The sequence below is a fragment of the Phocoena phocoena genome, chromosome 8 (genome assembly GCF_963924675.1).
Source record: "Phocoena phocoena chromosome 8, mPhoPho1.1, whole genome shotgun sequence".
Classification (NCBI taxonomy): domain Eukaryota; kingdom Metazoa; phylum Chordata; class Mammalia; order Artiodactyla; family Phocoenidae; genus Phocoena; species Phocoena phocoena.
Window position 1 is genome coordinate 100799532 of NC_089226.1, and position 71720 is coordinate 100871251.

At 46.5% G+C, this 71720-nt stretch overlaps 1 protein-coding gene and 2 pseudogenes across 1 annotated transcript; all 3 read left to right on the plus strand.

Moving 5' to 3' along the window:
• The first annotated feature begins 5294 nt into the window (after nucleotides 1-5294).
• LOC136127036 (protein BEX1-like) lies at nucleotides 5295-5794 on the plus strand (annotated as a pseudogene).
• A 20880-nt stretch (nucleotides 5795-26674) lies between these two features.
• On the plus strand, nucleotides 26675-27293 carry LOC136127226 (protein Tob1-like; annotated as a pseudogene).
• An 8807-nt stretch (nucleotides 27294-36100) lies between these two features.
• Nucleotides 36101-56996, plus strand: ASRGL1 (asparaginase and isoaspartyl peptidase 1). The gene is made up of 7 exons (XM_065882337.1): nucleotides 36101-36253; nucleotides 36797-37000; nucleotides 46204-46346; nucleotides 47101-47246; nucleotides 55329-55447; nucleotides 56252-56362; nucleotides 56763-56996. The coding sequence occupies exons 2-7, from the start codon at nucleotides 36808-36810 to the stop codon at nucleotides 56966-56968; spliced, it is 918 nt and encodes a 305-aa protein (XP_065738409.1). The 5' UTR covers nucleotides 36101-36253; nucleotides 36797-36807; the 3' UTR covers nucleotides 56969-56996.
• The last annotated feature ends 14724 nt before the right edge of the window (nucleotides 56997-71720 follow it).

Below are 71720 nucleotides of genomic sequence, written 5' to 3' on the forward strand. Positions count from 1 at the left end.
GCGGCCCGGGTTGACCAAAGGCGTGTTCGTATCCAAGACTTTCAATTTTGAGGGAATGACAAGAATGTTCCAGAGCAATCATGATTAATCACGGCAGCCAGGGTGAACGTGGGAACCCAGTGCCCACAGACTCCACTGGTGCGGCCACCGGCATCTGAAGGTGCCAGCCCCAGGGGCACATTCTAAGAAGATGGTTCCTGTGGCTGGATCCCAGATCTGCCCGGCCTCGCTTGTTCCGGCATGTTAAACCTAGTCCTGCCTCCCCTTCACGAGTTCCCTTTTTCTTTCTTTTTAAACAGCTTATTTGGGGGGAGATACAAATCACACGCTCCACAATTAACCCATCAAAATTGTGCGGTTCGGCCGCTTTTAGTACATTTATTACAATGTTGTGCAACCATCGCCACTCTCTAGTTTCAAAACATTTTCATCACCCCCAAAAGAAACCTCATTAAGCAGTCTCTCTCCACTTCCCTCTGCCCTCAAGCCCTGGCAACCACTACTTCGCTTTCCGTCTCTATGAATTTGCCTGTTCTGGACATCAGTGCAGTCACACAATATGTGGCCTCTCGTGTCCAACTTCTCTCACCTATGTAATGTTTTCAAGATTCATCCGTGTGATAGCCTGTATCAGTATTCCACTGTATGGACATACCATATTTTTAATCTTATTCATAAGCTGGTGGACAATTGGGTTGTTTCCACTTTGGGGCTGTTATGAGTAACGTTGCTATGGACATTCCTGTACAGGTTTTGGTGTAGAATAGCGGTAGAAGGTAGAATCGCGGTTTCCAGGGGTTGGATGGTGAGGAAAATGGGAGTTATTTAACAGCTATAGAGTTTCTTTTTTGCAAGATGAAGACAGTCTGGAGACTGGTTGCACTGACTGCAGAGTGAATCTGGTGTTAGGCATATTTAAAATGGTAAATTAGATGTTAAATGTATTTACTAAAATTTTTTTTAATTTACTGAATAATCCTTACAATTAAGGATGATGGGGTTTTTTCGTTTAAAAACGTAGCTCAGACAAATCATTCTTAGTGCACAGCCCCAAGATTTTGTAGGCCACAAAGTCAAAGGTAAAAGGCAGCAGGCTACTTTCTATATTTCTGACAGTAAGGCCATACAGGAACTCAAAAATGTCATGGAGCTGAGATTTTCACAATTCTGTGTGGAAAAATGACAATACATGCAGCAGAGTTACGGATAAGTTATTTCAAGGAACAAGCAATGTGCAGAAAAAAACTTACTCAAGGGATCCCTGGTGGAGAAAAGATCTGGAAATACCAGAACTTGACATTGATAAATGTCTCCTGAATGATCAAATAAATGATGAAGTCATTCTGATTTTACTCCCAGCGCTAATTCTCTTGGATGACAGATGTGTGTGGACAGGTTCAGGAAAACAGTAAGAAATGTTTATTCTGCAAGATTTTACTTTACAAGAAAGAGTTGAAAATCTAAGTGATGTTTATTTTTGTTTTCCAGGAAATCATATATAATAGTAATTTCTGTGAACCGTTTTAACTTTCCATAAGATCTTTGACTCAGAAGACGTCGACTGGCGATGAGTATAAACCACAAGCTGTCTTTCTTTGTGTGTGTGTGTGTGTGTGTGTGTGTTTGTCTTTCTTGTCTTTTGATCTACACACTGCAAGACAATTGTTGAAACCTCAAATACATTTTCATTTCAACAAAGTATCTGCAAACCTGAAGTTCTTTTTTGTTGTCTGATTAAAATAGAGGCTTCAGAGAGCTTCATATCTCTCTCTCACACACACACACACAATTATTCATTAAAGCACTCATGGGTGAGATAGCTAGTGGGAAGCAGCCGCATAGCACAGGGAAATCAGCTCGGTGCTTTGTGACCACCTAGAGGGGTGGGGTAGGGATGGTGGGAGGGAGGGAGACGCAAGAGGGAGGGGATATATGTATACGTATAGCTGATTCACTTCGTGATACAGCAGAAATTAACACACCATTGTAAAGCAATTATACTCCAGTAAAGATGTTAACAAAAAAAAATTAATCCCTTGTCTGGAAACTGGTTTTCCTCCCCTCCCCACCCACCCCCATCTCCCCAGGAACCAGAGGGGAGGTTCTGGCGGTTGGGTCCCGCCCCAATTCCCTGATTCACCACAGTCTTCATCTTCATTCTGACCTCTGCTGGCCACGGCCGGGCACTTTTCTCAGCTCTCTCTGTCTCTGCCCCAAGTGTGCAGGGCTGGGAACAGAGCCAGTGAGACAGGTGACTCAGGCAAAAGCCAGGGTGAATCCTGTCTTGATTTTAAAATTTGATTTATGGCACTGATCTTGACTTTTAAAAATAGTTCACAAAAGTATTATTTATCCCACTTCCTGAGATGTTTGGTGCCCCCTTCAATTGTGTGAATCTCCCTAGTCGTGTCCCTCGAGTGGCAACATGGTCCATCCGCTCATTCACACGATGACCTACAAAGTCAGGAAGGTCAAGGGAAAAGTGTGCACTACATCGGAATAAAGCAAAGCAAGAGATTTTTAAAAAATATTTATTTATTTATTTAGGCTGCGCCGGGTCTTTGTTGCGGCATGTGGACTTCTTAGTTGTGGCATGTGGACTTCTTAGTTGCGGCATGTGGACTTCTTAGTTGCCACATGCACGCGGGATCTAGTTCCCTGACCAGGGCTCGAATCTGGGCCCCCTGCATTGAGAGCGCAGAGTCTTACCCACTGGACCACCAGGGAAGTCCCAAAGCAAGAGATTTTTAAATCAAACCTTAGCTCCCCTTACTTTTACCAGTCCCCACAATCCTGTAACAAGGGATAAGTTATTGCCACTTCTGCTCACACCTCCGAGGGTCCCTCTTCCTTCCTGGGCCATCCCCTCCACCAGGTAGACCTCTGGCCCTTTCTCGGGACAATTCAGCTCCCACCAGCTTCAACTCTTCTGTCAGGTATAGCACGGACAGGAATGAAACACAAGAGAAGGTCCTGCCCTGCGGCGCCAGAAGACCAAATGGGACTGTAGTCAGTGAAATTCCCATCTCCCAGTCAGACCGGTGACCGGTGACTGGCTTGGAAGGGAGGAGGTCTCAGGATTCCGAGCAATGGCAGCTCCCAGGAGGTACCCTCCTAGGACTGCAGAACCTGATATCAGCCTCTAGACAGGGCAGGCCCAGAAAGCCCCTTCCTAGCCCCAGTCTCAGCACCTGGACAGCTTGGGCCTCCATCTGCCTCAGGACATCACAGAGCTGCCCCAGTGGAGTGAGGGTACCCATTCTCCATGGTCACGTGTTTGCCAGGCGCACCACCTGGCCAATGATATAGCCGAAGAGTGTCTGTTCAAGGGACTTGTGGCTGGAAATCCACGCGGAGTTCAAGAGAATGACGGTGGACCGTGCCAACAGCGCCAGCAACTACCAGATGTCCAGAGGATGGGAGTGTAGCAGGAACACTGGAGACGGGAGCAAAGGATGTCCACGCCAACACGTCATTCGACTAACCTTGACAATGGCAAAATAAGTGCAATCGTACAAAGTATGTTCTCTGACCATCGTGGAATCAAACTGAAAATCAAGAAGAGAATGATCATAGGAAAATCTCCAATCACTCGGTAAAAGAACACCACGCTCCTAGAAAATATGAATCAATGAATTGTCAAATACATACCCAATGTATTTATCTTAGGTGTCTTTCTCCAGCACTGGGCTGTCGCTCTGTGGAGCGGAAAAGGGTTCAACCTGGCGGCCTCATTACCTAATAAGTAGCTTCATCACTCAGGGGATAGGGAACGGAGAGCAGACGGTAGGTACGTGAGGGCTACGTGCCCTGCGGAAAATGCACTGGTAACAAACTCGGGTGGAAAGAAACAGGAATCACAGACCAGGGAGGAGGCTAGAATCCTTAGTGTCGTGTTAGAAGTTTATGGCGAAATGAGGATGGAGAAAAAGACCTCATGGAAATATTGCTCGTCGTTTTCCTTCTAAGTACACTCTGTAGGACTCTTATTACTTGGAGCTGGAGACAGGATAGTAACATCTGTCCAGGCAGAAGCGCATTGTTCTAGCTGCACTTCTAACACGTGTCTTAGACTAAAGCAACTATTGTGTCTCCTGGAAGTAAACACTCGAGTTAAAACACTTCTCACAAAACACATGAACAGAATGGAAAATAATCTGAAAAAAAAATATGTATATATAACTGAATCACTTTGCTGTACACCTGAAACTAACACAATATTGTAAATTAACTATATTTCAGTTAAAAAAAAAAAAAAGAACAGGATGGCAATTGCCTGGGGATGGTAGTAAAGATACACGTGTTTCATCAGTTTCTGACTAAAAGGGCTCAGTGAGGGCTAAGATAGATGAGTGAAAAAGACTGATGTCTGAATAAATCCTAGTTTCCGTGAACTTTCAGAAAATCAACGTTGAAAAGAAAAATCTAAACTTTTCCCACAAAATAACTAGAATTCACAACAGACTTTTCATCAGCAGCATTAAAAGAGAATGGAGACAGAAAGTAGATTACTGATTGCCTAAGACTGAGGGAGTTATTGGGAATGGGGAATGTCTGCTGTCTGGGGGGTTCTTTTGGGGGGTGATGAAAAATGTTCTACAATGGACTGTGGGGATGATTGCACAACCTGAATATATTGAAAACCACTGAAATGTACCCTTTAAATGCATGCATTCTATGATATGTGAGTTATATCTCAATAAAGCTGTTGAAAAAATGTGTTTTGTTTATACATTTTGCTGAGGGTGACAGGATTAGAAGTGAAATATTGGGACCTCCCTGGCAGTCCAGTGGTTAAGACTTCGCGCTTCCAAAGCAGGGAGCACAGGTTCCATCCCTGGTCGGGGCACTAAGATCCCACATGCTGTGCGCAACAGGGCCAAAAAATAAAATACATAAAAATAAATTTTTTAAATATTATTATTTTTTTTTTAAATATTATTTTTAAGAAAAGAATTTAAGGAAAAGAAATGAAATATAGTGTTTGCCTACCAAGATCAACAATTTACAAAATAGTTTATGCTCTAGACAGTAAGGATATTAAAAACAGATATCAGCCCGGCCGTCGTTCGCTCACTTCTCGCTCCCTGCTCCTGGTGGCCCTGAGGGAGTGCGGGCCGCAGTCTGCCCCCAAGAGTAGGAGGTGCAGGGAGAACAGGTAAGGGACCCGGAGGGGGGTCCCCAGAGATGGCGTGGGCGAGCGGACACGGCCTGTGGACCCCTCTCCAGGGCTCCCGGGGCAGAGACGGCAGCCCCCATGCCCCCCCGCGCGGCATGGCGTTTGGCCACAGAAAACGGTCTGCGAGTCGAAGTGTGGCGGCGGCGCACGTGCAGCAAGAATCGGGAGAAGCAGGAGACAGCGAGGACAGGCGCAGGCGCAATGGCGTCCAAAGAGGAACAAGCGGTAACACTCTCGACATGGAACGTGCCAACCAGGAGAATGAAAACAAGGATGAAAAGGGGCGAGATGCTGATAAAGGAGAGCCCGTGGCCCTTTGGAGGCTGGTGAATATTGTGTACCTAGAGGAAATCGTAGGCGGTTCTGCATTAGGCAGCCCATCCTGCAGTGTAGATGGGACATGACTCAGAGTCTTAGAGAGCCGCAGCTAAGGATGAGAGAAGAGAATATGGAAAGGATTGGGGCGGAGGTGAGGCAGCTGAGGGAAAAGCAGTGAGTCAGAGTCTGCGGGCAGTTAGCCCTGACCCCCCTCACCAGGATTATGATGAGCTTTGCCTTATGCCTTGGATCCTGATGTCTTCCCTGAAGGTAGTAGGGAGACACACCGTTTCCTAAACTTACATGTGTGTGACGTACCTTTGTTGTAAACCTTTCGGTGTTACTTGTTTCTCGTGGCTCTCCCATTACCAGCTTCTAATTGAATGTTGTGTTTCTGACCCAATCTGTAAGTTTCTATCAGCAGGGGAGTTTTTACCTGTTGCATGGAGAGATGTTCATTATATATTGTGAAGTCAATAAAGCAGTTTAAAAAAGCAAAACAAACAGATACTAGAGAGCTATTTACCAAGCCATTTTCCTCTGCCGCCAGGACACACAGCTGTCTTTGTTTCCCTGGGGTGTGGCCACGTCCCTGAGTTCAGGCCAATGGAATGGGGGAGTCATGGGAAACATCACCTCCAGACATGTCTCGGAAAGCCCCTTCCCTGTTCCCTCATCTGCCACCTAACGCCAAGATCCAGTAGAGTCCTAAGGCCCTAAGAGATGCTTGAGGCCTTCATCAGGACAGCCTGGGTGCCTGAGTGACCGCATGGAGTCGGGGGAGTATCGAGGACAGGGCTCTGGGAGTGGTCTGTTCCAGGGCAATGGAAGGTAGAACGAGTATTAAAACTTATACTGATATCTCTTCAGGGAGGTGGACTTTATCACTGATGTTATTTAGAAAAGTAGGTTCTGGGGAAGCTTCACTTTTACTCATCACTTTCAAATGCTCCACAGGCACTGCATCTCTTTACGCCCACGCCCAGTGCAAATACTCCCACCGCCCACTCTCAGCATCCACTGGGTTCTGAGGAGCACCCCCAGCTCCAGTCTCCCAGCTTGGACTCATATGTAACAGTAATAACCATTTTTAGAGAAACCACTGAGATAATATAAAAATAAGTAGGGCTTCCCTGGTGGCGCAGTGGTTGGGAGTCCGCCTGCCGATGCAGGGGACACAGGTTCGTGCCCAGGTCTGGGAGGATCCCACATGCCGCGGAGCGGCTGGGCCCGTGAGCCATGGCCGCTGAGCCTGCGCGTCACAGCCTGTGCTCTGCAACGGGAGAGGCCACAACAGTGAGAGGCCCGCATACCGCAATAAATAAATAAATAAATAAATAAGTAGAAGGATGAAGATATATATGTGTTTTGGAGGTAAAGAAAGAATATCAGAGACTGAAAGAATTATTGGATTCAGATCTATTGGGACTTCCCTGGTGGTCCAGTGGTTTAGACTTCACCTTCGAATGCGGGGGGTACGGGTTCCATCCCTGGTCACGGAGCTAAGATCCCACGTGCCTCGCAGCAAGAAAAACAAAACAAAACATAAAACAGAAGCAATATTGTAACAAATTCAACAAAGACTTTAAAAACTGGTCCACATCCAAAAAGAAATTCTTTTAAAAAATCTGTTAATTGCCCACTTAGTCCTGTCTCTGAGCAGCGTATTTGCCAAATATACACAATCTAACAACTGAATACTATTTTTAAATTTATTATTATTATTATTTGCCTTTGAACGCATATAGGAATATGCAGTGCATACCAATCCTGTTTTAATCTCATTTCAATTTCTGTTTCCTGGGTCTCTACTCAAATGTCTCCTTCTCAGTGAGATCTTCCTTTTGTCTACTTCCACTTCTTCTCAACCGTCCTTGTGTTTTTTAAAAATTATTATTATCATTATTTTCTTTTTTTTTGGCTGTGTCAGGTCTTAGTTGCGGCTCACGGGATCTTCACTGCGGCATGCAGGCTCTTTGTTGTGGCGCGCAGGCTTCTCTCTAGTTGCAGAGTGTAGGTTTTCTCTTCTCTAGTTGCGGTGCGTGGGTTCCAGAGCGCTTGGGCTCAGTAGTTTGCGGCACGCAGGCTCTCTAGTTGAGGCGTGAGCTCAGTAGTTGTGGTGCGGGGGCTTAGTTGCCCTGAGGCATGTGGGATCTTGAAAGGTGGATTCTTTACCATTGGACCACTAGGGAGGTCCCTCAACCTTCCTTGTTTTTATGAGTATTGATAGCTAGGAGTGAAAATGATAAGTAGGGTACTTAGTATTATTTAAATGATACGTATATAAATGTACTTACATGTCTGTGGTTATATTATGTCCATGGTTCTCAGAAAAGGGAATCCATTATAACTGTAAAAACGATTAAGGACCGCAAAAAAGAGCTTCTGTTTAAGTGGCTTATAAATATCTACATTTACACAGAGTTTAAAATGGAGACATTTATAAAATATTTATTTTTTATTTAATCATAAGAATAAATTCATATATTTTAATATATAGCATATCTTTATTTAAAAGTTTATATTTTCCAAAAGGACAAAAAAAATTGCGTTGCATTGGGATTACCAATGTTTAGATTTTTGCAAGTCTCTTTAACATATGACTGATAGAAAACTGCTGAAATATATTTTCTTCTGCATTAAATCTGTTGCTGTGTCACATATCACATAGCCTCTGGAAAACTCTAAGGAACAATTGTAAGAGAATGAGAGTGACCTGAAAAATAATAACTTAGTATTATTATTAAAAGAGTTTGATCTCCCAGGACCCCTTGTAAGAATCTCAGAGTTCCACAGTGGCCCATGGACCATGCTTTGAGAACCACAGTATTATGTCAATGTGTGTGTGTGTGTGTGTGTGTGTGTGTGTATAAAAGTTCTCCTCTGAAATCATTAAATATAGGCCAGAGGTGGCCTTGGATTAAAATGTGAAACATACACAGGGGATTCCAAAACCAAGGGCACAGTTCAATATCATACACGTTACCGATATCATCATCTCAACAACGGAAAAAAAGAAATCTCCCTATTATACGACTAGATGAAGGTTATTTAATGAAACTCAATGACCATTCTTAATAAAAATTTAAAGTAAAATAAGTATACAAGAAACTATTTAGGTACAAAAAAATAATTTACAATGCCAAGAGCAAGTGCAGTTCCAAAATAATGGATACAGGAATTCCCTGGCGGTCCAGTGGTTACGACTTGCTGATGTCACTGCCGAGAGCCTGGGTTCCATCCCTGTTTGGGGAACTTAGATCCCACAAGCCGCGTGGCACGGCCAAAACAAAGAAAATCATTAAAAAAATTAAAATAAAATAAAATAATGGATGCTAATGACATTTCCATTAAAATCCAGGATAAACAAAAATATGCCTGTGACATGCAGTCAGTCAACCTTGCTTTGTGTCAACCCCCCTAAGTAGCGACAAAAATAATAAAATGGACCAATCCTAAATATTTCCAAAGAAGACAGAAAACGCATTCATTTGCAGAGAGCATGATTGTTTTGCCAGGAAACATGAGACAGGCTCTTGAAATACAACAAGCAGTATTAAGATAGTAAGATGAGATACTTTGTAAGGTGGCTAGATGTATCAACAATATGTAAAAATACAGCAGCTTTTATATGCTCTCCGTGATAGCTACTGGAAATTAGAGAGGAACTAGGATATCCCCAGAGTGAAATCAGCAAGATGGCGGAAGTCCCAGACTTTATTCCCTCACAGAAAGACTGATTTAATAATGATACATGGGGCTTCCCTGGTGGCACAGTGGTTAAGAATCTGCCTTCCAATGCAGGGGATACGGGTTCGATCCCTGGTCCGGGAAGATCCCACATGCCGCGGAGCAACTAAGCCCGTGCACCACAACTACTGAGTCTGCACTCTAGAGCCGGGAGAGCCACAATTACTGAGCCCACGTGCCATAACTACTGAAGCCTGCACGCCTAGAGCCCGTGCTCCACAACAAGAGAAGCCACTGCAACGAAGAGCAGCCCCCGCTCGCTGCAAATAGAGAAAGCCCGCGCACAGCAACGAAGACCCAATGCAGCCAAAGATAAATAAATAAATATTTAAAAATAAACAAAAAAACAATGATATATGGACCAAAACACCTTTATGAGAGGTCCAGATTCCCGTTAAAAAGTTTCAATACACCAGATGAGCACAATACGGACTCTCATGTACAGAAGGAAGTGTATCTCCATTTCCTGGGACTTAAGATGAATTGGTTCTCTCAAGCTGACATTGTCCATATAGCCCAGGGCTGGCAAGTCAGGACCACACCTCAAATTCTTTATTTTATTGACTGGTTTCTCTGCCTCTCTCTCTGTTGATCGTGGGAAGGCATCAGGTCCCCAATCAGTGGTCTGCCACAGATAGACAAATTCTAAACTGGATTCTAGAAAGCTTTTCTCCCTTAAACAATACCACAGCACATGACTACTGCCCTCTTCCCACCTTCCTATCTTCATCAGTGCCTTCCGTTAGAGAACTTAATGAGAAGGCAGCTGGCAAGAGACTCTGAGATTGGGACTTCCCTCTGGCGAAGTGGTTAAGAATCCGCCTGCCAATGCAGGCGACACGGGTTCAATCCCTGGTCCGGGAAGACCCCACATGCCGTGGAGCAACTAAGCCCGTGCTCCACAACTACTGAGCCTGAGCTCTAGAGCCCACGAACCACAACTACTGAGCCCGCATGCTCTAGGGCCTGCGTACCGCAACTGCTGAGCCCACTGCTTCTCCTGCAATGAGGAGCCCACGTACCGAAGAGTAGCCCCTGCTCACCGCAACTAGAGAAAGCCCGCACACAGCAACGAAGACCCAACACAGCCAAAACAAACAAATAAATAAGTAAAAATTTTTTTAAACCTTCATTTTCATTCAACCTGTCATGGACACCACAGAGTTACTCCTTTCTTCTCAAGGGGAAAGGTGGCGAAAATCTGCTATTTCCGTTATTATAAGTGGCACTTGTGTTTGCAGAGGACTCAAACTCCCCTATTCAGGAAAGGACCAGTGAAGGGGTTGTGACTTGCTGTCCTCAGGGGTCTCCTGCACCTGTGGGGCTGCCCTACAATGAGAACGTGTATCTCAAGGACAAGCCAGCTCACCTTACTGTGGGAGGGGCAGGAAGAGTTGTTAACACCTGGCTTCACTGCTACAAGGCAGCTCTCCCTCGGAATTGCTTTCGGTAACATCCGTTCCCTAGGTAGAACAGACGTATTGGAACAGTACCTCACCTTGGTCTGGCAGTCTTGACTCCTGCAGAAAAGGGCTTCGGATGGAGGGAGAGTCCTTGACATTCAAGTGTCTTCTGCATGGTAAGGGAAACCTCTGGAACACTGCCTGGAAATCAGGAGCCCATGACAGTTTCATTAATGCAGTGCTCCTCCAATCTTTCAAATGCAGCCTGCATGTTCTTCTTGACATGGGAGGGTTCGCATCCACAAAAGATCTGCTTATTGTAGTTTCTTTAGTCCCTACATCATCCCTGACTTTATGTATGTATGGCCTTGCCACAGCTTTGGGGCCAGTGGAATATATGGGTATAATTTCATGTTAAAGGCTATGCGTGTCTGTTGGAATTTTTCTTCCATGTATTGAAATGTTTGGCCTGTGTCTTTGTGAGAAGAAGTCTCCAAAAGAACGTATATAAAGTAAATCAAGCAATGCATCAACAACAAGTGCATCTGGTGTATATCTACATAATGGAATACTACTCAGCCATAGAAAAGAATGAAATTTTGCCATTTGCAACCCCATGTATGGACTTGGAGGGTATTATGCTCAGTGAAGTAAGTCAGACAGAGAAAGACAGATATTGTATGGTATCACTTATATGTGGAATCTTAAAAATACGACAAATTAGTGAATATAACAAAAAACAAACAGACTCACACGTACAGAGAACAAACTAGCGGTTACCAGCGGGGAGAGGGAGGGTGGGAGGGGAAATATAGGGGTAGGGAATTAAAACTATTATGTATAAGCTACAAGGGATATATTGTACAACACAGGGAATATATCCAATATTTTATAATAACTGTAAATGGAAGAAAACCTTTAAAAATCGTGAATCTATTGTACACTTGCAACTTATAAAATACTGTACACCAACTATACTTCAAGTTTAAAAAAAGTGCATCTGGGTAATGGCATGATGGTGTTCCACTATACACATCTTACAATGCTTCTGCGTGTTTGAAGTTAATTCCAAATACAAAGTTAAAAATTGTATTATTGAGGCAAAATGTATTGTGATGAACACAGCTCTGCCTTCTCAGGAGAGGAGGCCTTGGGCCATCCAAATAGTGTACCTGACAGCACTGGCTCACGGGAGTACCCCACTGATGCCACATGGTGGATGAAGTCAATTTACAAGTGGATCATGGTCCCCAAACTGTAGGTTGTGTCTCAACTGGTACCTGGGCTGGATCCCCAGCACTATGAACAGCACAGGTAGTCCAGGGCACACGATGAGTAACTGGTATGGAGAATTCCGGAGCAAACCAAGCATTTCTGATATCTTCTTACCTCCTTCTGCCTAAGGTATGACACAGAAAAGGGATTTAAACATCACAAGGCCATCACTTCATGGCAAGAGTTGGTGAACAAGGTGAAGGAAACAACCTCTGATGCCCAGTGGATTTTTCCATGTTATATGCCTCCCTCTGCAGCTCACACCCTTGGCCCAAAGTCTGAGCTGCAATAGGGGTAGGAGTGGGGCTGGCAGGTGGTCTGTGGGAGTAGTAAGGAGTGGCTACATCACTCACACGTTTCCCTGAGGAACCTCAGGGCATAAATCTCATAGGTTCCACAATGCAGAAAGGCATGGGAAGAAGGGATAAAATGGCTTCAAGGAGTTTGTAAGATAAGGTGTATTGGTGATTTGGGTACCAGCAGAGATGCTTGCAACTTTGCATGAAGACCAGACATCTATTTCAATTGTTGATTCTTTTTAAACACATGATGTAAAACGTTATTGATAAATGTATCTCTTCATGAACTGAATGAGGACTCTTGATTTTACACATACATGGATACTGTGAATTATTGCTAAAATGAGGTACTTTTATTCATGTTTTTCATCTTCATGGATGTAAACCCTGAAAACACTTGTCACATGAATTTGCGGTTGCAGAATGAGTTTTGTGATAGCGATGCCATTCAATTTTTTCAATCATTCTGAACTACAGGCTAAAAATGGCATCGGAATTTATCACTCAAAATGATTTTTAATAATTTATCAGTCAGCTAAATTAGGTCCTCTTTTGATTTTATTAGAGGAAAGAAGTAGAAATCACTTGATATAGAAAAATTTTTCTGTATCACCAAATAAGACTTTAAACTGTTTCTTTGAGGTCCAGGGATTTCTAAACGCAGAGTCAAGGCTCTGTGTTAAGATTCTGGTGGATGATGCAGAAACCTACTGTCTTTGGTAAATTGGAACAAGAGGGATTATGAAAGGGGAGGTGGGACATATGTTCATCAGTTGCAAGACCTAAAGAATCTCTGGGTTTTCCAACCTCAGCCAAAAGGACACGAGTGACCAGAGCATCCCGCTGAAGACGTGAGTCCCCAGAGTCCCTGTCTGTCTTGGGATAAATAATATCTATCTCTACCCACCACCTTCCTATACCCTCGTTCCTATAGTCAGTACTAAGAATATTAAAACCACAATGACAGTCACTTAGAACTCGCCATAAAACAAAGTGATTGAAAAAGGAATGGTCTCTTCTTAACCGAGAGAAATCCCAATGGAACCAGAGTCAAATTTTGAAGCACAATTTGTTAGCATTTAGGATAAATAAACATTCCTCATAGGCAAAGTCAGGCAGACTCAGTTTGCTATTTGACTTTGGGAGAGAGGTGATTTACTTTGTTTGACTTAGTACTTGTATTCTTTTCCTTTTGGTTACTTAAGTGTCATAGCTACTTTTACTGCCAGATACTGTGCTGGACATTTTTTCCTGTATTAATTTATTTATCCTAAGACAAATCCCATGAAGTAGGCAGGATTATGTCACCTTATTTTACAGATGGGGAAACTGAGGCTGGGAGGGTGAGCACCTTGCTGGTGTCCCCACAAGTAGAAAGTACCAGAGCTGGGCTTGAACCTGGGACCAAAGTCGGGCTCCTCCTCTCAACCCAGTAAGTGAGTACGTGCTAATTTTGAGACATTCAAACAGCACTTTAGAATTTAAAATAAGCCCACAGCTACCATATTAGGAGTCTAATGGGGGCTGCACTGATAGAGTAGTTTGAGAACAGTCGACATCATTAAATGCTTTCGTATTTCCTTGAAAGTAAGGTGGGTGCCTCCATTTATTTAGACCCCTTTCTTGGCTACAACTAGAAACAAAATTATGAAGTGAGAAAGCTCACCAGTGAAGGCAACATACAATAAAGGTAGGAAACCATCCACACACAAGGCTAGTAGGGAGGTTACAAGACAGAAGTAGTAAAATCATCTGTATCCGCAATAAGCCGTTAAGGGATACGCAAAACAATTAGATGTAAAATATGACGTCAAAAGCAGTAATTGTAATGGGAGGAGTACAGATGCAGGGTTTTTAAAATCCATTTGAAATTAGGAGATCAGCAACTTAAAACAATCATATAGGGGCTTCTCTGGTGGCGCAGTGGTTGAGAGTCCGCCTGCCGATGCAGGGGACACGGGTTCGTGCCCCGGTCCGGGAAGATCCCACATGCCGCGGAGCGGCTGGGCCCGTGAGCCATGGCTGCTGAGCCTGTGCGTCCGGAGCCTGTGCTCCGCAGTGGGAGAGGCCGCAGCGGTGAGAGGCCTGCATACCGCAAAAAAACAAACAAACAAAAAAAAAAACAATCATATATATATTATGTGTGTGTGTGTGTGTATATATATTTAGACTGCTATACAAAAACCTCATGGTAGACCCCCTTTTTTTCTTTTTTGCGGTACGCGGGCCTCTCACTGTTGCGGCCTCTCCCGCTGCGGAGCACAGGCTCCGGACGCGCAGGCTCAGCAGCCATGGCTTACGGGCCCAGCCGCTCCGCGGCATGTGGGAATCTTCCCGGACCGGGGCACGAACCCGTGTCCCCTGCATCGGCAGGCGGACTCTCAACCACTGCGCCACCAGGGAAACCCTCTCTTCCTCCTTCTTAACCTGTGGAAACCACTGATCTTTTTACTGTCTCCACAGTTTTACCTTTTACAGGATATCATACAGTGGGGATCATACAGCATGCATCCTTTTCCAGATGGGCTTCTTTCACTTAGTGATATGCATTTAGATTCCTCTGTGTCTTTTCAAGGTTTGATAGCTCATTTCTTTTTAGTACTGAATAACAGTCCATTGTCTGATGTGCCGTGGTTTATTTATCCACTCACTTACTTAAAAATCTTGATTGTTTCCAAGTTGGGCAACTATGAATAAAGCAGGTACAAACATCCTTGTCTGGTTTTCATGTGGACATAGGTTGTCAACTCTTTGGGGTAAATAGCAGAGAGCCTAATTGCTGGCTTATATGGTGAGAGTATGTTTCATTTTTAAGAGACTAACAAAGTGCCTTCGAAGGTGGCTGTACTGTTTTGCATTCCCACTGAATGAGAATTTCTGGTGCCTACATCCATGCCGGTGTTTGCTGTTGTTAACACATAATCTTGTCTAAAAAACAAAAGAAGGAAAAAAGAATTAAAGAGAGACAGATGAAGGAACTACAGTGAGGAGTCCTCCACTAGAAAAATTTATTTGATCAGAAACTGAGGTGCAAGGGGCAACTGAGATGGAATTTAACTTGCATCCACCTCTGGTCCACCTGACACGTCACCGCTACTAGACATCCAACCTGAAAGTACCACTTTCTTTACAATGCAGAGATCATCAGTGCTGGAGGTGGACTTTCTGGCTTTGAAAATGTACGATTTTGAGCAAGTTTCTTGCTTTCTACACTTGGCTGCCTCAACTATACAATGGAAATTGTAATAGTTTATAGCTTATACATTTGTAGCAAGGATTAAATATAATAAACTGTGTTTCTACAGTGTCTGGCCATAGTTAGCAATCAAATGTTGCTACTCTTTCTATTACCACCATTGCTATTAGCTGCAGATATTTTTGCAATCCAAGAGCATGTATGGAAGGTGACAACTGTATGTTTCCAGCAAAGAATGTCTGCTGTTCCTCTTCTCTGGGCCAGGCACTGTTCTAAGCAAGGAAGAGAAAACCAAATATTGCCCCTGCGATTATGGAGCTAAAGTCCAACGGGGCTCGCATCCATTAACTGAGTTTACTGTTGTAAACCGCAACCTCGTCATTGCTGCCAAAGATACGCATGGTACCAGCCCAGCCATAAAAGAGAACACTGACCAAGTCATTGGGAGTGAGGGACCAATTCCCCAAGGATGGGAAGGCTGAACTGAAATAGAAAGCCAGCTAGGCAAGGAGGAAGGCAGACATGAGAAACGATAAGCTATGAGCTGAAAAAACCCTGAGCCGGTGGGAAAAGCTTTTGGAGTAATAAAAATGTGTGGACACAGTCCTCTTTGAGAGATACCCATCCTTGTAACGGAATATACTTGCACCAGCACAAGCTCTGTTCAGCAGAATTCCTCACAGCTCCAAGTGCTGTAAGAGAGATTTGACTGCATACTTGGGTCCGTGGGTCTACAGACTCAGAAACCATGAGCTGTGTTTGCTTCTCCATCTAGTTCAGAGAGAGGAAGTGAATCTAGGTTTCCTTCTAGTTCTGAAAATTGGTGATTATGTGGCTTTCATCAGTGCTCTAAACTAGGAAGAGCCTATGACACGTTTTTTGACAAAAAGGACAAGAAAATAGTAGTCAACTTTTATTGAGAGTTAAGTTTGTGTCAGACTGGTAAATTTTACACACAAACACACACAATTTATTCATCATATAAAACCTGTGGTGTGGCACTTTTATTAGCCATCTTTTACAAATGAGAAAACTGCATTAACTTATATAAACAGAGTAACTGTCATACGATCTGAGACTGCAAACAATATGAATCCAGGTCTCCGCGGTTTTCATCACTGTGCCCGCCGCTCCTTGGGGACGGAGGGGGAGCTGGCCGCAGGACCTCCCCAGCATCCTGTGGGATTGAGGAGAGCACCACTGCCGCCCCCTGGTTGGGACTTACCAAACCCTGCCAATGTGCTCACTGATAACGCAGTTCATAAAAGTGTCCCTCGTTAGTAAAGGACCTTCTCGGTGGTTCCCGGTCCTGCTGCCCCACAGAGTCACTAGTGGAGTTTAAATAGTCCAAGTGTCTGGGATTTACCTCAGATCTATTGAGTCAAAATCTCCAGAAAGGGGAGCATGGAGAATCTGTACTTTTTTAAAAGCTCCCGAGTGATTTGATTGCACAAGCAAGACAGCAAACCTCTGGCCAGAACTCTCAAATATACTTTAACATCAGTGGATAATTTGTGATTTTAAAAAAGCTTCTCGGGCTTCCCTGGTGGCGCAGCGGTTGAGAGTCCGCCTGCCGATGCAGGGGACACGGGTTCGTGCCCCGGTCCGGGAAGATCCCACGTGCCGCGGAGCGGCTGGGCCCGTGAGCCATGGCCGCTGAGCCTGCGCGTCCGGAGCCTGTGCTCCGCAACGGGAGAGGCCACAACAGTGAGAGGCCCGCGTACCGCAAAAAAATAAAAAATAAAAGCTTCTCCCTCACACAGAGCAATGTAAACAAAGAGGAACAAAGGGTGTTGCTCACCACCCAGTCCTACAAGGATTAAGTCACTGAGGAAATTAGAACAATAACAGGATACTCTGTGCTTTGGAGAAGCAGTCCCCTTAGATAGAGACATCTCGGGAAGAATTTTAATGAACCCAGATTCCTGCATCTTCCCATACACACACACACAAAAATACCAAACCATTAACTGAGATATCTGATCCTTGTGACCACGCGTAATCTCTTACCGAGATGTATGCTTGCCTGCACGTATTCCACAGCCAAAAATCATATACGTATACTGGCTTCTCCCCTGCCTCTTCAGAGCGGTTCTCTCAGAGCTCCTGAGAGGCTAGAGTCCTCAGTAAGGTGCCCAAATAAAACCCAAACTCACAGCTCTTATGTTGTGCGTTTTTCCTTCAGTCAACAGCAGAATGGCAAGAGAGTGGGGCTGTGCTATCGTTGGGATTCTGTCCCCAGAGAGCTCACCACAAGCCAGCAAGGAAAGAAGAAGAGAAGCACACAGTTCGAATTCTGTGTAATGAGTTCCACACTGGTGTGCACACAGGGTAACAGCAAAGGGACTCAAGGAAGGCGACCCTGGATGGAATGACTTCTGAACTTAATCTTGAGAAGACTGGGGGAGGGGGAATAAGGAAGAGAAGGGAGGTCCAGATGGAGGAAACACGCAGCAGCATAATTGCCGCTAGGGAGTGGTGAGAATGACGTGTCTGGGAGCTGCAGGTAGTACCGTGTGTCTGCACAAACGTCGAGCCTGGGGCAGAGTGCTACAAGATGCCTGGAAGAAGGAACCAGAGTTCCATCTGTCAAGCTGGAAACACCTAGAATAGGCCCGTGAACATCCAACAAGCAGATGTGGAGCTATCAAGAGAGCCCTGGGCTGGAGACAGGGCTTTAGTGATCATAAAAGTTGTAAGTGAAGCCATGAGTGTGGTTTAAATTACCAAGCTCATGAAGAGAGAAGAGAACTGACTGTCAGAAAAGTCTAGACAAACAGAAGGAAGGGAAGCCACCAAGGAGACTTATAAAATAAGGGCAGAGGGCTTCCCTGGTGGCGCAGTGGTTGAGAATCTGCCTGCTAATGCAGGGGACACGGGTTTGAGCCCCGGTCTGGGAGGATCCCATATGGCGCGGAGCAGCTGGGCCCGTGAGCCACAGCTACTGAGCCTGCGCGTCTGGAGCCTGTGCTCCGCAACAAGAGAGGCCGCCATAGTGAGAGGCCCACGCACCGTGATGAAGAGTGGCCCCCGCTCGCCGCAACTAGAGAAAGCCCTTGCACAGAAACGAAGACACAACACAGCACAACTAAATTAATTAATTAGTAAACTCCTACCCACAACTTCTTTAAATAAATAAGGGTAGAGACACAAGAGGGGTCACAGTGGAAAGGAGGGGTGAAGTAAAATCTGCAGAGTCAAGCAAGATAAAGCAGGAAAAGGGCTCATTAGACGTGACCGCTTGGAATCCAGCCTGTGGCTTCTGTCTCCTCTGAAACAGGAAGTGAACATGTCTGCTGAGAGAGAGGGCAGGCATTCTCATGCAGGTGTGAGTTCAGGTTGTAATCTGGCTAACTAACCAACGCCACATCACAAAGGCTTCAGCTCCTCTGCCTGCCTTCCTACAGGATCTGGCGGTGGGGTTTCTACTGAGCATTACTCCTTCCGTTGACTAATGTGGAGGTTGCTTCAGACACACCAGAATTCCAGAGTGAGGGTCACACCTAACACTGACCCTGCAGCATCTGGAGATGGGTGTTCTAATCCTCCCGGGTACAAGATCACAGGAGGTAAGGAAGAGGAGGTTTTGAGGACAGATATGAAATGCAAGGTAAGAATGAAAAACTGTCTTTTAAACTTAGTGGTTGAGCGGACACTGTCAACCTTGGAGAGAAGAGTTCCAGTGGTCGACTGTGGCAGTGGCTGGAATGGAGTGCGTGGAGGAGTGAGTGGGTGACGGAATGGGGCAGAAGGAGAGAACATCGTTGGCAAATTCTCTGGACTTTATCAGGGTGTTGCCTTTAGAGACTGTTACTATAACTTCTGGGTCTCCCCACAATGACGGACATAGGGATAATATAAAATCATGAATTTGGACACAAAGCCTCATTGCCCAAGCATAAAATAGGCCAGTGTTAAACTCCCACTAGACCATACAGCTACGGAGAGTGTCCGCTGGTTTGAGGCATCTCCAGCCTGCACAGTTCCCACTGAAAGTTGATGGTTCTGGCTTACAAGTCAGGGGCGTGTGAGTTTAAGGGAATCTGCTCATGGGATCTGCCCAACCCTGGGTAAACTTGACAAAGGAAATGATTAACAGAATTGCCTGGAGCAGCGATGACAGAGTCCAAAACCGAAAGGGAAATACAGGATGCCTTGTCTAGGACACTTAGACATTTACCCGGAGGCTTGGCAGTTAGCCTGGATATAGGAGGATGGGAACCTGGGACTTTGTCGTTGACACCCTAGTTGCTGTTGCGTCCCCCCATCAACCCTTTCCCAAAGGCATCACAATGTCCTTGGTCATTGTACATTGATGGAAGGTAGCTGAGTTCCATCAGACAAAGAGGATGAGCTCTGTTAACAAAAATAAAACAACAGTAATGTTGATTATAAACAGCAGCTCTGGGTCTGCAGGCATCCTCTCCTCCACCCAAAGGACAGAACCCGACATCAGCAGCAGAGATGAAACCCAGGATAACCAGAAATAGGACTTCAGCAAGCAGCAGGAAAGGCTGTGCCAGGGTTGATCAAGCAAACCAGACAAACCCAGACAATCGCATTTGTGTAAAATAACAATAGCCAACATTTTATTCTAGTCCACATTTCACACAATACTCTCACATACATCATTTCTTTCCATTGAGCGATGGCAAGGAACATATTCTGAAGTGGCTCCTGGAAGAGAATGGTCTGGATTTATTTGAGCAGAGGGAGGGCAATAGTCCAGCTCAGAAGAAACAAGTAAGGTTGCCAGGATTGCCCTAAGCAGACACACACTACGGGATTTCAGTGCAGGCCCTTGACCTTGTAACGCACAGCAATGGAAAACTCAGGCTTCATTTTAAGATTTTCCTGCTCTACACTAATGGGAATCTAATGACAATCTCATTGAGATATTTGCTATCTACATACCATCTCTCATTGGCTATGCCGTCAGCACTGCCTGCTCAACATGGCAAAGGAGAAAATCCTCCTCACTTACTCTTACTATGTTTCTGAATAGGATAATAAGCATAGAAGAAATTAAAAGGTGTCAGTCGTCTGCCTCAGGGTCAGCAAACTTTTTCCGTAAGGGGCCAGGTAGTAAATATTCTAGGCTTGATGGGACACACAGGTCTCTACTGCAACTACTCAACTCGGCCACTGTAACATGAAAACAGTCTGTAACAAATGAGCATGGTCATCTCCCAATAAATCTTTATTTATGGACACTGACATTTGATTTTCACATAATCTCCAAGTGTCACAATGTATTATTCTTCTTTTGGAAATATCTGCACTCCCATGGTTCACTGCAGCATCATTCACAAGATCCAAGATATGGAAACAACCTAAGTGCCCATCAGTGGACGAATGGATAAAGAAGATGCGGTATATATTTATATACCACAGAATATTATTCAGTCGTGAGAAAGGACATCCTGCCATTTGCGACAACATGAATGCAGCTTGAGACATTATGCTAAGTGAGATCAGTCAGACAGAGAAAAACAAATACTGTATGATATCTTCATACGCTAAATCGAAAAAAGTCAAACGTGTAGAAACAGAAAGTAAAATGGTGGTTACCAGGGGATGGGGGATGGGGGTATAAGACAGATGTCGTTTAAGGACACAAACTTGCAACAAGTAGTAAATAAGCCCTAGAGATCTAATGCACAGATAATGAATACAGACAACAATATTATATTATAATCATCAGACCTGCTAAGAGACTAGAACTTAACCATTCCAACCACTAAAAAGAAATGATAATTATATGACACGACAGACATGCTAATTATTGCTACACTGGCGATCATGTTACAACATATAAATGTATCAGATTAACCTGTTGTACACCTTAAATTTACACAATCTTATACGTCAGATATACTTCAATAAAAAAATAGTTTTCCAAGATAAATAAATGAATAATATTATTCCTCCTTTGATTTTCTCAATCATTTAAAAAATGTATAATCTATTCTTAGCTTTCAGGCCATGCAAAAACAGGTGTAGGGCCGGATTTGACCCATGGCCCATGACTTCCTGACCCCTGATCTAACTCACAAAAAGCCCCCAGACCAGACGGATTTACTAAATAATTTTCACTAACCTGCAAGGATCAGATAATTTCTATGCCATTTGAGCTGTTTGCTCTATTAATGTATTACTAACCCTATGCTTTAAATTTGTCAATATCAATATCTTTTTATCTATCATCTTCTCATCCTAGACTGCAGTTCTCCAGGGGCAGCGATTGTGTCTGGCATCGCCTCCCTCTTTGTCGCAGGCTTTTTGCCAAGCAGTTTATTAATAACGTTTGTGCCGCGGCTGATAAAGGAGGGTGAGGAACATGGTGATAGCAGGGTTTGAATCTCAGCCCTTTTCTAATGGGATAAATGAGACACTCCTTTGGCTGGGAATTTACAGCCTAGGCTGAAAGGACATCTTTCAGAGAGGCATCATTTCTTACTGCCCTTCCCAGGGGTAGATGAAATTAAGCAGGTGTCCTCCAGGCCAGCTTCTGCCATCCACTCCAGTCCAGAGGTACAGGACGCGGTTACAGCTCTCTGGCCACAATCCGGCACCGTTCCCTTAAGGATCCCCTGGTAGAGGACCTGCGATTATAATGTTGGCCACTGGGGGGTGCTTTCTCCACCCGCAGCCATTCTGATACAGCTACATGTTAAAAAATGAAATTAGAACACTCTTCAACACCATACACAAAAATAACCTCAAAATGGATTAAAGACCTAAATGTAAGACTGGACCCTATAAAACTCTTAGAGGAAAACATAGGCAGAACACTCTCTGACATGAATTGCAGCAATATCTTTTTCGATCCGTCTCCCAGAGTAATGGAAATAAAAACAAAAATAAACAAATGGGACCTAATTAAACTCAAAAGCTTTTGCACAGCAAAGGAAACCATAAACAAACCAAAAAGACAACCCACAGAATGGGAGAAAATATTTGCAAACGATGAGGCTGACAAGGGATTAATCTCCAAAATTTACAAACAGCTCATGCAGCTCAATATCATAGAAACAAACAACCCACTCAAAAAATGGGCAGAAGACCTAAAATAGACATTTCTCCAACGACATACAGATGGCAAGGGGCACATGAAAAGATGTTCAACATCGTTAATTATTAGAGAAATGTAAATCAAAACTATAATACGATATCACCTCATACCAGTCAGAATGGCCATCATCAAAAAATCTACAAACAATAAATGCTGGAGAGGGTGTGGAGAAAAGGGAAGCCTCCTACACTGTTGGTGGGAATGTAAATTGGTACAGCCACTGTGGAGAACAGTATGGAGGTGCCTTAGAAAACTAAAAATAGAGTTACCTATTGTATCATCCTGCAATCCCATGCCTGGGCATATACCCAGAGAAAAACATGGTCCGAAAGGATACACACATACCCCCAATGTTCACTGCAGCACTGTTTACAACAGCCAAGACGTGGAAGCAACCTAAATGTCCATCAACAGAGCAATGGATAAAGAAAATGTGATATATACATATAGAATGGAATATTACTCAACCATTAAAAAAGAATGAAATAGGGCTTCCCTGGTGGCGCAGTGGTTGAGAGTCCGCCTGCCGACGCAGGGCACACGGGTTCGTGCCCTGGTCCGGGAAGATCCCACATGCCGCGGAGCGGCTGGGCCCGTGAGCCATGGCCGCTGAGCCTGCGCTCCGCAACGGGTGAGGCCACAATAGTGAGAGGCCCGCGTACCGCAAAAAAAAAAAAAAAAAAAAGAATGAAATAATGCCATTTGCAGCAACTTGGATGGACCTAGAGATTATCATACTAAGTGAACTAAGTCAGAAAAGGCAAATATTATATGATATCACTTACATGTGGAATCCAAAGTACAATACAAGTGAACTTATTTACAAAACAGAAACAGGCTCACTGACATGGAGAACAAATTTATGGTTACCAAAGGGGGAAGGGGAGAGAGGAGTATGGGATTAACAGACACAAAACAGATATAAATTAGATAAACAACAAGGTCCTACTGCATAGCACAGGAAACTATATCCAATATCTTGTAATAACCTAGAATGGAAAAGAATCTGAAGAATTTACATATATATGTATTAAATATAATGGAATCACTTTGCTGTACATCTGAAACTAGCATAATATTTTGAATCAACTACACTTCAATAAAAATAAAGTAAAATAGAGAAAAATTTTAAAGGGTTGCCTCCTGGCAGTAATGCCAGGGACTGGAGAAGTGGAGGGGGCAGGGGGAACAGAAGACTATTACTTTTCACTTTCAATTCTCCTATATCTTTTTTTTTAAACTGTACAGCGTGGAATAAATTTATGTGCCTTCTTTCCCTCTCCCGTATTTCTCTTGATAGCATGACTGCACTACCAATGAGACTTGCAGACCTCAAATTTTTGGCTTTTGAGTTTAAAAACCACAGTCCAGATATAAATAAAAACTATTTCTAGGAATCCAACCGCAGGCAGAATCTATCTGCACTCACACATTTCCCATCCTGACTGATTAAAAATCCTCTGGTCAGCGGGGAAGAGGAGAAAGCTGGATCTAAGATCGTCTAAGAACAATCACGGGACATGTTTATGTGGAGGTCCTAAAAACTGCCTCATGACCTGTTTCTCAACAAATTCATCTCCTGGAGTCAGGGGTACTCGAACTCCTAAATGAGTTCGGGAATCTCAGAATAGAGAGGTCTGAGTCCCATTTCTTGTATGAAAGTCCTGGGGGGAGGGGGGGCAGCAACCCCAAGACGTTTTTGTGTTTTGTTTTCTTTTTATTGGCTGCGCCAGTTCTCAGTTGTGGCACACAGGATCTCATTGCTGCGTGTGGAATCTTCATTGCGGCATGCAGGATCTTTAGTTGTGGCATGCGGGACCTAGTTCCCCAAGCAGGGATCGAACCCAGGCTCCCTGCATTGGGAGCACAGAGTCTTAGCCACTGGACCACTAGGGAAGTCCCCCCCCCCCAAGACTTCTGCACACCCTAGAAGGTCTGGAGGGAGCTCACCGATTCCCACTCTGCCCCAGTGGGACCTGTGGGAAAGCCTTTTCCCCACGTGGCTGAGAGTGGTGGGGCTGGGGAGTTGCTACCCAGTGACCCTGGGAGGACCTAAAGCCATAGACAAGAGGATGAAACAGACACACTCTGGCCACTATGGCCAAAGACCAGGGGGGAGTTGGGTTGTCCGCAGAGTGGCTGAGGTTAGAAGAGATGAAGGTTGTAAAGCAGTGCGCTGGTGGCTCCTCCTCGTGAACCTTCAGGAAATGTTAGCTGTTCCTTACGTTTCTTCTTCTCTTCCTCCTTCCCTCCCTCCCCTTCAATCCCTTCCTCTGTCCTGCTAACTCGCCCCACCCTGCCCCGCCCACTTCCTCCTGCTCTGGTCCCACCTCCTCACTCTGCCCCTGGGAGCCCTCCCACTTCCTCTCCTCCTAGAAAACCAAGAGCCACTGTGTTTAGGATCACCTCCTTGGAGCTCTAGGCAACCTCTGATTTTAAATGGTGTTATCAGTCACACAAATTGGTCATCCCTCCCTTCCAAATCCTACTAAAATGATAACAGACGATGTTAAAAAGTATATTAGCCACAAGGACAGGGAGAAATGGAGAGAAGGCCCTGGAAGGTAAAAAAGGTCACTTTGGAAGATGGAAAGCAAACGGCTGATGAAAGGAAGTTACAATCTACCTAGAGGTGAATCAATTTACTCAGGTGAAGCCCTGAGAAACTCCATACTTGGAGCACAGGAATTACCAAAGGTGGGGAGACAGGGGTGACAGCAGCTTCAGGCTGTCTACCTAGTATCCTGTCACCCTTCTTTCCTACCCAGAGAACTTGGTTTTATTCAGGGATACAGGGTGCCCTGTTAAAAATAAAAACTCCTTTTTGAATTAAATAAAGGCCATCTGAAAACAGACCAAAAAAAACTCCACCCTGAGACTCTTGCCACTAGGGGCAGCCATGGGACCCATTTCTGGCCAATGAAAAGTCCACTTGGGGACTTCTAAGGATGCCTTCTTGAATTAAGGGGACAAACCTAGTAGGCATGAGCTTTCCCCTTCGCCCTTCCCCATTCCTCCTGCCCAGCAGTGATCAAAGTGCCCAGAAGGATGCCAGAAACAGGAAAGTCACATGCTGAGAACGGCAGAAAATGGGGTGCACCACCGCTGCAGCAGCCTGGATCACTCCCACTAGATTTCGTGTTATACTCTTTTTAAACATCAACACTTACCTTGCGAAACCACTTGGTCAGGTTTTGTTGGGGGCCTTTGAACCCAATCCGTAACCCAAGCAATTGTTGTTGGTTGAACATTATATACCAAGTTAAACAGCTACATCGCTTCTCTGATCCCACAGTCAGACAAAAAGCCCCTTCCTCACCCTCCTCAGAGGCCAGAAGTTTAGCCTTTAAAGAATGAGTGTAGGGGAGAAGGAGGAAAGCCCCGGCGCGGCGCGGAGTGGGCGCTCTACGGGGACGCTGGGCCAGGCACCGGGCTGTGCGGAGAAGTGAGCGCGCTCCCCTGACCCCGTCCTCGCCACCCCAAGCCAGAAGGGGCGAGCGCCGCCTGGCGGCGTCGGCGTGCCCTCGGCCCGGCCGGCTCACCGCCGCCTACCCTCCCGTGCCCCTGCCCAGCTGCCGGGTCTGTGGTGGAAGCAGCCCCCTCCCAGGAGACGTGTCAACAGTTTTGGTGAAGAGCTTGGAAGATAAGAAGAAATATGAAGGGCACTGGTATCCTGAAAAGCCATACGAAGGATCAGGGTTTAGATGTATACACGCAGGGGAGAAAGTGGACCCAGTGATTGAACAAGCCTCCAAAGAGAGTGGTTTGGGCACTGATGGTGTTAGTGGCAATCTGCCGTAGGAGCCTAGTGTTTGGATCGACCCATTTGAGGTTTCCTACTAAACTGGTGAAAAGGGACCAGTGAAGGTGTTTTATGTGGATGATAATAATGAAAATGGATGTGAGTTGGAAAAGGAGCTCAAAAACAGCTTTAACCCAGAGGCCCCGGGTTTTTGTTGTTGTTGTTGTTTTTGCGGTACGCAGGCCTCTCACTGTTGTGGCCTCTCCCGTTGCGGAGCACAGGCTCCGGACGCGCCGGTTCAGCGGCCACGGCTCACGGGCCCAGCCGCTCCGCGGCATGTGGGATCTTCCCAGACCGGAGCACGAACCCGTGTCTCCTGCATCGGCAGGCGGCCTCTCAACCGCTGCGCCACCAGGGAAGCCCAGGTCCCCGTTTTTATGCCCACAAGTGACCCAGCCTCATCAGCGTCCAGCTCTCCATCTCCTCCCTTTGGTCACTCTGCTGCTGTAAGCCCTCACCTTCATGCCCCGGTCCACTCAGCCTTTAACCTTTACCACTGCCACTTTTGCTGCCACCAATTTCGGCTCTACCAAAATGAAGAATAGTGGCCGAAGCAACAAGGTTGCACGTACTTCCCCTATCAACCTCGGCTTGAACGTGAATGACCTCCTGAAGCAGAAAGCCATCTCTTCCTCAGAGCACTCTCGGCATGGGCTTGGCCTGGGTAGCCAGCAGAAGCCACGGCCACAGCAACAGCCATCCCAGCCACCGCCGTCACCACCACCGCAGCAGCAGCGACAGCAGAAAACCTCCGCTCTTTCTCCTGACGCCAAGGAATTTATTTTTCCTAATATGCAGGGTCAAGGTAGTAGTACCAGTGGAATGTTCCCAGGTGACAGCCCCCTTAACCTCAGTCCTCTCCAGTACAGTAATGCCTTTGATGTGTTTGTGGCCTATGGAGGCCTCCACGAGAAGTCTTTTGTAGATGGCTTGAATTTTAGCTTAAATAACATGCAGTATTCCAACCAGCCATTCCAGCCTGTTATGGCTAACTAAAAAAAAAGAAAAGATGTATCGTACAAGTTAAAATGCTCAGGCCCAAGGGGGATTTTTTTTTTTTATAACCTCCTTGAGATTTTTTTTTTAAGCTTATAGTAAGGATACATTCAAGCTTGGTTACAAAAATAAAACATGCATCATTTTTCATTGCGAACCAAGCACAAAGTTATTATTTTCTTTTTACAAAGTTATTTTATACTGACTGTATATTTTAAAGTATACTCTCAGATATGGCCTCTTATAGTATTTAAGATATAGCAAGGACATGGCTGATTTTTTTTCCTTCATAAAAAATTGGCACAGGGCTTCCCTGGTGGCGCAGTGGTTGAGAGTCCGCCTGCCGATGCAGGGGACACGGGTTCGTGCCCCGGTCCGGGAGGATCCCACGTGCCGCGGAGCGGCTGGGCCCGTGAGCCATGGCCGCTGAGCCTGCGCGTCCGGAGCCTGTGTTCCGCAACGGGAGAGGCCACAACAGTGAGAGGCCCGTGTACCGCAAAGAAAAGAAAAAAAAATTGGCACTAATAAGTGGGTTTATTGGTCTCTTCTAATTGTATAATTTATTTTAGTACAAAGTTTGTAAAATATCTAAGGTTATATATATATTGTTTCTACGACATGGTATTGCATTTATATCTTTTTACTACAGGGATCTGTGGCAGCAGCAGCTTCAGGCTGTATTGTTTTTACTGAAATTTTAAAATACCCATTTTAAAGACATCAACTATTCTAAATTGTGTACAGGATATTCCTTTAGTGGTGGAATTAAAATGTACGAATATTTGCTTTTTGAAAAAATGTATTTTCTGTTAAAGGTTTAAAGATTTTCGCTATATATTGTGGAAGAAAATGTAATCATAAATATTAATTTTGTACCTATATTGTGCAATACTTGAAAATAACGGTATAAAAGTACTTTGAGTCAGGGTCTTACATGTTAAGAGGGACTGAAATAGTTCATATTAAGTATGTATTAAAATTCTTTAAAATTCAAAAAAAAGAATGAGTATGGGGGTGGAGTCAAGATGGCGGACTAGGAGGACGCAGAATTCACGTCTCCGCACAACTAGGGTACCTACCAGGCACCGGTGGGGGACCACGGACACCTAAGGGGACGGGAGGAACCCCCAGCGACTGGGTAGGACGTGGGGTGTGGGGGGGAGTGAGGGGAGACGAGAAGTGGAGGCAGGACGGGACCAGCACCCCTGAAGGGCGGCTGGGGGAGGGGAGGAGTTCCTGCACCCAGGGGGACCCACCCACGGTTAGGGGTCCAGCGATGACAGGGGAGACCCTGGGGGAGACCAAGAGGGGGTGGCGCAGAGGACAGGAAGGGAACATGGCAGTGCTTTCCCTGTCCACTTAGGCACCGGGGAGCCTCTTGGGCTCCTGGTCCTAATCCTCTGCCCTCGGAGCCTCCCTCCTACAGTGCGGAGCCCAAGCCCCGCCCCTACACACCCACCCAGGGCCCCACCTCTACACTCGGAGACCCCTTCTGAGACTCCCTCCAACCGCTGGGCAAAACCCCACCCACACACCCTCACCCAGGGCTTACCTCCAAACTCCGGAACTCCACACTCCACAGGTGCTGCCTCTCCCCTTCCACGCAGGTCCTAAGCAGAGGCCCCACCCCACACTTGAATGCTGCCCCCGCCCGAAGGCCTTCTCCGGCTGCATGGGTCCTGAGCCTAGGCCCCGCCCTACGTTCTAGCGTCACCCTACCCAGGCCCTGCCCCACCCTAAACCCCACCCCTGCCTAAGTTCCACCACCCCCCCTAAACTCCTTCCCCCATAGCCAAGGCCTTTTTTTTTTCTTTTTTCTTCTTTTAGGTTGGGGTTTTGTTTTACCTTGTTGTTGCTGATTCATTTATATATATTTTTTCTAATCTTTTATTTTTCTAATTTTATTTTATTCTTTATATTTTGTTATTGTTCTGCTCCTTTTGGCTTGTTCCCCCCCTTTTTTTTTGCGAATCACAGGCCTCTCACTGTTGTGGCCTCTCCCGATGCGGAGCACAGGCTCCGGACGCGCAGGCTCAGTGGCCATGGCTCACGGGCCCAGCCACTCCTTGGCATGTGGGATCTTCCCAGACCGGGGCACGAACCCGTGTCCCCTGCATCGGCAGGCGGACTCTCAACCACTGTGCCACCAGGGAAGCCCTGTCCCAGTATAATTTTTTAGAGTGCCTCATTTTGTTAGCAAACAAAACTTGGGTCCACTCATCCACTTGCAGTAAAGCCAATCTACTGACACTGGGTTGTGGTGAAGGAAAGTGTAAGGTTTATTGCAGGGCGCCAAGCAAGGAGTCCAGGCAGCTAACACTCAAAAGGCCTGAACTATCCAATGGCTTTCAGAGAAAGGTTTTTAAAGACTGGGTGAGAGAGAGGGTTGCAGGGTACACAATCGGCTCGTGGACATTCTTCTGATCGGTTGGTGGTGAGGCAATCAGGAGTCAACATCATCAACCTTCTGGTTCCAACCAGTCTGGGGTCCACATGTTCATGGTCAGCATACAGTTAACTTCTCCCACCTGGTGGGGGTTTCTGTATTTGCAAAACAGCTCAAAGGACATGGCTCAGAATATTATCTTAGCCCCTGAGGAGGAACTAAAGGTCCTCGACTTTGTTTAATGGTTAAACTATTATTTTTTTGTCTTGCTTGAATGTTTTCCTTTGTTTCTGCATTTTCACACTTTGATTAAATCTATTCTTTGGAACTCGGGAAGACCTAGGAATCTAAAGTTTTTATGAAAACAAAAGGCAGGCACAGGACATGGGGGGATCTGTCCTGGGAAGGCCTCATAGGGTCCTGCTCGGTTACACTTTTACCCTCAAGTGTGCTGGTTTGGACAACAAATTATACAGCCCCCTCCTTCTCCATGCCTTTGCCCAAGCTGAATTTCCCACCTGAAATGCCCTCTGTTTCTGTTTCCTCTTCCAATTCAAATCCTTTATTTCCTTTGTACCAAATTCAAGATTGTCTGTGCCAAACCACTGCTCACAAGTTCCTTTCCTTTCTCTGAAATCCTCTAATACCCAAATAATTTATGCCACAAAATCTTTGACTGTGTTGCTTTTTTTTGCCCCAGTAGTTTTCATTCATTGGATAATGGATATTTGTCATTTGCAGCTACCCAATCTTTTCAAGATTCCCCCTACATTTTGGCAATTTTTTTTTTTTTTTTTTGCGGTACGCGGGCCTCTCACTGTTGTGGCCTCTTCCGTTGCGGAGCACAGGCTCCGGACGCGCAGACTTAGCAGCCACGGCTCACGGGCCCAGCCGCTCCACGGCATGTGAGATCTTCCCAGAGCAGGGCACAAACCTTGTCCCCTGCATCGGCAGGCGGGCTCTCAACCACCGCGCCACCAGGGAAGCCCTTGGCAATATTTTTATATGAAGCATGCCTTCCCACAGTAGAAACTCCAAACTGGGCATTCCTAGACTTCCTTGCAGCTAAGGTGAGGGCCCATGACCTGGGTTCCACCAACCAGATGCATCCACGTGAGTTGTGGCTTCACAAATGAGCAAGGTGAAGAAGTGGCGGGGGGAATGTGCTCCTGGTAGCCAAGTAGCCAAGGTCCCTGGTGGCCAGGGGAAGCAGAGCTGGAGAGACAGGTGTCCAATCCCAAGGGAAGGTGACTAATGAGGGTGCCTAGCAAGTTGGTGAAGGTATGTTCTTTGGAGCCTAGAGTAAGCCCCATCGCGTGGTTGGTTATTTTTCCCATCTGCGTGGATTTAGAGCATCCCAGAGGTTCTTAATATTCTCTAATAAGTCCTTGTGCACCTTTGTATTGGAAAAACCTACAAGTCTTTGCTCTGTATGTCTCCTTCTGTCCTTTGCTCCTGTATGTCTCCTTTGCTCTCATACTATTACCACTTTCACAATACTTCTCACCAGCTGGGTGTCCTACAATTTAACTCAGTTCTGACACTCTGCCACAGGTTAAGGGCTCAGTCCCACAAGACTGCTCCCACCCCACTTCCAATGCCAATCGCAGGGGTAGGACCCCAGGTTACCCACAACTTCTGTCAAACATGGGGACAAATCAGGGGTTCCCATGATCCACACACCCTCCCCCCACCCCCGCCACCATAAGGTTCAATTACTTTGCTAGAGTGGCTCATAGAACTCAGGGAAATGTATTTACCAGTTTATTAAAGGATACGATAAAGGATATAGATGAAGAGTACATAGGGCGAGGTCTGGGGGGTGGGGCGGGGTCCCGAGTGCAGGGGCTTCTGTCCTTGTGGAGTTGGGGTGCGCCACCCTCCCAGTACGTGGATGTATTCACCAACTTGAAAGCTCACTGAACCCCATACTATTGGGATTTTATGGAGGCTTCCTCTTGTAGACATGATCAATTATTAGCTCCATTTCCCACCCCTCTCCCCTCTCTGGAGGATGATGGATGGGGCTGAAAATTCCACACTTCAGATCACGGCTTGGTCTTTCTGGTGAGCAGCCCCCGTCCAGGGTTCACCCAGGAGCCCACCTAGAGTCACCTCATTAGAACAAAAGATGTTCCTAGTGTTCTTATCACTTAGGGATTTACAAGGGTTTTAGGAGCCCTGTGTCAGGAACACACACACACACATATATATTTATATATATATATATATATATATATATATATATATATATATATATATATATATAAAATTTTTTATTTCACAAGCCTCATCTAGCCAGATGGGTACCAATGTATGCAACCAGAAACTCTGACTAATACAATCTGTCCGGTGTCTACAGCTAGTTGATAATCTCCCTACAGTCACCTTGGATTTTTGAGAGCTTTCATATTCCTCTAAGCACCTCCCAGCATGACAGTGCCACATCAGGTTGTGCCCAGTGAAATCAGGGAAACATATTCAGGGGAGAGTGTGTGGTTGTGAAGCCTACAGTGTGGTGTTGTGGCTCCTTGCCAGGCACAGGGACAAACAGTGAACAAAACAGTCCAAAGACAGATGCCCACTGGACCCCAGATGAATTCCAATGAGGCACTAAAGCTTTTGGCTGGCTGCCTGTGTGCTTTCTCCACTTCTCCCAAAATGGGTGCCAAGCAGGGTCCCTTATTGTCCCTAGAAAAACAGTTTAGTGGCCTGTCATCTTGAGAATTTACCCAGCCTGCCTTGCAGAGTTGCCTAATTCCAGTAAGCATTGTGTAGCTTACTTGGTTTCTTAAAGGGCCTCACATTTTAGAAGCTTATTTATTTGCTCTTTCCTTTCTGGATTTAGACATTTGCATGCTATGTGCTTATTATGCAGGGAAACATTTCAAAGGGACTGATGACTGGAATCCTGTCCAAGGCAGTAACACAGCGATCGACTCCATTAAAAACCTGTGGCTCTCCGAAACTATTTTAGAAACAATTCTCATATTTTTTGTGAACTCTTGGTAGGAGGAAAGTCGTAATTCATCGATACTCTTGAAACATAACTTATTTCCTGCTCCACCTCCAACATGTATCATGCATAACCTTTGACCTAAAAAATCTACTTTATGGATTTTTCTTAGAGGATTAATCAAAAATGCAAATAAGGACTTATGTATAAAAATGTTCCCTGAAGTATTATTTCTAGTAGTACAACATTTAATAGCATGGAAATGCTCACAAATAATGCTACCTGCGGTGAAAAAGTAAGAAATAGAGCATCTTAATAGTGAAAGGGAGAAATATACCAAAAAATTTAACTGTGAGTATCTCCAAGTGGCAGAATTATAGCCATTTTTATTTTGTCCTTTATACTTTGCCATGCTTTGTCTACAACAAATACACCCCTTACATGAAAATGTAGTTTTCAGCTGAAAATGTATTCAGGTTAGACTTCTTAGGGTTGATTAATCTAGAGAAGGATCCTTCCTTATATAAGTATGTTCTCTTTTTCAGATGTTGAGCTTTGAATTATAATTACTATCCATCAGTATCCTCAGGACCCCCAAACCTCAGCCCAACCCGTCTGATGCTGAAGCTCCCCCATCTGAATGAAGTTCGTCCATTTTTTATTCAATAAGCATTTTGAGGGCTTCCTTGGTGGCACAGTGGTTAAGAATACGGCTGCCAATGCAGGGGACACGAGTTAGCCCTGTTCCCAGAAGATCCCACAGGCCGCGGAGCAACTAAGCCCGTGCGCCACAACTACTGAGCCTGCGCTCTAGAGCCCACGAGCCACAACTACTGAGCCCGTGTGCCACAACTACTGAGCTTGTGCTCTAGAGCCCGCGAGCCACAGCTACTGAAGCTTGTGCACCTAGAGCCCGTGCTCCACAACAAGAGAAGCTACCACAATGAGAAGCCCACATGTTGCAACGAAGAGTAGCCCCCGCTCGCTGCAACTAGAGAAAGCCCACGCACACCAACGAAGACCCAACACAGCCAAAAATAAAAAAATAAATTAAATAAAATTTTTTTAAAGTTAAAAGAAAAACATTTTGAGCAGTTACTGTGTACCAGGCTCTGTGCCAGGCCCAGAGCATAAAGCACTGAACACAACAGCCCAGATGGTGCCCATCATGGGGCTGTTACTACCTCTAAGCCACAACCCTCAAGTAGGCACCAATGTGGCTCTGCCAGGAAAATGGATTCCGGGCACCTCTATCTGAAATCCAGGGTTTTTCTGCCATAGCAATAAGTTGTGCTCACTGATCAGCTCACAAACATCCAGGCCACTCCAGTTTCATTCTTCCCAAGAGCTATTGCCCCAGACTTCTGGGAATTTGCTTTTTGGAGTTTCTGAACCATTTGTTCTTTATCCAACAAACATTTATGAAAATCTTCAGAGAGCCAGGCACTGGTCTGGCCTTGTGTTGCAAATAGAACTGTCAAGGTTCCTGCCCGTAAGATGCTCCTCACTTAGTCTGTGGACAGAAAAGCCCACCAAAGGGCTATAATCAGCACTGGGAATTTCCCTGGGAAAGATGTGGGTGGTGCTATGGCAGGAAGCTTAGCTGATAGACACCTCTTGGAATAGCTGCCTCTTCACTGAGAACTGCTATCAGTGCTGCAAATTTATTTGGGGGGGCCTAATTTTAATCGTTCCCAGCCTATTTCAATTCCCCCCCAGCCTACCCTCCCAGATGGACTGAACCAAGAGCACTCTAACACTGGGCACTTAAACAAAAGCTCATTCATCATTCATGGAGCACTTGAATGGAAAAAAAGGAAAACCAAAACTGGCACAAATTTCCCAACCTCCTAATCCCCTACTCTAGATCCCATGAAGAAGACTGTCACAAACGTCGGTTTGGATGAGTTTTCAAAGGACAAGATCTCAATAGCTCCTTCTAGATAAGTGGCTCTCAACGAGTGGTCCCCAGAGAAGCAACAGCAGCATCACCTAAGAACTCATTAGAAATGCAAATTCTTGGGCTTCCCTGGTGGCGCAGTGGTTGAGAGTCCGCCTGCGGATGCAGGGGACACGGGTTCGTGCCCCGGTCCAGGAAGATCCCACATGCCGCGGAGCGGCTGAGCCCGTGAGCCATGGCCGCTGAGCCTGCGCGTCCAGAGCCTGTGTGCCGCAACAGGAGAGACCACAGCAGTGAGAGGCCCGCGTACCCCCCAAAAAAAACAAAAAAACACAGCAGGATGAACTGAATGTTTCCTAGTCCAGATTATGGTGTAGCATATTTATGGCTGAAGGAGGCTTCCTTTCCATGGCCTTGACCTGAGGCTGATGTTGAATTTATCTGCATCCCCTGGCTTGCACTGTCAAACTGGGTCCCTAAGAGGTACCCCAGTGATAGAGTAATGTAGGCTGGGATTCAAAGTAGCTGCAGTGAACACAGCTTGAATATGACACACACATTTGACTACCCGGAAAAGAGATAGGAAGATGTTTCTAGAGTGCCTTTTGTGTACAATAGTCCAGTGTTGAGAGAACTTTCATAGCTTAATAGCTGTCTAGGGGAAATTTCATAAATAGCAGTTGCCGGATGTGGGGCTGTGTTAGAGCGGTCAGAAAGTCAGTGAGATAACTTCGGTTGCTGATGCCTTGTGGTGTCGGAGAAAAGGCAGGACTAGAAAAGGACTGAGTTCTCTCTGCACAATGCCCGCTGCTTATTTCTTCTAATTCAAAGCTTCAGGCTCCGTAAGTTTTTGCCGCTATTTTACGTAACAGAATAATGTATCCTTTGGTTCATGTCACTAATCTAGTACCTTGCAGTTGTTTTACTGGGTAGAAGTGCAAACTTCTATTTGAAGGTCACTATGGTAACAGTAATCTAGGGCAGCTCCGGGGGAATACAATCAATCATCTAGGGGGTTCAGAGCCTTTCAGGCTCCGGGGCAGGGAGGAGGAAAAGTGTCACAAAAAAATTAGGTCACTTGTGGTTGAAGTGAGATCCTGAGAGCTGAGATCCTGAGACTCAGAGGAGGGGTTTTCAGACCCTTCAGTGCAGCCCAGGCACAGAGCCAGACCGATTACGGAGGTTATCTTTCTGTTCTTTACCAAACGTTACGGGGAGACACAATTAAAAGGAAGAGAATAACTAGCAAGTCTGCAAAACATCTCGGGCAGAGGAAGGACTCCAGTGCGTGCAGCGGTGCTTTTCAGTTTTCAATTACAAAACAGCGGCACATCGCTTCTTGCATGTCGCCATCAACACCGCCCCTCCGCCTCGTGAGGAGGAGGAGGAGTTCCCCGCATCCCACTGGGAAGCTCGCGTGCACAGAAGGCCAGCATAGCCCCTGTCCTAGGAGCCGGGCCTCGAGAGTCTGATCCGCAGTGGCCAGGCCGGCAGAGGGGTTGCGCCGCGGCGGCGCGTTGGGGCTTTACGGTAATTCTCCGCGGCGCGCTGCCCCGCCCTCGTGCGCAGGCGCGGAGCCGTTGCTGGCAGAGAGGGTGCGGGCACAGCGGTTTCCAGAGCGGCTTCGACTGGAGAGACTGGACTGTGCAGGTTCCGAGGCCGACCGGGAGGCTTGGCCAAGCCCGAAGCCCCGGCGTCCGCCTCCTGCGGCGTCCTCGGTAAGTCGACGGTCCTGAGAGAGTCGCCACCCGAGACCCCGAAAGGCACACTCCCCGGTGCCGGGGGCTGGAGGCGGGAGGGCACTGGCGAGATCCAGCCCTCAGGCCGCCCCTGCAAACCGAGGGAAACCGAGGCCCGACGTGGGGCCGGGGAGGAAGGCTGGAGCTGCGACCCCAGATGCCATCCCGGCCGGGGGCCCAGCACGGGACAGGAACCGGGGTTCCCCGGGGAAACGGAAGCCCGATGTCAGTGGGCGAGGAGGGGGCGCGGGCTCTGGGGCGCAGAGCATCCTACCGCCCCCGCGAAGTCAGCAGGTGCCCTGGGCCGGGGACGGGCGCTCTGGGCTTTACTTGCAAAGTTCAAACCCAGCCGCCTCTGTCCTCCGTACTCCCTGGGTCTCAGGAATTTGCCTGAGGCTGTAAATTCTGAGGGCTTTCCCCTCCCTGCGTAGAAACTGGACCTTGTCCCCAACGGGAGACTTAAGCCCCGTGCGGTTCTCTTGGACCCGCTTGAAAGGACGCTTTCGTCTTCCTGATCCCTAGAATCCGTCGCCATGAACCCCGCCGTCGTCGTGGTCCACGGTGGCGGAGCCAGCAATATCTCCAAGGACCGCAAGGAGCGGGTACGCCAGGGCATTGTCAAAGCCGCCACCGTGGGTTACAACATCCTCAAGGAGGGAGGGAGTGCAGTTGACGCTGTGGAAGGAGCCGTGACCGTCCTGGAAGATGATCCCGAGTTCAACGCAGGTAAATTTGCACTGCAGCTGGTAACTGATGCCAAACCGGGTTAAGCTTCTACCCCCAGATAAATAGAACCTCTCTAAAGTGTCAATGAATCTCTTCAGCTTTATGGTAAAATCTAATATGCTGAAAAGATTTAGTTTTTCTCTCTTTACCTGTTGACCAAGTTGCTCTAAAGAATTTTAAAATTCATTATTCCCCCTTTTTTCTTTAATCTGCTTTCTAGAATTCACATACCAAGAGGCTCTTTTTGGTTTTCTGTGGTTTTTTTGCGGTATGCGGGCCTCTCACTGTTGTGGCCTCTCCCGTTGCGGAGCACAGGCTCCAGACGCGCAGGCTCAGCGGCCTTGGCTCACGGGCCCAGCCGCTCCGCGGCATGTGGGATCTTCCTGGACCGGGGCACGAACCCGTGTCCCCTGCATCGGCAGGCGGACTCTCAACCACTGTGCCACCAAGGAAGCCCCAAGAGGCTTCTTTTTATTACATCTTTTTGTGGGGGAAAAGGGTAGACTACTGTTGGGTGGCAACCTTGGGAGCTTCAGGGTGTAATTTGAATCAGTCCCCCATACACGGAGGGCAGGGAGAGACCACAGGAAAAGGCAGATCTCTCCAGATTGGTAGGTGGCAGGTTTAATAAGCATGGGAACTTACACAAGAGGCTTGCCTTGCAGGATAAATAGACCTCTGTCCATGCCCACCAAAATCTTAAAAGTTTATATAGTGGCCTTATCTGGGCTCAGTCACATATACCATCCAGATGGTCTCAACACCACATCTCAAGGCTGTGTCCTGGGCAGCTTCTGGTGCAAGAAGACAAGCAGAGAGCGCACTCCAAGGAAAGAGGAAGGGGTGAGGGGACTCCGATTGCCCCAGCGCTCCACCCCTCGCGACCGGCTCTTACCGTCTCACACACTTTCTCTTCCACAGTGTGCCCTGAGCGGGCAATAACGGGTGGCTCATTTGGCGGCTGTCTGGCTGCATTGGAGGCAGATGCCACAGCATCAGGCACATACAGAAGAAAACACGGGTTGAGACAATAATTCCCCAGACCACGGATACCTTTCTCCACTGAGAGCCTCGTGATTCAGACCATTGTTACTAAGTCCCCTAGGCTGGGAGCCAGATCACTCAAGAGCGTTCACTTGTGTCCTGTGATTTAATAAAGGCAACACATTAACAGACTCATCGGGTATGAGCACACAACATCCTGTTTGGATAATGGCCTAGGTGCCTCTTTGCAAGGCAGTAATAAGGGCCAAGGTCTTTCTGTTTTGGAGGAGAGCTTGTCTCATTAGAGACATTTCAGTGTGCTGGAAGAACGGGCTTTGTTGGCTGTCATTCAAGGCTTGGTGAGTACATTTAGTAGGAGGCTCTATGTGTGCTGTCATGTGCTGCAGGCCAATGGCGGGCTCAAAGACAGCAGCCAAAAGATCATTCCAGTGGGAAACAGAACGTGCCCACCTGGCCTTGAGAGGGAGGTCAGCAGCCTTAGGAATTTGACCTGGTTTTATATACCGTACATGTTAGCCAGGGGAGGTAGTGCTGTCAGGCTTGAGGAGATGGACTGGTGGCAGGATACATGAGACCAGAACCCTCACCTTCTCCTCTTTTCCAGTGGTGCGCATTCCATTCCAGGTATAATGCATTTCAGCAGGCCCAGCTTGTGGCAGGACAACAGGAACCCAGTGGAGATGGAGTAGTTCCCCCTCACCCATCCTGGTAGAGTGTCCCAGTGCAAATTCCAGTAGATAATCTCCTTTCCCAGGTGTGATGCAGTTTGGTAGCACGTAGCACGTTGATCCATGGTGAAAGTCAGGGCAACGGCTGTTTCCTGACATACCTTTTTGGTATCGGTGCTTCCGTAGGGGTCCCCAGTCTGGGACGTGGGGCAACAGCCCTACTCGTTGATCATTCAGATGTGTGAAAGCCTCGGACAGTACTTTAGTACACCCAGCCACAGTGGCTTTATCTGTTAGTAATTTAAGGTACTGCTTTAACATTCCATTTGTCCTTTCTCTCAGCCCTGCTGCTTGTGGGTTATAGAGGAGATGGAACCTGCATTCAGTGCCATGTTCTTTTCCCCAGCCTTGCATATCACAATCCAGTCTTTGAAATGTGACCCCAGTCACTATCTATTTGATGAGGGTACCCCTACATGGTACTTAGCTTCTCTAATCCCCTTACAGTGGCGGCCTGTTTGCATGGGGACAGGGGAAAGCTTGGGTTAAGCCAGATGTGGAGACCACACAAACCAGGGAACGTTAGAGCCCTGTCTCAGAGGGAGGAGGCCAGTATAGTCGGTTTGCCAATCCCTTACCAGTTAGGAGCTCTGGTGGGTGGCCTCAGACTCCTTTGGCAGTTGCCATGGGCATTGTTTAGAACACACAGGACATGCTGATTGCATTAACCCAGTCACTGTGTTTCAAGGGCAACGCGACATCTTTGGCAATATGCCATCCCACCCGAGCTCTGTGGTGGCCACTCTTTCCATGCATCCAATCCGCTGTATCTACTGAAGGGTCAGTTGCTAGGGATTGAACCCAAGCTAGGGCATCAGCTCCCTGATTGCCAGGGGGTGTCAGTGCCTTATGAGCCAGGACATGGACGACAGTGAGGATTGCCTCAGGCTCTTGCAGGCAAACCCAAATGTCACCTCCACACATCCTGACCCCACAAAGGCCCACTCGTTAATCATCCACCCTTCAGCTTCCTGTTGTCAGAGCCATAGGGTTAATCTCTTTAGAACAGCCCAGCTGTCAGTGCAAGGGGTTAACGGCCAGGGACCAGGAGTAGTAACCAGCCAAAGGGCTCTGAGTTCAGCCCGCTGACCGCTGCAGTTCATCCCTCCTGAGAGGCTCCACCTGGAGCTCTGTGTACACCACTGCTAGGAGCTCTTGCTCTAGGGGAAGTACGTGGGGTTCCTGCCCCCTTCCAGAGCTGAGACCAAATCCCAGGAGCACTCTCCCCTTCTGCTTTCTCTGCCACAGCACCTGCCCTATACCTACCAGGGTCACAGACACATCTAACTCAAATGGTAGCCCTGCTTGGGAGACGCCCAGAGCTGTAATGTGCTTCACTAGTGCTTTTGCCTTCTCAAAGGCAGCTTGCTACTCTGATCCCCAGTCCCACACGTGCCCTTTCTTTACTGCGTACCATAAACTGTACCCATTTTAAGTTTTGAAAAATGTACATACCTGTGTGACCACACTACAACCAAGATGTTAAAATTTCCATCACCCGGGGGCTTACCCGGGGGCTTCCCCGGTGGCGCAGCGGTTGAGAGTCCGCCTGCCGATGCAGGGGACACGGGTTCGTGCCCCGGTCCAGGAAGATCCCACGTGCCGCGGAGCGGCTGGGCCCGTGAGCCGTGGCCGCTGAGCCTGCGCGTCCGGAGCCTGTGCCCCGCCACGGGAGAGGCCACAACAGTGAGAGGCCTGCGTACTGCAAAAAATGAATAAATAAAAATAAATAAAAAAATAAATTTCCATCTCCCCCAAACATTCCTTCCTGCCACTTTGCAGTTAATCCCCCCTCCCAGCCCCAGCACCAGGCATCCACTGATCTGTTTTTGTCATAAATTTGCATTCTCTAGAATTTCATATAAATGCAGTCACAAACAGTGTATTCTTTTGTGTTTGGCTTCTTTCACTCAAATCAGTCCTTTTTTAGAGTAATAATCATCATAGCTACCACGAGTGTCTACTATGTACCAAACAGTGGTCTAAGAAACTTGCATGATTAACTCATTTAATCTGCACAGAGTCCTATGAGTCAGGTGTAATTATTATTACGCTCATTTCTCAGATGAGAAAACTAAGGCACAAAAAGTTTAAGTAACGTGCTGGAAGACACTCATTTCCTTTTTATTTTGAAGTAGAAAACCTAAGATCTAGGGATTAAGACGCTTCTAGGGAATTACACCACCTACCTGACAGCTGTCAGAGAAAAGAATTTCAGGAAATCTTAACCAGTTAGTCAGCAGATGTTTAGTAATTGTTCTGTCCCCTTGCCTCTGTTCTGTGCTCTTCAACACTTACACAAAATGTGGCTTCATTACTTAGGCATCATCGATGAAATCCTTGGCAGTTGGTGATTGATTCAATCTCCAGTCCTCCCCTCCCCAGAAATCAGGGGGTGGGACTAAAAGTTCCAGCCCTTTAATCCTGGTTGGTTCCAGTGGCAACCAGCCCCCCCCCACCTTTAGGGGGTTTTCAAAAGTTAACCTCATTAACATAAATTTGGTTTTGGTTGAAAACTGCTTGTTATGAGTAACAGGACACCCAGGTCACCTGTACGGATCTGAAGTGGTTTCAGGAACTGAGGGCAAAAGACCAAATATTATAACAAAAGATGCTCCCATTGTTCTAATCCCTTAGGAAATTCCAAAGGGTTTGGCAGCTGTGAACCGTACCTGGATGAAGACCAAAATATGTAATTATGATAAATCAAAGTATCACACCTCCTTTGTCAAAGATCAGTTTATATATTTATGTGGATCTGTTTTGGACTTTCTATTCTGTTCCATTGATCTATTTGTCAAATTCTTTCACCAACACCACACTGTCTTGCTTACTGTAACTTTTAGTAATGTCAGCTGCAAATAGAGACTATTTTATTTCTTCTTTTCCAAACTTTATGCCTTTTCTTTCTTTTCTAACATTGGCTGGGCCATCCAATATTATGTTGAATAGGGGTGGTTAGAGCAGAAATTCTTGCATTTTTCCCAGTCTTAGGGGGAAGGCACTGTCTTTCACCGTTAAGTATGATGTTGGTGGTAGGGTTTTATAAGTGCCCTTTACCAGGTTGAGAAGTTCCCTTATTCTTACTTTTTTGAGATTTTTAATCATCTGTGGATGTTGAGTTTTATCAAATCCTTTTGCTGCATCTATTGAGATGACCATGTGATTTTTCTTTTGTCTTTTGATATGGTGAATATTGACTGATTGATTTTTGAATTTTGAGCCAGGTTTTCTTCTCTGGGATTAACTGTGGTATTCACTTTGTTGTGACATGTTATTTTTTACATATGTGAATGCTGGGTTTGATTCGATGGTGTTTTCTTGAGATTTTGCATCAATGTTCATGAGAGATACGGGTCTATAGTTTTATTTTCTTATAACATCTGTCTGGTTTTGAAATGAAGGTGATGCTGGCTTCATATGATGAATTGGCAAGTGTTCCCTCTTCTGTTTTTCTCGAAGTTTGTATAAGGTTGCTATTATTTCTTTGTAAATATTTGGTAGATTGGTTTTTTGTTTGTTTTGATGGAAAGTTTCTAAGAAATTCTTTCTAATTTCTAAGAAATTCTTTAATAGGCATGGCACTATTCAGGTTATCTATTTCTTCTTTGAGTGAGTTTTGTCAGTTGTCCTTCAAGAAATGTTTCTATTTGGTTTAAGTTGCTGAATTTGCAACATTTCTGTGTTATGCTTTTGATGTCTCTATGGTCTGTAGAGAGGTCCCCTCTTTCATTCCTGAGTTTTGTAACGTGTCTTTTTTTTCTTTGTCAGTCTAGAGTTTATCAAGTTTATTGTTCTTTTCAGAGAACTAGTTTTAGTTTCGGGGGGTGGATTTGGTGAATTTTTCTGTTTTTTTCTTTTCTTATTTATTTGTTTGTTTGCGGCTGCGTTGGGTCTTTGTTGCTGCATGGGCTTTCTCTAGTTGCAGCAAGCAGGGGCTACTCTTTGTTGCAGTACGCAGGCTTTTCGTTGCGGTGGCTTCTCTTGTTGCAGAGCACGGGCTCTAGGCACTTGGGCTTCAGTAGTTGCAGCACATGGGCTCAGTAGTTGTGGCTCGCAGGCTCTAGAGCACAGGCTCAGTAGCTGTGGTGCACGGGCTTAGTTGCTCTGCGGTATGTGGGATCTTCCAGGACCAGGGATCGAACCCACGTCCTCTGCATTGGCAGGCAGATTCTTAGCCACTGTGCCACCAGGGAAGCCCCTTTTTCTGTTTTTTCTTTTGTTCTTTTTCTGTTCTGAATTTCATTGACTTATCTTTATTGTTTCCTTTATTCATCCAGCTTGCTTTGGAAATAATTTACTGTTCTTTTCCTGTTAGATCATTAATTTGAGACTATTCTTTTCTAATACAAGCATTTAATGTTTAAAATTTTACTCTAGCACCGCTTTGATTTTTACATGTTTTTACAGGTTGCCTTAATTTTCATTCTGTTCAAAATGTGTTCTCATTTTCCTTGTGACTTCCTCACTGAATCATGGGTTAGTTAGAAGTGTGATGCTTAATTTCCAAATATTTGTGGATTTTCTAAATACCTCTCTGTTAATGATTTTTAGTTTAATTCTGTTATGATCAGAGGACATACTTTGTGTGATTTGTATTCTTTTAAACTTCGCAAGGTTTGGTTTTTGGCTCAGAATGTGTTCTACCTTGGCCATTTGCACTTAAAAAGACTATGTACTCTGCTCTTGTTGGATGGAAAGATCTATAAATCTCAATAAGGTCAAGTTCATTGGTAATGTTCATACCTTCTGTATCTTGATTGTCCATTTCTGATTAACGAGAGAGGAGTATTGAAGTCTTTAATTGTAACTGGATTCGTCTCTCTCTCCTTTGAGTTCTGTCAGTGTTTGCTTCATGTATTTCGAAACTGTTGTTTACAATATAGATTGTTGTCTTCTGGTGAACTGACCCCTATATCATTACTTAATGTCCTTATTATTATTTAATGTTCCTTATTGTGAAGTATACTTTGCCTCCAGTATTCATTTGATTCATTTTGGCATGGTATAATTTGTCCATTTTTACTTTTAACCTATTTGCATCTTTATATTTAAAGTGGATTTTTTTATTGGCAGCATGTAATTGTGTCCTATCTTTTTGTGCAATTTGACAATCTCTGTTTTTTTTAAGATTTATTTATTTTTTATTTATTTATTTTGTTATTTATTTTTGGCTGCATCGGGTCTTAGTTGCGGCACTCAGGATCTTCACTGAGGCATGCAGGATCTTTCGTTGCAGCACGCGGGCTCGTCGTTGTGGTGTGCAGGCTTCTCTCTAGTTTTGGCTTGTGGGTTTTCTCTTCTCAGGGATCTTAGTTCCCTGACCAGGGATCGAACCGCGTCCCCTGCGTTGTAAGGCAGATTCTTTACCACTGGACCACCAGGGAAGTCCTGACAATCTCTGCTTTTTATTGGGGTGTTTAGACCATTTACATTTAATGTGATCATGAATATGGTTAGGCATAACTTTGTCATCTTGCTGTTTGTTTTCTATTTGTCCAGTCTATTCATCGTTCCCTGTTTCCTCTTTTTCTGCTTTTTTCTGCCTTCTTTTGGAATAATTGAATGTTCATAATTCCATGTTATCTCCTTTGTTGGCCTAGTAGCTCGACTTCTTTTTTTAAAGGTTGTTTTAGGGTTTATAGTATATCTCTCTCACTTGTCACAGTCTACCTTAAGTAATATCACACTTCATGCGTAATATAAGAACCTTTTACAGCATACACCTGTTTCCCCTTTCCTAGCCTTTGTACTACTGTTGTCATATGTTTTACTTATGTGTATAAGTTGCCTAATGCACTGTTATTATTTTTCCTTTAAACAGTTATATTTTAAAGATATTGTAAAAATAAAGGGAAAAGGTATTTCTGTTTATCCACATATTAGCCATATCCAGTGTTCATTCTTTGGGGGAATCCTGATTGCTCTTTGCTATCATTTTCCTTCTGCCTGAAAGACTTCCTTTAACATTTCTTATATTGCACATCTGCTATTGATGACTTTTTTTAAACTTTTGTTATGTCTATAAACGTGTTTGTTTTGGGTTTTTGTAAGATGCTTTCACTGGGTGTAGAATTCCAACTTGACAGGTTTTTTTTCTTTGAGGGCTTCAGAGATCTTGCTCCTCTGTCTTCCGGTTTGCATTGTTTCTGACAAGAAGTATGCTATCGTTTTTCTTTTTTCCTCTGTACCTAATGTGTCTTTCTCTGGCTGCTTTTAAGATTTTCTCTTTCTCATTAGCACTAAGCTGTTTGATCATGATGTGCCTGTGTATAGTTTTGTCCATGTTTCTTTTCCTTGGAGTTTGCTGTGCTTTTCGGATCTGTGAATTTATAGTATTCACCAAATTTGAAAATTCATCATTTCCTTAAATATTTCTTTTGTACCTCTATCTCACCTCTCCTTTTGGGGACTCCAATTACACATATACTGGCTGCTTGAAACTGTCCCTGAGCTCAGTGATAAACTCTGTTCAATTTTTTTTTCAGTCTTTCTGTTTGCTGTGTCTTCAAGTTCATTCATCTTTTGTGCAGTGTCTAATTTGGTGTTAATCCTATCCAGTGTATTTTTCATTTCAGACTTCTTTTTTCGTTTCTAGGAGTTCTCTCTGGGTCCTTATCATATTTTCTTCCATGTTCTGGTACATATGACAGGCGTTTTAACATTTTTGTCTAATAATTCTATCATTTATGTCATTTCTGAGTCTGTTGCTATTTGTTGTTCCTCCTCATTATGGGTCATATTTTCCTGTTTCTTCGTGAGCCTGATAATTTCTTATTAGATACCAAACACTTGTTAGTTGCTGGATATCTTTATACTCCTTTAAATATTCTTGAGGTTTGTTCTTATCCCTTTGTTCTTATCCCTCTGAGGAAACTGAGTCACATAGAGTTTAAGAATAGCTAGGGGGCTTCCCTGGTGGCGCAGTGGTTGAGAGTCCGCCTGCCGATGCAGGGGACACGGGTTCGTGCCCCGATCCGGGAGGATCCCACGTGCCGCGGAGCGGCTGGGCCCGTGAGCCATGGCCGCTGAGCCTGCGCGTCCGGAGCCTGTGCTCCGCAACGGGAGAGGCCGTAACAGTGAGAGGCCCGCGTACCGCAAAAAAAAAGAAAAAAAAAAGAATAGCTAGGCTTACAAGTATTATCTAGGCAGAGAAAGTTGGAGAAAAGTTGCTAGTGGTAAAGAGAACAGAGTAATGAGAGCTAATGGTACATTCAGGGAAACCTAATATTTCAGTAAAATGTTGCCAAGGAGAAGAGATGAAGCTGGAAAAGTAAGTCAGAGGCCAGATCAGGAAGGGCTTCATACCGTTTATTGTGTAGGTCATGGGGTATCAAGCCAGGTCTGTGTTTTTAAAAACGTTCCTTTGACAATGGAGCAGAGGATGAATTAAAGTAGGCAGCTTAGGGGAAACTCTGAAGCCATCTCTAAATTCTTAATTCTTGCTTTTCGGCTTCTTTTTGATTTTAGGTTGTGGATCTGTCTTGAACGAAAATGGTGAAGTTGAAATGGATGCAAGTATCATGAATGGGAAAGACCTGTCTGCAGGAGCGGTGTCTGCAGTCCGCTGTGTCGCAAATCCCATTAAAGTCGCGCGCCTTGTTATGGAAAAGGTATGTGGGACTAAAGCACCGTTTTCCCAAGGAATTGTCACTGCTGCACTTCAGTGACTACAAGGGTTCGGACTTGTAGGGAAATACTTGAGATCGCTGTTCTCCTGAAATTGAAAGAACAAAAACAATGTTATTTAAGTGTCTCAAGGAAACCAAGACTCTGACCCTGTTGATGTAATTTGACTCCTGGTCACTTAACCAGTGATGACATTTCACATTATCTTCATGTTTTCATGTTATCTTCCTGTATTTTCTTCAGCCTGCTTTCAACACATGGAACACAACACACACACACTGAACAGACCAACTGTTTAAATAGCACGTGTGGGGGAATTCCCTGGCGATCCAGTGGTTAGGACTCCACGCTTCCACTGCAGGGGGCCCAGGTTTGATCCCTGGTTGGGAAACTAAGATCCTGCAAGCTGTGTGGTACAGCAAATAAATATATACCTACATACATAGATATGTAGATAAATAAATAGCATGTATGAGATAAAAATGGATTAAATTCTCTAAACTTAAGATCATATGTAAGTTGGATTCCTAGTAATGTTCCATCATCTGGGTTTTTCTGAAAATACAAAAACTCGGAGAGCTCGGCTTTTTTCATCATTCAGGAAAGCAAGCCAGTGGAATTTGCATTTTTGAGGCTCCGTACCCAGAGAGAATAATGATTTCCACACAGTAGGAACCGTTGAAAAGATTTTAACTTTTTCACAAAACTAACTATTTTCCCATTTCTTTTTGGCTCAAGACACCCCACTGCTTTCTGACTGACCGAGGTACAGCCAAATTTGCAGCAGCCAGTGGGATTCCAACAGTTCCTGGAGAACAGCTGGTTACAGAAAGAAACAAAAAGCGTCTGGAAAACGAAAGGCTTCAGAAATCAGACTACCAAAAGTAAGTATCATCTGTGGCTCACATTTTTGCGAGTTATTCACACGTGAAAGTGGGACTCATGTCTGCTTATCCACGTTTCTTAAATAAGTCAAATATCACTTGGTCGTTTCAGTTTTTGTACAAAATAGTTCACACTAAGTAATGGAAAAACTGCTCTTTTGACTCTGAAATTTAACCTCACTTGTTAACTGCTATGAATAGTAACTCAGATTCAGCTAAGAGTTCCTTCTCCAGCATGATTTAATAGGTGAATGCCGTGCGTAAAGGTATTAATTACCTGCATACTTCTTGATCAGTTTGTTATCTTCGGTACACTGCACAGGTTCTCTGTGATGTAGACCACCCTATGAACTTACTTAGGCGCCCTTTCACAGGGCAGAGAAATCAGTACAGCCCTTATAAGTGAATTCATCATGTGTTCTGAATTATGGTTTTCTGTGTTACCAATTCAAAAATACCAAATAAAAGGACCCTTAATTTAAAGCAAAATTTGAAAAATAAAATTTGAATGTGGCCTGGAGGTTTATAATGGAATATAATCTATTAACTCCACATACCCTTTTAGATTTGTAATGTTTAACCAGAGGTATACTTTCGTATCACTTAGGGAGCTTTTTCAAAATCTACATGTCTGAGCCCTTTCCCTACAGAATCTAATTTAGGGACTTCCCACGTGGTCCAGCGGTTAAGACTCCAGGCTTCCACTGCAGGGGGCATGGGTTCGATCCCTGGTTGAGGAACTAAGATCCCGCATGACGCATGGCATGGCCAAAAAAAAAAATCGAATTGAGTAGAGCTGAGGTGGAGAGGCCAGGCAAGTCCATTAGAAAAAAGTTCCCCAGGTAATTCTAGTGTGTCCCCAGGTTAGGAATCTGTTTTACAAGATTGGCCATGTGTTGGTAGCTGTTGATAATCTTTACAGAGTGTGCTGTTGTGTCTATAGGCTAAAGTCACAGGAATGGGGTTGCTTTATCAGTGGTTCGTGTACATTTTAATAGATGTTGCCACATTGCTTTCCAAAAATTCTGCAACAACACACATCTCCACCAGCCAGTACTGCTCTTCGATATAAGCAAGAGGGGCTCCTGCCCTGGGCCCTGCACTTTAGATGACCCTCATGTCACAGTTACACAAAACAGTTGGTGTATTACAGATCCGTGGGGCATCTCTGTCACTCAGCAGTGACACAGCATTACCCATAGCCCTCATCATCCACTCTTGTGACAAATATCATTCAGCCCCCAGGGAAGCGCTTCTCTGCATCTCTTGCTCTATGTCTTGGAAGTAAAGACCACCTGAGTCAAAAGGTTTGTGGAATATGCCACTGCTGACATCAGAAATAGACCCTGTTTTGGAGTGTGGGGAAGACTTGAACAGCAGAAGGACTTAGGTAAGAGAAAAAGACAATACTTTGTCAAACAAATTCTTGCATAACGAAGTGTTGTTTCCCAGTAGTGCACAGTGTCCTTTTTCTTTCTGCATGTTTCAGTTTGTGGTTCTAGAGTTATTCATGAATTAGTACGGTATCTGCAAGACTGGCACATGAGGGCTGATTCCTGTTACTCTTAAATTTGTAGATATGTAGGTCTAGACCAGCACTGTCCAATAGAAATCTGAGAGCCATATATGTAATTTAACATTTTCTAGTAGCCACATTAAAAAAAAAGTAAAAAGAAATGAGTGAAATTAATAATATATTTAACCCAGTACCCCAAATATTATCATTTCAACATGTAATCAGTGTAAGAATTTATTTATGAGATACTTTACATCTTTTCATGCTAGATCTTCCAAATCTGCCGTGTATTTTACACTGACCGCACGTCTCACTGTAGACTGCCTGCATTTCCAGTGCTCAGCCACATGCAGACAGTGGCTGCTGTATTGGACATCACAGGTATAGACAGAACCTGCATGAGGAACCAATTTTTTATGCTGGCAACTAAATGGACACTGAATATTAGGCTTATGAATGGTTTTATTCTTATAAAAATACTTAAGGTTGAGTTAAATTTTTTTAAATGTTGAAATTTTAAAGTAATTTTTATTTAAGATGTTATATTCATTAATTATAGTTGATGTTTAGACTTTCATATTAATAATTTTGTAAATTTTAGGAAAAAACTAACTTTTGAAATTATATCTGCAAATTACTTTTATTCTTTTTGGGGGCATTTGCCCTTAACTTTGATGAAAATATATTCTAACTTTGTACACTCTCGGTATAGTTACATTTCACTTTCTAATTCCTAGATTACTGAAGATGTGTACAAGTCAAGATTTTGATAGAAAAAGAATACTAAAGTGGAATTCACAAAAGAAAAAAAAGCTAAAAGGAAGAAAAGAAGTAAAAGATCTTCAAAGAAACAGTCTGCTTTAAAAGTAAGCACTCTTAGACTTCCCTGGTGGCCCAGTGGTAAAGAATCCACCTGCCAACACAGGGGACACAGGTTCAATCCCTGGTCCGGGAAGATCCCACATGCCGCGGAGCAACTAAGCCCACGTGCCACAACTACCGAGCCTGAGCTCTAGAGCCCGCGAGCCACACCTGCTGAACCCGCACGCCACAACTACCAAAGCCCATGTGCCTAGAGCCTGTGCTCCAGACCGAGAGGAGCCACCACAATGAGAAGCCTGCGCACCGAAATGAAGAGAAGCCCTGCTCGCTGCAACTAAGAAAGCCCACGAGCAACAACAAAGACCCAATGCAGCCAAAAAATAGATAAATGAATAAAAATTAGAGAAAAAAAAAGTAAGCAGTCTTCTTCCAGGATGACCCACATAAAATTCACAAAGAGAACATTACAGATTCTTTGTTCAATGAAGATTTAATTACTTATCAAAACAATGAAAATTAGTAGGAATAGTATTCTCACCAAATCCACAACTTGAACAATTCAGATGAAATCCCGACAACTTCATGTTCTTTACTAAAGGAAGATTTAATTGCTAATCATAAAGCAATTTGGTGTAATCATACACCAAAAAAAGGACACGTGCAATTATTAGAAGCGCTGGGAAAAGGCTGAATAAACAATAAGCAGTTGATAACCAGAAAAGACACAGATAGAAAACATAGATGTAATGTTCTTGAAAGAATAATAATATCTGGACAAGTGTAATGGTACTTTTCATGACCCCATCAACACAACGTTTACGGAAAACAATGGGAAATTTCTAGGGTTAATAAAAATTATTTCAAGTTTTGATAAAATGCCAAAACGTAATTAGGAAAAAAAACCTAATGATAAGTATCTAGGAGAGAGAATTCAAATAGGTTAGTTTAATGGGTAATAAAGCAAGACATGAAATCATAATGAAGTTTTAAAAACTCAGTTCAGCTAGAGTGTACCATGATCAGAAAACATGTTGAAAAACTAACATTTAAAAGGGAAGCCCGTGATAATGGAGCTAACATGGTAGGTGAATAAAAGGTATGTAAGCACGAACTTTGGCCAAGAGTCCAGAAGTATCCTGTGTGACACGGCCAGCTCACCGTGAGCTTGTTTCTAGGAGACATGCCCTCAGCTGCGCCAATACTGGTGATGCTGTGAGACAGTAGAGGGTCCACTGCAAGATACTCTAGATGTGGCCGAAGGTGGAACAGCTTAATTAGACTCACATCTGACCTTATAACAGACCTCAGAGAGACGTGGGGGGGAATTCCAACTAAATGCTGTTGAAGTAATGAAATCGAATTTAGATAAGAAGAATTCAGCAAAAATTGCAGAAGTTCCTTAAAGAACAAATCACGGACTTTGACAGAAAGTGACATTAATTTTGAATTTGCACTATTTACAGTGACTTAGTCTGAACTATTCCTCTCCATTGATAAGCTTAACAGAAGCTTTAAAAAAAAATCTAAGTTTGGCTATTAACATTTTTTAAAGGATTAAAAATGTTTTTTTTTTTTTAAATTTAGAGAAACAAAGCCAAAAGTGCATGGGAAATATGCAAGAAAAGTGACATCTGCAGAAAATATAAGGAAATTGAAACAAAGGAAACAAAAAGATTTGCCTGACTTGAAGAAGAGTCATGTACAAAGGATCCTGAAACCAGTTTCTTTAGAGGCTGTTTTTCTGTTCATTATAAATCGAAGTATAAGTATCATTTGTAGAGAGATTTGAACAAAATCGAGCAACGTACTGCTATCTTCCGTTTTCTTTGTAATATACCAGCAATGAAATTTGAAAGAAGAATTTAAGATACTCTGCATTGATTTAAACACTGCTTAAGAGATGACAAAAATGACTATAGTAAGTGATTGTGATTTAAATGATCAAATTAAAATATTGAGTAAGATCTTCTGTGATAACAGTTTATCAAACGTAACCCCGTGTAACATTTGAGTGTGGTAATGTAAAAATCAACATTCATTTCCAAATCTGAGTATTGCTTTAAGAGTTTTACATATAGTTCCAATGTTACTGCCTCAGCAGAGTGAAGCTTCTCCAAGTTAAAATTAATTAAAAACTTCCTAAGGGCTTCGCTGGTGGCGCAGTGGTTGAGAGTCCGCCTGCCGATGCAGAGGACACGGGTTCATGCCCCGGTCCGGGAAGATCCCACATGCCGCGGAGCAGCTGGGCCCATGAGCCATGGCCGCTGAGCCTGCGCGTCCGGAGCCTGTGCTCCGCAACGGGAGAGGCCACAACAGTGAGAGGCCCGCGTACCGCAAAAAAAAAAAAAAAACTTCCTAAGAACTACATCGCTCAAGAAAAGTTGTGTTGGGCTTCCCTGGTGGCGCAGTGGTTGAGAGTCCGCCTGCCGATGAAGGAGACACGGGTTCGTGCCCCGGTCCGGGAGGATCCCACATGCCGCGGAGCGGCTGGGCCCGTGAGCCATGGCCACTGAGCCTGCGCGTCCGGAGCCTGTGCTCCGCAACGGGAGAGGCTGCAACAGTGAGAGGCCCGCGTACCGCAAAAAAAAAAAAGAAAAGAAAAGTTGTGTTGTCACATTGCCAGTAGAATGCGTGTTACATGGAAATGTTGATCATAAGAACGTGATCAATGCCCCTTGAGATGAAGGCAATGAAAATTAATTTTATGGAATAAATACATAATAATTTATGATTGTATATGTGTCCGTGTGTGGTTTGTTCCCCACTCATCCAGCCATCACCAGCTGATCAACAAAGGACGCAAATGTGCATGTTAATAAATTGTCATCATTGGTAGTTTGTCAGCTTCCAGTCAAATGAAAACCATAGCTTTACAGTATTTCTCAAGATACATTTATCACGGTAAGAGGATAGAACATCTTTATTATTTCTAAATATTGCATGTGTGTGGGCCTCCATTTGCCTTTGTATTTTTGCCTCAACCCCTTCCTTGTACGTGTTGGGGGGCTGCCACCAGCAGTGACAGGGCACCTCTTTCCTTATGTGGCGGGAGGGGCTCGCGTCACTGCCGTTGCTCCTCCCTGACAACCACCAGCTTAGATACTTTGCATTTGTTTATGGGTCATTCTTTTCCGGGAATTTGCCTGTTTTTGTCCTGTGATCATTTTTTCTCTTCAGTTGTTTTGTCCTCTTCTTATCAATCTTAAGGCTGTCTTCTCTGCTAAAAACAAAATTCCCAAATCTGTTGTTTTTATTTGCTTTTACTTTGCTTACGGTATTTTTGCCATTTGAACGTTTTTTTTGTGATCAGTAGTACTCTCCCTCTTCTTGTGTAGTTTGTAAGACCAGAAACTTAGGAGCCATCCCCACCCTGAAACATACAGCTGCCTAGATTTCCTTGAAGAATTTTGTGTTTTATATTTAGGTCCTTAGCTATCTGGGTTGGCTTTTGTGAGTGATAGGAGATAGGGTTCCCGTTTCCTTCTAATAGGATACCAGCTTTCTCTTTCTAGTCCTTTGAATGCCAGGCTACATCTCTAGCTGCAATTTAGCCTCTCCATGTGATTGCCCAACAGGTACCTCAAGCTTTTGTCCAAAACTAAACTTGTTTCCCTACCCAACCCCACTCCACACACACCACAAAGCAAAAAACGTCTTCCCAGTCTTCCACCTTTCAATAAGTGTTTCTTGCCTCCTTTCAGTTTCTGCCTTAGATTTCTCTCTCTCACATCCGGTCCACCTGCAAATTCTGTCAGCTCTGCCTTCAAAATGTCCCAGGTCCAGCCTCCTTCCCACCCTCTCCTCTGGAAACACCCCGACACAAACCACTGCCTCTCAAGCCTCTTAAGGGGTCTCTGTTTCCTCTCTCATCTCCCTCAGTCCACACACAATGGCCGGAACGGTTTCCCTAAGATGACTCTCTGTAGAAGTATAGCACACATTCCGGATGCATAGATCCTATCTGGAGCCCTGGATGCGCTTTCACGGGGTGGACACACATGTAATCAGCACACAGCCCGACACACACCCCCCTCCGTCACTGCCCTCCCCGCAAGGAAACCGCCTGCCCGGCTTCCAGCACCGTGGGCTAGTGGTGCCTGTTTTGGAACTTTATCTGAGTGGGACTGTGTAGTACGTGCTTTTCTGGGTGCCTCTTCTTACGTTTCTGAGATCTGTCGTGTGTAGCAGAGTCCACCTTCACTGAAGCATAGTGTATCACAAGTCATTTACTTGGGTAGATGTTTGTGTCATTTGCAGTTCGCTGTTATTACAAGTAGTGGTGCCGTGAACATTCTGTACACCTTCGTGGTGAACTTACCTCCACGTTTCTGTTGGACAGAAATGTGGGCATAAAATGGCTGAGTCGGCTTTAGGAGACCCCATGGGTGGCCTCCCAAAGTGGCCTTGCCAGCCCACATGCCCAGCAGCAGTGAGTGAGGGTCGTGGTCCCCGCACCTCTGTGCCCATCCTTGATGCCGTGTCTGTTTCATGTTAGCCGTGCCGGTGATGGGCGTGGTGGTAAGAATGGTTATTTTTTAAACTCAACTCATCTCGTGACACTTCTCGGTTCAAACTCTCCAGCGTCTTCCCACCTCACTCAGACTAAACGCCCTTCCAATGGCCTGTAAGTAGGATGACCATGTGATTCAGTATTCAAACTGGAACTTAGCTTTGAGAGTAAAAGGGGCACTATTCATTAAGCCGGGACAACAGGCATAAGTCAGGGCGGTCCTGGGAAACCAGGATGTACAGTCACCCCATTTGTCAAAGCCTCATGGTCTGCCTGCTGGCCGTCCCTCTGACCCTGCTGTACACTCTCCCTGGCTTTCTTCTCTCCAACCACAGTGGCCTCCTTGAAGTTCCTTGAACTTGGCAAGCACGTCCTGCTTCAGGAATGTTCTTCCCCAGCAATCAGCATGGCTTACCCTCGGTCCTTCAGAGAGGCCCTTAGAAAGCAGCACCGCTCCACCATCACGTGTCGCACGTGCTGCTATAGGCTATAGTTTATTGCTGTTCAGTAAAGCCTGACATTGTTTATTGCTCCATCACCCTGTGCCCCAAATGCAAGCTCCGTGGGAGAAGGTTCTTTGTCCATTTAGTTCTCTGCTGTGTCCCAGCATTTAGAACAGTGCCTAAGATATAGTTCACTGTAGAACCGGGGTGGTGGGTGTACGGCTGTTAGCGTACAATTGCTTCAACTTTTTTGACTTGCAAATTTATAATAAAATGTTAGAGAAAATGTCAACTTATTTCGTCTAAATAGCAAGCCCCATGAAACGGGCAAAGGGGTGTGCGGACAGGCGGCAGCAGCGTCACCCGGGTGGTTGTCAGAAGTACACGATGTTGGGTCCCATCCTGTACCTGCCAACTCAGGGTCTCTGGATGGAGGTGCTGAGGATCCAAGGGATGCTGATGCACACGAAAGTCTGAGATGCGCTCAGTTATTTGTATCCCCATTTTATAGATGGGAAAAATGAGGCGCGGTAAAACTTAACTCAATCACCCAGCTAGAAAATGGTGGTGCTGGGATTGGATGGACTCTTAGAGCTGAGGGCTAAAGGTATGTCCAGCAGTCTGACGTGTAGAATGTAATGCAAACAGGCTTTCTTTGCCGTTTCCATGAGTGGGGAATGCTGGAATCAAAGTGTGTCCCATGTGCCATTAACATAGAAGTGTATTAAGCTACCCTGTCACCTGTGGGAGTGTCTCTCATCTTCAGCCACTCTTTGTTGGTTTTTTGGCAGAAACTTGGGGACCGTGGGTGCCGTTGCCATGGACTGCCGAGGAAATGTGGCTTACGCGACCTCGACGGGGGGCATCGTCAACAAGATGCTGGGCCGCGTCGGGGACACGCCGTGTATAGGTGGGATGGACGGATGATCACTGCCCCTGCCCCTGCCCTCCCCCGTCCTCTCGTCCTCTTTCTCCGGTCTTCGCCTCACCCCCACGCCCACTTCTTTCTTCCGTCATTTCCTCCTCCTCCTGGTGGCAGCTTTAGAATTTCTGGGAGTGGCGGTGGGTCGGAGGGGGTCGCCCAGGGCACGTGCAGAAGGTGGCGTGTCCAGCAGGCACCTGTTTCCTAGATGCTGTGTTTTTGGGGAGGGCGTGGAGGACTCGGGAGGGAGGTGGAGCTGGGGTACTGAAGCCGCCGCAGCACCCCCGGTGCCTCTGTCTTCTCTCTGATCCGTTTCAGGAGCTGCAGACTATTCCCAAAGGGTTAAGTACACGAAGCCTTTTCCCAGGCATGGGCTCCAATGAGCAAACTAAGAAAGCTGAGAATTTAAGTTTGCAGTTGTTAGATCTGAGTGGCATGAGGGTGACACACCGCCGCTACGGGATACTGCACGTCAAAGTGTTCCTCGCGTTAACCTCGGAGCACATTGGCTTAATTCCCGGTGGTGGGGGGAGGGGAGGGGTGTATATGTCTTACCCTGTGCGCTGGGTGGATGTGCTGGGGGCAGAGGAGGGGCTGCCCTGGTGTCGCTGCCCTGGGAAGGCTAGGCCTGCCTCCCCGACATGCCCTCCATCCCCATCTCAGGGTATTATTTACACGGCGCTCACCGGTGCACCTTGACCTTTAATATTTATGTAGCGTTGGACTCGTAATAAGTGTTTGAATTTCTTGACGGTTGCCGCTCAGTTAGAAACAATTCCCTTCCTTGAGCAGGATCTGGAGGTTATGCTGACAATGATATTGGAGCCGTTTCAACAACAGGGCACGGAGAGAGCATCCTGAAGGTGAATCTGGCCCGACTCACCCTCTTCCACGTGGAGCAGGGTACGTGGAACAAGGCCGTGCCGCCTGACTGTTAGGGGATAGGAGCTGTTTATAAATCGACGGAGAGGGTTGGGAAACCCTTTCTTGTTTGCTGCAGACGTTGCTTTCAGGTTAACGCCCCTTCTGTTAGGGTCAGGAAAGAAGAGCATTTGGAATACTGGTTGCCTTCTGCCTCCTGGGGGCGGTAGAGAGGCTCTGAGCCTGCGTGTGGGAGAAAAGGCAGCTTCATCCAGCGCAGGGAGGGCCTTGTAGGGTGAGAGTCCTTGTCTGAGACGTTGAAATAGAAATCACTCACTAGGAATCTTCGTTAAGACGCTTTGGTTTTTCATACTGTAAATAATTTTCCCATCAGATTCCTTTCAGTAACTTGTGTTGTTTCTCAACCTCTCATTGTTTTCAGGAAAGACGTTAGAAGAGGCCGCTGACGCGTCGTTGGGTTATATGAAGTCAAAGGTCAAAGGTGTAGGTGGTGTCATCTTGGTCAACAAAGCAGGAGACTGGGCGGTGAAGTGGACCTCCACATCCATGCCCTGGGGGGCCGCAAAGGACGGCAAGCTGTACTCTGGAATTGATCTTGGCGACACCAGCATCACTGACCTGCCCTAAGTCCCCGGAAGCTGTATTCTAGAAGCTAAGACTTAGCTTAATCAATTAGATCTAGAAATGGAAAATTCTGCAGTCTGTCACTCGTTTTGTTGCCTTGATCAGTGTTTGGTTGGGGACAGATTCCGAAGTGATGTGCGACATGCCCATGTTAGGATCAAATAAGACTAGTGAAGATGACAAACTCGCTGAGCCTTCCTCGTGAATACTCCCCATCATCTGAGGTTAGAAAGAAGAAACAGCATGATCTTAACAGGACAGAAACAGCCTCAGTGCAGGGAGTGCCTTTTGGAACTGGGGGACCCACTGCAGTGACAGAGGCTGTAGGCGCGAGGGTGCGGGGGGCCCGGAGGAGAGCAGCGCTCTGGGGCAGGACCCAGTGCTGGGATGAGGTGGGGGGACAGTGAAGGGGAGACAGGGCGGCAGAGCTAACGGATTGGGGAGTGATGCGCGTGAACATTGCAGAGCTCGTTCTGAGCCAGAAGAACATTAGGTAAAAGAATCTCTGAGAGAGAAACTGATTTTTTTTTTTTTTTTTTTTTTTTTTTTTTGCGGTGCGCCGTCCTCTCACCGTCGTGGCCCCTCCCCTTGCGGAGCACAGGCTCCGGATGCGCAGGCTCAGCGACCATGGCTCACGGGCCCAGCCGCTCCGCGACATGTGGGATCCTCCCGGACCGGGGCACGAACCCGTGTCCCCTGCATCGCGCAGGCGGCCTCTCAACCACTGCGCCACCAGGGAAGCCCCGAGAAACTGATTTTTTTCAGAAAGTGCAGATCTTCTCTGACTTACTAACATAGGCGTGTTTCCAGATGCTCTAAAAGGACCCTCTGGTAACCCGTGGCTCTAATCTGCTGATGAAGGGTCGTCATGGAGACTCTGGAGGCCCTCCAAGTCTGAGGGTTTTCTCAGGCTCACACGCGAGCCTGCTCACCTCGTGTTTCCCCCCAGCCATCCTCCGCCTCCCAGACCCCCGGGTCCCCATGATGAGCGATGGGGGTCGTGACCTCTCAGCCTCTGCTACGACAGGGAAGGGCCAGTCAGTGTCGAGATGACCCTGACTTAATGGCGTCCGTGACTGTCCAGTGCTGTGGGTTCCCCCAGCTGAACCAAGTGTCCACTGTGGTCAGCACGGTGAAGAAAGGCATTTCCTTGGTGGAGAGTATTCCTATTGACCTCTTTACACTGGGAATGGTATTTTTGCTGTGACATATCTGCTCAATTTTTTAGTCTGTCAGGGGTTACCTTCTCTCTGGAAAGAAATTGCTTCACTTTAAATTCCATGTGCCACTAATAAAATGTATTTTGAAAGAATAACAGCGTGGTTAGCAGTCACCGTTGACAAAGACCAGAATGTACACGAACTCCCTTGGTCTGTCAGTTCAGACAGGTAAACTCGTTAAAGAGAGCTTTCAGCATAAGTGTGGTGTGTGGGTGTGATAAGACTGCCTGCCTCATGGAGAATACTCGAGAGTTGTCAGAGGAATTGAGTTTTTTCGGGATGGGTTAAGGAAGAAGCCAAACCACCATTGCAGGAATCAGCACGGCTTATGGATCCAGCTTCTCACGCTGGCCGTCCATCGCACGAGACAGTCACGCAGTCGGGGCCCCTGTCCCCTGACCTTCCCCGTGCCCGTGTCAGCTGCCCTGAGCCCGAGAGAGGGAGAGAGAGGTGGCGCTTGGAGGCAGAATGGATCCTGCTTCTCCCCACGACCTGGGTGACCCGGGGCAGGTTAACTTCTGAGAATTTTGTCATCTATAGAATAGGTCACTATGAACATTAAATGAAAACAAAGGACAGCTGCTCAGTGTTTATCTCCAGATCCTCTGGACAAATAGAGGCCATGTAGCCAGGCCCAGGAGGGAGTCCATGTGGTTCCGTCCTTGAACACCTCAGATGCAGCAATCGTCCTTTAGAAATAAGTACTTTGTTAGCAGGTGTATTCGTTTGCTAGGGCTGCACATGCGGTGGCTCACACGACAGACGTTCCAGAGGCGGGAAGCCCCAGGTGCAGGTGTCGGCAGGGTAGCTTCTCCTGAGGTCGCTCTCTCTGGCTTGAGCGCAGCCTGTTCTTTATACGAGTCTGTGGCCAAATCTTCTCCTCTTCTAAGGACACCAGCCACGTGGGATCAGGGCCACCTAACGGCCTCATTTTCACCTCTTCAAAGGCCCTGTCACCAAATACCTGGGGCTTAGGGCTTCAACATAGGGATTCTGAGGGGACACAGTTCGGCCCCTGACAGGAGGCAGAGCAGGACTACATTAGGGGTTGGGAAGGGAGAGACTTTTGCGGAAGTAACCATCCCCGAGTGGAGAAGGGAGAAGGGAGGAGCGGGGAGCAGAGGCTGGTTTTGCGCTTCTCGTTTCTGTTCACGAGAGAAGTGGATCTAGTCACCAGGGGCCGCTGGGGCCTCAGCTCGGGCCACCTGCCCTCTTCGGTCGGGCAGCCCGCTTAGGGAAGGGTCCCCAGCCCCTCTGCGTGAGCCCAGGCGCGTGTTGTTGCCCTCGGACCTCGGTTCAGTGAACGGTCACTCCACTAGCCTGGGATCCCATATGTGGAGACCACCGTGGGTCTCTCCCGCCCCCCCACGTTGCCAGGGGGCAGCTCCCTAACTGTCCAACAAATAAATGTAGGCTCACCGTAGCGTCTGAAGGGGAGCGACAGCCTTTTACCCCTTCTCTGCCACAGGAGGGCAGCAAACCACACACTGTCCACCGCTTTCAGCCCAAAGGAGAGAAAACTCATCTCCACTCTGAATCAAATCAATCGACTCAGAAATTTTGGAACCGCGAGGGGGTTCCTGTTCTGACCTTCATTTCGTCTAAATACTATTATTTTAGAGCACAGTTGTCCAGAAAAACAAATGCTAGCAAATGCCCCACAGAACGCATCGAAATCAACCACGTCTCTGACTCTTAAATCGGTGAAGCCTGCTCTGCACCTGCTGCCGCGGCCGGCCGCCCCTTCCAGCCAGGAAGAGGGTTACACGGTCATAAGGAGAATATGGGAGCCCGGAGCGGGTGGGTGTCTGCGGGGGGCAGCTGGGCCCCCGTCCAGGGAAGGAAGGGCCTTAACTGTGGAGCTGTTGGACAATAAATGTTTCTTTCAAGTAATGTCCGTTCCAGCCGTGTTCTTCTCTAGCATGAGAGATTATGGACTCTGAGGGCAGAGGGGGAGGGAGCGGGCTGTGTCGTCCTCTCCTGAGAAGTGGGAGGCGTGGGGAGCCCGCGGGGACACCATCCCTCCCGCCCCACCTCTGCCTTCACCCTCGCCCAGAACCGTGGCTGCATTTGGACAGGCGGTGGCAGCTCTGAGGGGGCGGGGGGCGGCCCGCAGGGCGGCCAGCTGAAGGGCGTGTGGTGCCCTCCGCCCCCTCTTGCACTGTGTGCGAGCGACCCAGGAAGGAATGGGGCTGGGACGGGGCTGGGCTGGTGGTGGGCGCGGTGCCCAGCGGTGGTTCCCTCTGGGGCACAGGTGCCATTACAGAGGCAGGCCGCCCGTCCAGCTCATCCACCCAACACGTGTGACCCAGAAGAGCTGGGCCACAGGCATGCAGCTCGTCTCTTGTGAGGGGTTAGCGTGCCAGGGGAGGCTCAGGGACGACAGGGCTCTGCTGACAGATGATGTAAGGCCCAGAGAAACAGGTTTCCCGGGGCATTCGTTGCATTCCAGTTAAACTGCGGTTTGTGTTGGCCTCCCTGGTCCCAAACCCTCTGTCCCTGGGTGACGATGGACTTCTCACGTCGTGCGCGGCACCCAGTGGCCCCAGATGCAAGTAGGGGCCGTCCCATGAGCGCTCCAGGTGACGACGAGCAGAAAAGAACAGCACGCGTAACAACTTTATCTTTCAAATTCTGCTTTTCTTCCCCAACCCACGATTAAAATGGACTTGGATTTTCATACAAAGAGACGTTTGGGCTAGGCCTAGACTGGGTTGGTAAAGGAGACCAGGCTGGGATCCTTTTTTTTTTTTTTTAAATCACAGATCATCTCAGAGTCAAGTCTGTTTTTGGCTCTGCAATTATCAGTACTTTCTGGATCCTAGGCCGAATTCAGATGGGGTTTGGGTTCTAAGCTCTGGCTGGGAGCAAAGGAGCAGAGAGGTTAGTTCTTCCCGTCCTGTAGGCCATGGCTCCATCCGTGACTCAGGCAGCCCCAGGGTTGTTATTTTTCAGGGTAGCAATTTTTACCAAACACTTTTTAGTTAAAAATAACCTTTTAATATAATAATAATAATATTATATAATAAATTAATATAATAAAAGGGAGTGTATGTTCATTGTAGAAGTTGGAAAAAAATTGACCAAAAAAATTTTAAGGGTGAGAAAACATAGATCCACAAAAATAAGAAAAAAATAAGGGGAAAACCTTCTTAGCACCCCAGTCAGTATCACTATTAACACCTACTGTGTGTTCATTAGTATTTTGTCCAAGATGAGGCCACGCCATGTGCTTTTTAAATGTTTTTTTCAGTTAACAATCCACCTTTCCACGTCAATAAACCTTCACCTTTTATAATACCCAGTCAACATTCAGATGACTCCAGTTTACTCAGAAAACGTCACCAACAGCAGTTGTGTCCAAAGCCTGTCCCTAGCCTGGATGGGTGACTGTGCCCTCGGTCTCTCCTCGCAGGTCCTACCCCGTCTTAATGGCTCTGGCTCGTTGGGTAGTCAGGACCCCCGCCACACCTGCCCGGCCGTTCAGGTTCCCTCCTCTGCTTCTGCAGTGGAAGCCCGCAGTGCTGGGCTGTGGGAAGAGGACCGGGCATAAGGTTTGGAAAGGGAAGCGTGGGTTGTGCCAGAGCACAGGGCCCCACCCAGAAATGTGACCAAGAGTGACTTGGAGTGGGTCGAGCAGGTGGGGAGCGGGTTCGCCCCATGCAGCCCCCAGGGAAGGCCTGGCCTGCCGTCCACACGGTAAGCAGGAGCTGCGCCAAGTGCCTCTTGGGCAAAGGGCATCTCCCGAAGTATTTAAGGATGGGCCCCGCTGGGTGCCGTCTCACCAAAGGCAGGAATATTTCTGTGGGCTGAGAACAAAGGCTGGGCTGCTCTTGCCTTGAGAACAACACTCTCCAGTCCACTGGTGCCAGATCCCTGGGGCTTTGAACTCGGACGCTGCCTCCCAGTGTTCTATTGAGACGCCGAGTATTTAAACCTTTGAAAAAGTAAGGAAGACCCAGGCGAGTCCCTCCCTCCCGCCCGCCCGTCTGCCCCCTCCCTTCCCTGGGCCCACTCAGCCCGCACAGCTCACTGTGGCCCCTGCTTCCCTGGTGACCCCGCCCTGGATCCAGCCTTTCTGCCTTGTGCTTCCCCAATCTTCCCATCCATCTCTGCTCATCTTATCTCTGGCTCTTGCACAGATAACACACCCTGGATGCCTCAGACTCAAGACTCTGCCACTCCCCGCCAAGCCCTTTCACACCCTGTCCCCTTCTTTGTCTTAAATTCCTGCATGTTTGTCAACTGCTCTCGAGCGGAAATGGTCAGGACCCAGGGCGGGATGCCCTGCAGAGCCAACCTCCCCACACACACTCCCCACTCCCAGCCCCAAGGCCTTACGTGGATGCACGGCAGCAAGTGGGCGGCTGTCCTGGGGAGGGCGATGCACCTACCTTGTTGCACCCCAGGTCTCAGGCCGAGGGCCTCCACCCTGGCACTCCGGGGTGGCCTCCCTTGGAAGGGGCTTCATTTTCTTCGAGAGGAAAGATTCCAGCGCTGTCTCCTGTCTCTGACCACTGGGGCCATGGCCCTACCACCCCCTCCCTAGCTGGGCCAGTCCCCTGACCAGGCTGCATGAGGGGCTCAGACCGGGAGGGCACCATTGTCCTGTCCGCGTGGGCGGAGTGCTCGTGGCTCCTCTAAAACCCGGCAGGCGGTGCTGCCCTGCCCTTCCCGGGGTCAGGTCCCAGGATGGGGTGCGGCCTGGCACCCGCAGGCCCTTCTGCAGGCCCCTTGGCCACCACGCTAGCCAACCCGGCTCCGAGAGCCTCAGCCCATGCGCCAGCACTGCCCGGTTTCTCGGCCCTTCTTGGCGTCGAGGATTCCCAGAGGGGCCGCATGGGTGGCCGCTGGACCTGTGCTCAAGTGAGAAGCCAGAGGAATAAGGAAGGCCCACAGCCGGTCCTCCCAAGAGCCCCCTCCTGCCCACCCTCAAGGATTAGGTCACCCAGGAGCCTCCGAGGGTTCCTGCTGCTGTGGTGTCAGACCCCTACCCCTGGGCCCTCTCCTTCCGCTGCCCCTGCGTGCGAGGGGCTCCCCAGCCTCTGCCCACCCCTTTCCCTCTCCCAAAATGCCTTTCCACCCTTGAAGGGTTTACGGGGAAGAAAACAGTAACCTCCCTCCGAGGGCGGTTGTGATGCTTTATCAATTAATACACAGAAAAGTCTTAGAAGTGTGCCGGGCACTGAGTAAGCGTTAGCTCTCCTTAGTGTGTTACTTTGTTCCCAGGCCACGCCAACCAGACTGAACTCTTCCTTTTCTGAGCCCCTGCCATGCTTAGGGTCCCCAGCCAGCAGCTCCTAAAATGGGTCTCCATTCCTTGGACCTAAAGTTGCTTTGACCTTTTGGAGACACAGACCCGGGGCTCGGCCAGCAGGCCTGGCTGCCCCCGTGTGGGGCAAGGCCCCTGGGCAGGACCCCACCTACAACCATGCCGCCGCAGAGGGGAAGTTTCATATTTTGCGGTTTACAAAGCACTTTCCCATCTCTCTCTACTTTGTGGAGTAGACAGGGCAGAAATCATTATTCCCATTTTCCAAATGGGGCCCTCGAAGCCGAGAGGCAGTGAACACCTCACCGAGGTCACACACCAGTAAGTGGCCCGGTTAGGCCCCGGATCCTGTTCTCCTTGATGCCAAGCCCAGCACTTTTTCCTCATCACCGTGCTGGGTCATGATCAGTTAAGTGCATCTTCCTCCTTCTGAAAGGAGCTCAGAGGCCAAAGGAATTAGAAACAGGCACCCGATGAAAACCAGACGCCCTGCCCCTTGTCTCTGGACCAACTCCCAGGAAAGGGAGGACAACGGATGTGTGGCCCCCAAGGCCCGGCCCGCCCTGTGAGCTCATCTCCTGGCAGAGGGAGCCTCCCTGAGAAAGGGCCTGGAGCCCCCCGGGCTTGAGAAAGCCTCTCCCCAGAGCTGGGCCAGACTGCAGGGCCGCTCATCTCCGGGGTTGGAACAAGGAAAGTCCAAGGCCACCCGTGATGCCACTCACCCTCCCTAACCCCAACAACCTTGCCCACCCGGTGCTATGCCCATTTTTCAGATGGGAAAAGCGAGGCCAGGGGAGATGGGACTGCCCAGGCAAGCAAGCAGGGATGCCTGAGGAGGCTGGATGACAGCCCAAGCCTCAGCCCTAGTCACAACGGCGCCCGGCGGGGGCAAACCCACCCAAGACTTGGGGAAACAGAGCCAGCGCTGCCCATCACCCCGTCTAACCCCAGCCCAGAGGCGGGCCCACCACGAGGCCCCAGGCCCCACCGTCCGTGGGCTCAGGGTCCGGGGCCCCCTTGCTGTTGCAGGAGAGACGTCAGCTCCCAGGTGAGGTGAAGGCCCTATTGGCAGTGGCTCCAGCAGGTCAGGGCCTGGGTGGGGAAGCGGGGCTGGGCTCCGTGAGAACGTGAGAGGGGCAGGGAGCAGGCAGAACGCGGGTCCACGGCTAGGGCGCCCAGGTCACCAGCCTGGAATCGCCCCTGGAGGGCCATTTCTACAGCCAACTCCCCATCTGCCTGATAGGACTGCTTGTGGGGCTGAGGGCAGAGTCAGGCTCAGGCCCAGCCCCAGGCCTGCGTGGGTGTGGATGTGTGGGCAGTGTCCCTCTCTGTATCCAAGTTCATGAGCCCAATCAGGGGGATTGTTTACATTCATTTAACAAACATAACAGCCATGACCACAGAGTCGAAATAACAATGAACTCAAACTCCACCCCAATCCCAGCCCGCCCTCCAGAGTGGTGCTTCTAGAAGACTCCATGAACTGAGCTGTGCCCACCTGCCCTCCCCCACCCCAACAAGCCCCATTCTCCTCCATCCACCAGATGCACGTCCCCCGCCTGTGCCCCCTGCCCCTGCTCCAGCCTGCCCTGCACCCCACTTTAGTACCTTTCTAGGTGTCCTGTGACCAAGTTAAACGCAAATGCCCCTTTGTCACTCTAGGCTCTGTGTGGACGGGCCCCTGCCCAGAGGTCTCCAGCTCATCGAGCTCGTGGGCCTCGGCCATGCCGGCTTCTTACAGGGCCCCGCTCCCTCCGGCCACCAAGCTTCACACACTCTTCCCTCTGCTCAGAGCCCCCTTTCCTCCCCCCACTAGACAGTGCCTGCTGATATCAGAGCCCACCCAAGGGACCCTTGCTCCAACACCCAGGTCCAGTGATCCCTCCTCCATGCCGGAATCTCTCCTTCATGGAATCTGTCACTGTTGCGATTAGCATCTGTCTCCCACTCTAAACGGTGTCCTCAGTACCAGCCCCAGGCTCGGCATGTGGAGAACAGCCGATGGAGGGGCCGGCCTCTCCCAGCTCTGACCTCGCTTCCTTCCAGCTCCCACCCACCCACCCACCCAACTCAAAGACACCTCCTCTAGGAAGCCTTTCTGTCTTTTCCTCCTCTGAGCAGCTCCTAGGGAACAGTCTGTGAACCATGGTCACCTTGTCCGTCTGCCTCCCCGTATGCTTGTGAGACCCTTGAAGCAGGGCCAAGCCCTGGGCCCCGGCCAACCACTGTCTCTTCCCCACACGCTCCCCTCAAACCACTCAAGCCGAGGCCTCTGGAATGCGTGGGCTTCCTCCCGTCACTTGCTGAACCTGACAGCCCCTCTGAGAGGGACGGCTGGCGGCCTCCACTGGCCCCAATGTACAGATGACACCTCTGAGGCTAAGAGAAAAAAAGCTCAAAGTCCTGCATCGCTCCAAACATCCCTGTGCTGGGCACTGTGTCGCCTGTTGGGAGGACGGCCAGCTTCAGGTCATGGGCCTTTCCTCACAGAGGCCCAGCCTTCCAGAGGGGAGATGGGGGCAGGGGGGGAGAACTTACTTACTTCAGTCAGCATTGTATTTTATTTTATTTTATTTTTTAAATATTTATTTACTTACTCATTTATTTATTTGGCTGCACCGGGTCTTAGTGGCGGCGTCCGGGATCTTCGTTACAGCATGCGGGATCTAGTTCCCTGACCAGGGATCAACCCCGGCCCCCCTGCATTGGGAGTGCCGGGTCTTAACCATTGGACCGCCGGGGAAGTCCCAGGATTGTATTTTAAAACTAACTCTTGAGCGGTCTGAACCACAGAGAAGTATGTAATTACACAAAAATGTTAAGATGCGATTTGCAGTAATTACCTTCTATTTGCCAAGTTCCGTTAGTCCCCTCCCCGCGCCTGAACTTCTTTTCCTTCAAAATTTTCACAATAGTTCTATGGAACCAATTTTTCTTGGCAATAAAAACAGCAGGTGCTTGGGGTGAGGGATGAAGGGCCAGAATTAGGTTTAATCCCCGCCCCCCCCGCCCAGCGATGTCCCAGGTTCCAGAACACAGGGCTGGAGATGGGATGGTCAATGGCGGGGGCAGGGTGGGGACCCTCAGCACAGGGGCTGGAGATCGTGGCCAGGGTCAGCCTGCCAGGGTTTAGATCCTCCCTCCTCTACTTGTTTTGTTTTGTTTAAACTTTGATTTTTTTTTAAATTTTTATTAGAGTATAGTTGATTTACAATGTTGTGTTAGTTTCAGGTGTACAGCAAAGCGATTCAGTTATACATATACATGAATCCACTCTTTTTTAGATTCTTTCCCATATAGGTCATTACAGAGTATTGAGTAGAGTTCCCTGTGCTATACAGTAGGTCCTTATTAGTTATCTATTTTATATATAGTAGTGTGTATATGTCAATCCCAATCTTTCAATTTATCCCTCCCTCCCCCGTTTCCTCCCTGGTAACTATAGGTTTGTTTTCTGCATCTGTGACTCTATTTCTGTTGTGTAAATAAGTCCATTTTCACCATTTTTTTTTTTTTAGATTTCACATATAAGCAATATCACATGACACTTGTCTTTCTCTGTCTGACTTACTCCTTCCTTTACTTGTGACTGCAAGACTTCCGGCAACTTCCTGAGCCTCAGTTTCTCCATCTTTGAAATGGGGACGGGAGCAGAACCTACCTCGTAGGACTGTTGTAAGACCAAAACGAGAGGTGGAGTTGAGTGCGGTGCCGGGCAGAGGGCGGGTGGGAGTTATTGCTGCTGCCGTCACTGCCGATGCTACATTCTCCCTGAAGAGGTGAGAGAAGTCTTAGTGGAAGGTTGCCTTTGGCCTGAGTCTCGAAGGTGAGAAGGATTTCTGCAAGTGGAGATGGGAATGGAAGGTCGGTGCACGCAGGGAGATCTCAGCAGGTAAACATGGGGAAGGACAGCTGAGGGCATCTCAGGAAATGGGAAATTACTGAGGCCAAGCCCCAGGGCCTGGGTGCAATAACTGTCCCAGAAAACACTGAGTATTTTGGTATTTAGTATGTGCCAGGCCCTGCTCTGAGTGCCATCCTCATCCTCCCCACCACCGACGCTCACAGAACACCCGGTGCTGAGGCTGGGGCGGTGAGAGGCTAAGAGCCCCATCCATTCATTCAACAAATACTTAATAAGCACCTACTACGTGCACGGCCCTGGAGAATCATGGGCGAGCATGGAGTTTACGTTGGGGGAGGGAGGGGAAGGCAAATAATAGACAAACACATAAACGAGATCATTTCAGATGGTAATGAAGGCTCTAAAGGAAAAAAAGCCGGATTCTGAAATCCAGAGCGACTGGGGAGAGGGGCCCGCAGTGATCCGGGAAGGCTTATCCACAGAGGGGCTCTGAGAGCTGCAATCAGGAAATAATCTGGGATGAAGCATCCAGGCAGAGGGAGAGCGAAAGCGAAGCCCCAGAGGTGGGCTTGCCCTCCATGTGCCCTGCAGGGAGGAAGGTGTGCTATGCTGCTGCTTCCCACTAGCTATTGAACATTTGGTAGTGTATATATGTCGATGCTACTCTCACTTTGCCCCAGCTTCCCCCTCCCACCCCGGGTCCTCAAGTCCATTCTCTGTGTCTATATACTAACACCATGCACCAGCAATTCTAAACAATGTCAGTGATAAAATACTCCTACCTGGAATATTCTCCTAAGTCCAAGTTGCAAGCATCTGATACAGGTAACGTAGAGTTTTCATAATATATACGTAAACTCCAAATTAGCACATGTTTATTGTTTATCTTTTAACAGGCATTGTATTCTACATGGAAATTATCTCTAAGAACTCCCAGTTATACAGTGGTCTCCAATGGGCTCATGTCAAGAGTAAGTTTGTCGTGAAGACAGGAACACAAAACTACTAATAGCAATCTTTGTAAACCTATGCAGGAAATTAAGAGGGCTACAGGACTAGAAAGTGGGAAAATATGGATATTAAATAATTTATGCAAAAGGTTTCTTTTTATTTATTTATTTTTGGCTGCGTTGGGTCTTTGTTGCTGCACGCGGGCTTTCTCTAGTTGTGGCGAGCGGGGGCTACTCTTCGTTGCTGCATGCGTGCCTCTTACTGTGGAGCACGGGCTCTAGGTGTGCAGGCTTCAGTAGTTGTGGCACGCGGCCTCAGTAGTTGTGGCTCGTGGGCCCTAGAGCGCAGGCTCAGTAGTTGTGGTGCACGGGCTTAGTTGCTCCATGGCATGTGGGATCTTCCCGGACCAGGGATCGAACCTGTGTCCTCTGCATTGGCAGGCAGATTCTTATCCACTGCACCACCAGGGAAACCCAAAACGTTTCTTTTGTTTTCTTTTCTGGCCACATCACGTGGCATGCAGGATCTTAGTTCCCCAACCAGGGACCAAACCTGTGCCCCCTGCAGTGGAAGCACAGAGTCTTAACCACTGGACTGCCAGGGAAGTCCCTGTACGGATCTTAAATGAAGTCTCTTAAACAAGAGAAAGCAGACATGATAATGGCTTTCCAGGATATAAAGGATTGCCACATGAAAGAAGAGGTTCACTTATGTCATATAGCTCTACAAGGCAGAACTAGAGCTAATAGGTGGGAATAATAGAGTATATTTGCAAATATGTAAAAAGAAAATTGTTGGTTAAAGCTATTCAACTAAAGAACAGGCTAAGTACAAAGTAGAAAGCTTGCCATCGTTGAAAGTTCTCACATAGAAGCCACTGACTATCCGCTTAGATTACTGTGAAAATTAAATTTGCTTACTACGTAAAGCACTTCAAACTGTCTGGAACATAGATACAGCTCAATATACATTATCTACTATTCCTATCCCTATTATTATTACCTAAAAGTTTAGTAAAACTTGCCTGTAAAATCAACTGGACCTTCTGATTCTTAGGGTTCTATGATTTCTTCGGTTACTGTGCTAGCATATCTTTAAGTTTACTTGAGTCAATTTTACAGTTTGTTTTCTTTCATTCATCTAGTTTTGTTATATTGTTTTGCTATAAATCTGTATGCTATATTCTGTTGTAATAAAGAACATTATTTTATCAGTGGCTCAAAAAAAAAAAGAGTAAGTTTGTGAAGGGGCAGAATCCTTGGAGCTGGCTTCAGATTCAGTTCGTCTCCAGCTCCTGTGTGCTACGTACTGCTGTGCTCAAACAGCAAATTCAAAGTAAACAACCAAAGTGCTGTGTTTGTAAAAAGCAAGAACGAGAACTTGAATTGCTTCATTTCTGTCATCTTAGGCCACTTGAGCTTTTCTTTGGGTTTAAATTTTTAAACAGTAAAACAGTGTAAGGTATAATCTTTTTGTTTAGGAAGTGAACATTTTTGTTCATACATGAAATATTGGACTGAATTTTAATATCTTTAAAGTTGAAATGTATTCTTTTTTCAACTGCTGATTGTTTTAAAACTAAAGAACAAATCAAATAAATAAAACAGTACATCAGTGGTACAATTTAGTAGTTGCCTCACTTTACCTTTTGCAGGTACATATTTCAGTTTTATAAAACTTTACTTCTGGCTAAATTTTAATTGGATAATTATTTACATAAGAAATTAATATAGCAGATTATAACCAAAGGATCAGAGTTCATTAGGTAAATATACAAACTATTGAATAAATAGCTGTGCTTTTGTTTTTTTGTGTTTTTTTTTTATTAGAGTATAGTTGATTTACAATGTTGTGTTAGTTTTTGGTGTACAGCAAAGTGATTCAGATATATACATATATATATATATTCTTTTTCATATTCTTTTCCATTATAGTTTATCACAGGATATAGAATGTAGTTCCCTGGGCTATACAGTACGGCCTTGTTGTTTATCAATTTTATATATAGTAGTTTGTATCTGCTAATTCCAAACTCCTAATTTATTCCTCCCCCACCCCCTTTTCCCTTTGGTAACCATACGTTTGTTTTCTTTTTTTGCGGGGGTGTATCTGGTCTTAGTTGTGGCACGCAGGATCTTCGTTGCAGCATGTGGGATCTTTCGTTGCGGCGCGGGGGCTTCTCTCTAGTTGTGGCGTGCGGGTTTTCCTCTCTGTAACTGTGGCGCGCGGGCTCTGTGGTTTGCGGCATGCAGGCTCTCGACTTGAGGCATGCAGGCTCAGTAGTCGTGGCGTGTGGGTTTAGTTGCCCCTCAGCATGTGGGATCTTAGTTCCCCGACCAGGGATCGAACGTGTGTCCCCTGCATTGGAAAGTGGATTCTTTACCACTGGACCACAAGGGAAGTCCCCATAAGTTTGTTTTCTATGTCTGTGAGTCTGTTTCTGTTTCATAAATAAGTTCATTTGTGTCATATTTTAGATTCCACATGTAAGTGATATCCTATGGTATTTGTCTCTCTTTCTGACTTACTTCACTTAGTATGATAATCTCTAGGCTAGTCCATGTTGCTGCAAATGGCATTGTTTCATTCTTTTTTATGGCTAAGTAATATTTTGTTGTGTATATGTACCACGTCTTCTTTATCCATTCATCTGTCGATGGACATTTAGGTTGCTTGGCTATTGTAAATAGTGCTGAAGAGCTGTGTTTTAATGTGTGAATATTTGTGTGCTCTGATATTTATATTTGCCAGCAGCGTGTGTGTATTTCAATAAAATAAAATGATCTTGACAGATAAATAAATCAGTGATCACTGTCTGCATTTCTTTTCTGTTTCTTTTCTTTTCTTCATTTCATTTCACAGTTATTAATGAGAATAAGTTTTGTTGTCTATAGTAGGGAGGCATTAAAAACGGATCCTCTCTGGTTATCAAATCCACCAGGTAAGCCGCCGGAGAGACCAAGCCTTAGTGAGATGGCAAAGTGCTCAGGTGGGTCTGAAGAATCTGAGAGCAGAGAGCAAAACCCCCCAAAGAAGAAATGGATGTGTGATAACATCTGAGGTGGTGTCACAGCAGAATCTCCCAGCCCCGCACCACGTGGGAGCAGCAGTGGGATTCTGTGCACCCAGGAGTGGCCCCGAGGTGGCAGAGAAAGCCAGTGAACTGGAGGCCTGCACAGGCTGATGGCCAGCAGCAAGAGATGAGCTGGTGACAGGTGACATCAAGCACCAGACGCTGTCACCACACAAACCCCACCAAAGCCTTGGTTCTGAACAAGCCCCCCTGGAAGTTAGGTACAGCTCTGCACGGGAGAAGCCCCAAGGGGGCTGAGACTAGGTTTCCACCCCCTTAGCAGAGTGAAGGCTTGAGACTGAAATTACATTTTATTTTCGTTATTTTAGTTATCATATAAATATTATATATTATTATCATATGTATTATGTATG

Bases quoted from the DNA above. Each gene is read 5' to 3' on its own strand.
- ASRGL1 (XM_065882337.1), top strand. From the start codon at position 36,808: ATGAACCCCGCCGTCGTCGTGGTCCACGGTGGCGGAGCCAGCAATATC. The intron at 46,347-47,100 runs GTATGTGGGACT...TTTTGGCTCAAG, and splicing joins CGCGCCTTGTTATGGAAAAG to ACACCCCACTGCTTTCTGAC. The intron at 56,363-56,762 runs GTACGTGGAACA...CATTGTTTTCAG, and splicing joins CCTCTTCCACGTGGAGCAGG to GAAAGACGTTAGAAGAGGCC.